The following is a 72,089-nucleotide window of genomic DNA, read 5'->3' as shown; positions in this document are numbered from 1 at the left end:
GGTATGGATGAAGTACCAGCCAGGCTAGGTTAGACTGCCGATGATACAGGTCTCAAGGAGTGGCCCAACACTTGCTGAGTTCTAGGTCGTGAGGCATTTGATGGGCATGAAGAATGAAACAACGGGCTATTACAAATAAAGTACACATTATTGGGCAAATCATTTGTACTGTCCGGGACAGATGATTTGGTTGCAAGACCTCTTCCAGGTACTTGGAGGGCAATTTTAGACATTGTGTGTCTTGAGTAGTAAGGCAACATTTGAAAGGATAGCATTCTTGGTATGCAGTCACATCAATAGCTTTGACCACTTAATCTGGGCTCATAGTAGGCCTTGGCGGTGGTTTTTTTGGGATTACATGAGGTTTTGATAATGACGGTTATTGTTGATGTTTGGATTATGTACCACCAAATACAATGTCAGCAGCAACAGAATGTGAACAGTTACTAGGTTCACCGCCTGAATTTTGCCCCACACCATCACTGATTGGACAAGCTGCTTTCAGATTATCTCTCGTAGGCATGTTAAAAGCTATGGATATTGTGCGATGAGCTGCTAGCTGAGCCTCTGAAAGCTATGAGCCATTTTCGATCATGGTCCCTTGTTTTTTATTAATAATGGCTCAGCTCTGAGAGAGTTGTGAAGTGTTTCTGTCTCTCTTAAAGTCCTCTTTTAATATGTTTGTCCAGTTTCCTTTGCTGCAATTTTGCACCGCATCAATGACTTTTATGTCTTCTACTGCTGTCATCGACGAGTCAAGTGGCAGCACAAGCTGGTCCATGGGTATCTAATCCCTTACCAACCGCCACAATTGAGAGCGTTTTTTTTTTTTTGGCACTACAACTTTGACTGTAATATTTGTCTCATGCATAGAAGTACCATGAAATAAGTTATCTGTGTCAGTTCTCGATGTTTGACCATTCGATATATTTATATTCAATGGAGCCTCAATAATTGAACCATATAACATATTGGCATCATTTGGAACCCCAAAACCAATTACTCTATTTAGTACCTTTATACATGCTGCAGTTTCTACTGAAGCTTCACTGGTTACAAAAGGGATCGCCTTCAATTCACATTCTAAAACACTATCATCATCCAAAGGTTGAGCGACATCATCTAATTTATCAAGAACAGTTATGGTTTGTTTTTTTAAAAAATAGCGCCATATAATTTGATACTCTCTTGCATTGGTAATTCATATTATAGACTTTTTCACTAATGCATTCCATCCAATCATTTATTCATGTGCCAACTTATGTTGCCACCTCAAGTGAACACTCTCAGCACTATAATTGAACAGTTATGGTTTGTTTTTTTTAAAAATAGCGCCATATAATTTGATACTCTCTTGCATTGGTAATTCATATTATAGACTTTTTCACTAATGCATTCCATCCAATCATTTATTCATCTGCCAACTTATGTTGCCACCTCAAGTGAACACTCTCAGCACTATAATTGAACAGTTATGGTTTGTTTTTTTTAAAAATAGCGCCATATAATTTGATACTCTCTTGCATTGGTAATTCATATTATAGACTTTTTCACTAATGCATTCCATCCAATCATTTATTCATCTGCCAACTTATGTTGCCACCTCAAGTGAACACTCTCAGCACTATAATTGAACAGTTATGGTTTGTTTTTTTTAAAAATAGCGCCATATAATTTGATACTCTCTTGCATTGGTAATTCATATTATAGACTTTTTCACTAATGCATTCCATCCAATCATTTATTCATCTGCCAACTTATGTTGCCACCTCAAGTGAACACTCTCAGCACTATAATTGCATTATACCTTTGTAAGAGAGTGAAAATGTCATCTTCAATAATATAGCATTTTTGTTTTTTCGATTTATAGAATGGGGTTTTAGAGTAGTGAGAGAAAAGAGAAAACCTAGCCTAATGGAGATCTATAATCTATAAATATATATAAAGTAGGGGAAACAAAGTGCTGACTTGGCACCTCTCTTAGGCTAGATATTTATCTTTTTTGTCATTTTTTTGCCTTTTCCTCTCATTTCTCTACTAAATTAACCCCAGGTAAAACATTTCTGTAACGTTCCAATTTGTCTTAAAGTTCTATTGAGAGTGGTATTTAATTATCTTAAATCTTAAAGTAAGAAAATGAGACAGCTCCCGTTACACAAAGTTTGTAACGTTTGATGAAATTGCAGCCTATCTCCTTCAAATAGAGCAAGCCTGCTTCCGCTTAAATATAACGTTTGATGAAATATGTAACCAGTACTTGTTCTTTCAGCTGTACGTGGTGGTGGTGGTTTGTAAGCATAAACACATTGCTTTTGTAGTCTCTCTTTCTGTTTGTTTTGTTGGACTAGAATAGGTATTTGCAAGATTGTCGCTCGGTCAGAAATACAAAGGTTGATCATGTGGTTTGTATCAAAATTCCTTCTAGCTTATCCACAGCTTAGTCATTTGCTTGCTAGAGTTCACAATTATCATTTCAATATATCTTTTTCCAGTTCTTCAAGATTGCCATCTAAGGCATGGAACTATCATGGCATCCAAATCTAAAGGGGACAGTGTAAGCTAAACTTGAGTTTCTTCTCACTATTGTATTCTATGTTTCTACTACTATAGAGGTATCTTCTATTTTTTCTTTAAGTTTTTGCACTCCATTACTATTGTTTTCTATGTGATCTCTGGTGCATGCTTTTCTTTGGCATCATACCAGCTACTCTGGTGGTCTACGGTAAGAATTGCTACTTTAATGGAATGCGTTGATGTTAAATGATCATACCCTTTCTCTAAACGAAAAAGCTATAACTAATTGGTGGAAACCAACACATATTTCAACAACAGAAAACTTATTGTTGTCAATCGCATATATCCTTTTTGCCTTATAAAAACTTATTGTTGTCAGTTGGTGATCAAAATTGGAGCAACAACTGGTCAGGGACTAGAGTTTAGAGGTTCATGATGCTTAAGCATTAAGCATATCGAGCAAGGTCAAGACAACCTAACATACCCATTTTCTCCAGTTTTTCCACTTCTTACTCATTTTGTGAGTACGGGAGATGAGGCATGAATTTTTAATTCAAATTGATACTTAATAATGTCTCTTAAGCAATTTTGTTGCATGAGCTATCTCGAGACTACTAAAAAAGCAGGAATTAGTACCGGACAAATTCTGTAGCTAAACATCAAAATACGTCGTTAATCCTACTTAGCGACAGATTATCAAAAAAATTATATTAACTACGAGCGATTTAACGACAGATTAGCGATGAAGTTCGTAGCTAATTCCGGATTTTTTAATAGATACCGTAAGTTTATGGAGTGTAGCTCTCTCTCTCCCTTTTAAGTTTGCTTATCTGATATTATATGGAGCAAGTTATGTCAAAGATAAAAAATTCCTTTCTTCATGTAATAACTTAATTGATAAGTGAAGATTAATATATTTTTCATAAAAATTATGAACTTAATCTTTGACCATATATTAATTTTCTCTCATACAAATTCACTAGTTCTAAGAATAAAGAAGGAAACATCATCATTTTTTGATAATATGGGTATTGACTGTGGAAGAGTATAGAAGCACGCATTGACTCCGTTGGTGTTAGCCAAAGAAACGGGGAAGATAAATTGTGGTGCTTGACTCTTTATGATTTTTGTAGGCTGCGCTGATTTTATTGTTGAGCTCCACACTAATGAAACAAGGGAGGAAAAAGAGAAATACCAAGAAAAAGAATAATAAACAACCAAAAAGATAAAAAATAAAATCGTTTGTGCAGAAGAATCAGCTTCCTCCGATCAGAACTATGCTGCTGCAATACGTGGTGCTGAAGCACATATCAATGATTGATGTTCGGCTAAAAGTATATAATTTTTATATAAAAATTGCCTCATATTTTACTCTACTTTTTTGGGTTTTATGTGTATTACAATGAGTTGAGCTTATTTGGGATATTTTATATGTGTAAAAATTAATCGGGAGTGAACGTGCTCAAGTTGAAGCAGAAAAAGAAGGAAAATGTCAAGTGCAGAATTCCGGCATCTAGGCATGCGTTTGGCGTCACCTATGGCGCTAGAAACAGAACTTTCAAGAGGCCAGCGCCCAGGCTAGCACGGTCATGTCGACTTCCGGGAATTGTTCTATTTCGACTTGGAGAAGGTATTTTTTTGGTCCTACACGCCTGTAAATTATATAAAAGGGTTTCTAAACCTAATTTTAAGGGGAGGGATGATACTTTGGAGGCAGAGAACACAGATCACACGCTTGAAGAAAGCTTTTAACTAGTTTTCTTCTATTCTTTTTTTTTAATTTTATAATTTATTTTTTCTAGGGTTATAGGTGCTACATGAACATTATAGTTTGAAGTTTGAATTTTTTTTATTAATTTATTTATTCAACCATGCGTTTAACTTTTGATTGCTTGATCATCAATTAAATATTATCTACGAATCTATGATTGAACTAGAGAGAGGAAATTCCATATTACTAATAGGATTGAATAGAGCAAGATTCTAACCTAGGCCTCGGGAATGTATTTGCAGTTAGGAAAGGAATACCCTTAATCGTTTTTCTTGATTACTATATAAGAATTATTAGTGCATTCTTGTTATTTCTAATTTCACAGGAATAGAGGCGTTAAATTAGTTTGAATATGCGAGTAGTATTTCAAAAAATACTACGAGTAATATTAACATGTCAATTAATAAACTAAATAAATTAATTAGTCAATTTAAGTGAAAAAAATCAACGGAATTGTTAGGTGACCTATAGTCCCAGAATGTTTTCTCTCATTGAATTCGTCTCTAGGGTTGCCGACTTGTTTTCTTTAATGTCTTAGTTTATTAATCTAGATTACTTTTAGTTAAATAATCACACTTTATAAAATCACTTGAATAGATTAATTATTTTTGTTTAATTTAGTTGACAGTTAATCGCAAGTTTTCGTGGGAATGATATGCTGCTTGTCACTTTATTATTTGACAATTATGTATATTTGTACGTGCGTTTGACCGCAACAATGATACTTCAGGAGTAGATGAGGATCATACAACAACAACAATCCAGTATAATCCCACTAGTGGGGTCTGGGGAGGGTAGTGTGTATGCAGACCTTACCCCTACCCTGGGGTAGAGGTTGTTTCCGATAGACCCTCGGCTCTCTCCCTCCAAAAACTCTTCACTTTGCTCTTGGGGTGACTCGAACTCACAAACTCTTGAGGATCACAGCAGACATGTAATTGATACTGCCAAAGTCGTAAGCTAAACTTCAATAATCATAGCATTCTGGTTATATCGGATAGGCCAAAGTTTGGTCCTTAGTCAGTGCGAAGATTTTTTCTCCTTTTAATATATTGCGGAATTATCTTGATCTGCATTCTAATCTGATAGATAGGATTAAGCAACTACACTGAAAATAACAACCATATGCATAAAGAGGTATTTAGTATTCCCCTGTCCCAAAATTGTCACCCCTTCTCATTTCACAGAGATAGAAAGTGATTTTTGACTAAATATTAAGAGTATCTACTTGTAATTCAACTATGGGAACAAGTACGTAGCAATTTTCTTCTTGTAGATAATAAATTGCGTCGAGAAAATAAAACCAAGACCGAAAAGTATCGCAACAATCATAGTATTTGATTTCAAATAATATGAGTGTACAATCTCTATGAATCATCTGATTCTTCTTTTCAATAGTAAATAAATTTAAGGGCTTACGAGCTTAATCTTGAATATATAGTTGTTGCCACGAACGATGATCTTGTTCTTGAGCTTGAACTTGAACTTGATTTGTTCTTCGTTCTTGAGCTTGAACTTGAAATTTATGGAGGAATTTGCAGTGTTTGATCCACGAGCTCTTTCTTGCTTCTTGTTATAACTTTTGGTGTCTGGGTTATGAAGATCCCTATTTATAGTTGAGGATCTCGTGGCCGGCCATGGCATCGATCATGTGATCGATGATGGGTAGAGAAAAAGAGTCCTTAGGACATGCCTTATTCAAATCCTTAGAGTCTACACGCATTCTTAATTTGTTCCCTTTTTTAGGGACTACCACTACGTTTGCTAACCAATCCGGGTATTTAACTTCCCGAATGGACCCTATTTTAAGGAGTTTAGATACCTCACCCTTGATGAAAGCATGTTTGACCTCGGACTTGGGCTTCCTCTTCTGTTTGACCGGATGGAATTTCGGGTCCAGGCTTAGCTTATGATTACTTATCTCCGGTGGAATCCCCGTCATATCAAGATGGGATCAAGCGAAACAATCTTCATTAGTTATAAGAAATTGAATGAGTTTTTTCCTGAGCTCGGAGCTTAACCCCGTGCCCAGGTATACCTTTCGATCAGGCAAGTGTTCTCTCAATATGACTTATTCCAGCTCCTCGACCGTCGATTTAGTGGCGTCCGAATCATCGGGGGATATAAAAGATCTGGGAACCCCATAATCATTATCCTCTCATTCCCCTCGTTTCTCCGAATCTGCCAATGTTGGTGTCAGTGATTGCTATTTGGCCCCTTTTTTGACCATCTGGTTCGGATCCTTCGATGTTGAAATTGTAGATGCCGGTATCACCTCCTCGACCGCGAACATTTCCTTGGCAGTCGGTTGTTCACCATAGACTGTTTTGACTCCGCTAGGTGTTGGGAATTTCGTATCGAGGGAACTACCCTCATGTTGAAGATCCATGGCCTTCCGAATAAAGCGTTGTACCTCATGTCTTCTTTGATCACATAAAATTTAGTTTCCTGGATGGTCCCGGCGGTGTTTACTGGTAACGTTATCTCACCCTTAGTGGTTTCACACGCCATATTGAACCTGTTTAGAACTCGGACTGCAGGCACAATTTGGTCTTGTAGACCGAGTTGCCCCACGACCCTCGATCGGATGATATTGGCGGAGCTATCTGGGTCAATTAACACACGTTTAACTCAGGATTTATTTATGAGTATAGATATTACCAGTGCATCATTGTGGGGTTGCACGATTCCTTCCGCATCCTCGTCATTGAAAGACAAGGTTCCTTCTGGTATGTAATCTCGAGTCCGTTTCTCCCATGTGATGGATACTTTGGTGTGTTTCAATATCGGCCCCTGAGGAACATCGACCCCACCAATAATCATGTTAATGACGTGTTGAGGTTCTTCTTGCTCGTCCTGCTTGTTGGAATCCCTATTCCTAAAATGAGTTTTTGCTCGGTCGCTTGGGAGTTCTCGAAGATGCCCGTTGTTGAATAATCGGGCTACTTCCTCTCTCAATTGTCGGCAATCCTCCGTTCTGTGGCCGTGAGTGCCGTGATATTTACACATCTGGTTAGGATCCCTCTGGGATGGATCGGATTGTAACGGTCGAGGTCATTTGGTATCCTTGATGTGTCTGATAGCTGATACAATGGCGGCAACATCGATATTAAAGTTGTATTCCGATAACCTCGGTACTTCTTTAGGCCCGATGGGCCTATCGAAGCTGTTTTTACTCATGAGACCCCGGTTGCTATGACCTCTGTCGCTTCTCCTTTCATTTCTCATAGAGTTCCGCCCGGACCCGCTGCTTCTTCGGTCTCCATTATACGGTTGGTACCAATCCCTGTTTGGTCTCGGTTCATGATCGATGTCTCTCTTGACTCTATCGGTGTTTCTGACGGGATAAATAGACCCCGAAGGGGCCTCGAGTTGATCATCTTCCACTTTGATCTTCGATTGATACCGGTTATGCACGTCGGCCCAAGTAACGACCAGATATTCTACCAGGTTTTGTTTCAAATGTTGTGAAGCTACCGAGCTTCGGATATTGAGTCCCTGAGTGAACTCTTTGAGCATCTCCTTTCATTTCTCATAGAGTTTCGCCCGGACCCGCTTCTTCTTCGATCTCCATTATACGGTTGGTACCAATCCCTGTTTGGTCTCGGTTCACGATCGATGTCTCTCTTGACTCTATCGATGTTTCTGACGGGATAAATAGACCCCGAAGGGGCCTCGAGTTGATCATCTTCCACTTTGATCTTCGATTGATACCGGTTATGCACGTCGGCCCAAGTAACAACCAGATATTCTACCAGGTTTTGTTTCAAATATTGTGAAGCTACCGAGCTTTGGATATTGAGTCCCTGAGTGAAAGCTTGAACAACCCAATCATCAGCAACCGGCGGTAGGTCCATCCTTTCTATCTGAAATCGAGATACGAACTCTCTGAGCATCTCGTTATCTTTCTGTTCTACTTTGAAAAGGTCTGACTTCCTGGTCTCGACCTTGATGGCACCAGCGTGTGCTTTCACGAAAGAATCTGCAAGTATAGCAAATGAGTCAACAGAATTAGGAGGTAAGTTGTGATACCATATCATAGCTCCCTTTGACAGAGTCTCTCCAAATATTTTCAGTAGAACGGACTCGATCTCATCGTCCTCCAAGTCATTCCCTTTTATGGCACATGTATAAGAGGTTACATGCTCATTTGGTTCGGTCGTTCTGTTATACTTAGGTATCTCGGGCATACAGAATTTCTTAGGGATCGGCTTCGGAGCCGCGCTCGGAGGAAAAGGTTTTTGCACGAACTTCTTAGAATCCAGGCCTTTCAATATCTAGTCTACCCTGGAATTATAGGTTTCCACCTTTTTGTCATTAGCTTCGATTTTCTTCTCCGCTGATTCTATCTGTTTTGTAAATTCTTTGAGCATCTTTATGATCTCGGGGTTAGCTCCGATTCATGTTCATTCGACCTTTTTGCGACCGGTTCATCCCTGCAGGTGACTTCCCGGGGTAGATCGGGTTCAACTCTGCTCGGTGCACTGCTTCGGTTCTGTAACTGAGCTATCGCCGCCTGTTGAGCCTGCATCATTTCGAAGATCACCTGTAAACGGATCCCGTCCCCTCCAATGTTTTGTGTATTTTGAGTTGCCGATCGGGCTCCACCACAGACACTATTCTCGGGGTCAGTTGGCAAGTTTGCATCAATAGCCATATGTGAATTAGCGTCAATTGGGTCTGCGACCGGAATTTTGATGGGATCAGTGGGCGGTACCTCGTTACCGGGTGCTACGTTGTTATTTTCACGATGGTAACTGGACTCGTTGTCAACATGTAGGGGTGCTAATTGAGAGTTCGACATTTTGTGTTTTAACCTGAAATCAAAGACACTTCAAAGAGCAAACGTAAAGTAGTGTGTGTGTGTGTTATGAAAATTTGTATCAAATAAACACTATTATCCTTAGCCCCAAGGTGGGCGCCAAACTGTTTACCCTCAAAATCGGATAACAATTAGATTTGTACGTGGTTTTAAGGATACGTGATCTAGCTTGATACAAAATGATAAATCAGACTGAAATTGAAATAAACAATAGAAAAGTAAATGCAAACCACACAGGTTGAACAGTCTTAGCCTTAGAAGGTTAGCCGCCCTCGAGCCAAAAGTGCTTTTATCGATATCAGAACAGAATGACAGGAGAATAATAAGAACTAAAAATAATAATATATTGCTTTGGAATGCGAGTTACAGTGTGTTTCACAAGTAACCAGACCCCATTTATAAAGTAGGGGAGTCCTATACAATTCTATAAAAGGTAAAAATCTCCTGATTTACTCATTTGTCGGTTCTTTATTGATACGTGCCGAGATTCTCGCTGTGATATCCGACCGGTTACGGATATTTCGGTCTTCTGTTGGTTATACCGGCCATGTTTCCTCGAGCTTATTCGGAGTCAGGTTCGATTCTGAGATCATGGACTCAATGTTCTCGAGGACGGACATTCTGACCTCGTGTTCTGGTTCGATTAGACTCGGGGTCGATCTTCAACCCCTCGCATTTCGAGCCCGATCTGTCATACAATAGTCGAGCCCGATTTCGACCGTATACACTATTCTTTCTTAAAGGTTTAGAAAAAGCTTAGACAATAACGGAAATGACGGCGACGGCATTGGTGGTGGCAGAACTGGTTTTGTAGATAGTTGATTCACGGAGACACTGTTAAAAATATCTCTCTTGTTCTCTTCATTCTCTTACTCTGATTGAACAATGAGGCAATAGTTGTTGCTAATTCCGTGTTACCATATTTTGAGGAGCTTTCCCACTTAGGTGGTCTTTCCATTGCCAACTTTCTTAAGAAAGAAACGAGTGGTAGGGTGGGGCTATTTAAATCTTTTAAAAAAGGGAAAATATTATTTAGGCTTCCCTCACGTAAAAGTAATACATTTTGCCATGTGGAGAGTTTACGGGATACACCTATGCTAAGTTGAGTTGTCTAGATGATCATTAAGTAAGTTGAAGTGTTCAACTGACAGTTAAAACCAACTTTAAGTGTTTGTTTGAGTATTTTGCCAAATTCTTAATATCTTACCTTCCAAACCATTTGGATAAAACCACTTCTCACTGAAGTAAGTTTGCTTCTAGTACCTATTAGTTCCTGGGAATATGATAACGAATTATATAATTATTTATATATTTATTCGATTACCTTTTTCTAGATTTATACAAAGTATTTGCTTCTAAGATTGTCAGGCAATTAAATTGCTTATACTAATTTTGTTATATTATCATCATAGCACCAATCACCATTTGAAATTACAAAAAAATCTTGTGCAAGGTAAGAGGAGATGGGTTGAAAATTTTGCGAGTTAAGTTTCATGTCGCTACCTGTCCCACTGTCATTCTTAATCGAATGCTACAAAAATCAAATTAAATCAAATAAAATCTAACTTCTTTATTTAACAAGTCGTACCTAATAAACGTAAATATGACGAATCTTATGCACACCCTTAGACATTGCTATATTTATATCTATCTCTATCTATCTATATCTAAATCTATATCTATATTTCTATTATTATTGTTAAATCACGAATAATTTAGGTTAAATATTGAACGACAAAAATATCCTCAAAATATTGATCGACTTTTATAACCTTAAATATTTATATAATTTAAAGATATAACTGTAAATCATCTAAGCTAGAATTCTATTCCGATTTAAACTCTACATACGCGAGCAAAAGAGGAAAACGTGGGAAGGTGGTATACTCGTAGCCAATTTAATTTTGGATTCATCCTCCAATATTTATAAACAACCCGCTGCTACTCCATTTCCAAAATTTTACAACAATAAAATTTACAAACCAAAAGAAAACACAACAATATGATATACAAACCAAAAGAAACATCAAGTCTGCAGAGTTTTTATAAAAAGGGCTCATGTTTTAGATTCAGTGAATAAAGGTAATACATATAACTCCTTCACTGGTAAATTAATTTTAAGTTCTGCTTAATATTTCAAATTGCAGTCATGGACTTTTGTAATATTTTGTCAGTCCTTTTTTAGATTACGCATTCCAGAAGTTTCATGTTGATAAGTCACCGGAGAATCATCACGTTGTTGGGGGTGCTCGAAGATAGCATTATGGTAAACTTTCTATTCTCGATTGTTAGATTATGTTATTTTGATATAGTCTACTTTTGGTTATTGATGTATGCATTATTTTCGTGTAAGTGCACCAAGTTAATATATTTCAGGTTACTAGCTTAATTTAGTTCAGTCACTTACATGTAATTAGTGTTACCTTACATATTGTGTAAGTATTTTTCAAATATTAAAGTTAAACTTACTCTAATTTGTATTTGTGACGAGAAATATCTTACAGGAAATACAGAGGAAGAATTAACCGTTATATGTATGTGGTGGATTTGAGAATAGAATGTAGAAATTGTTGGATTTTAAAAGGTAAATTATTTAAAGATAATTATTTGTTGATAGAATTGTAATATTTAGAACTTTTATTAATATTTAGAACTTTGAATTCAATTAATATTTTGTATTTGAAAACTTTTATGAGTAACTTTTAACCATGAGCAGATTTTCGCATGAATTAAAAAGCAAAAGTGAAACTTTATTAGGTTTAAGAGTTCTTCCCCATAACAAAGCATGCGTCAACAGTAATATATAAACATATCTTATCTGGAAAAGAAACTTTTCGCTAAAGAAGCCTTAAATGAAAGGGAGAGAAAAAGCCTCAATTATAAAAAGAATGGTTTGCATTTTACCATAAATTTACAACAACAGAAAAAAAATCACGTCCTACCGTATTCTTGAGACATTTTAGTTTTATTATTATTGGAAAAGGAATGGTTTGGTCCATTAGTTTTATACGTTGGTATATATTAGTTTCATATAGATCACGTCCATAAAATTTCGGTAGATTATGCACTTATACTTATTTAGTGGCACTATTCAAATACTCACGTTTTAGTCTAGGAGTCTTTAAAGCATAAATTACATGAAGTTAAAACCTTTTTCAGTACAAATTTGTATCGTTTTATAATTTGAATCCATCAGTTATATTTGCTACCTAAATTTTAGCTCTATAAAAATAGCTCAAAACATTAGCGTACAAGTGATTTCAAAAGATTTGATAAAGGATATTAATCATATTTGTTTGATGAAAACATCAACGGATATTAATCATATTTGTTTGATGAAAACATCAATGGATATTAATCATATTTCTTTTCAATCTAATCGCTCTAATTCTATAAGAAACACGAGATCAGGCAGAGTATTAACCTACTATCTCTAATTGTAATGTACAATTATCCTCTTCACATAAATATATAAGAAATAAATAGTCTAAACAACACATTAGTGGTATAAGAAATATCAAAAGTCTAAATTAAGAAAATAAATTGAATGAATTATATCATGATGATTTTCTTATAAACCTTTCGGTTAAGTTATGTTGTAAGAAGATACTAGGACATATATATAGTATTAAAATCCAAATAATTAACAAACATCTTCATACTATCCATACAGATTTAAGTTATGTTGGTTAATTATTTTATCATTCTTTTTTTAATTATAACGTTTTACGTGCGAGGCACGTACATAAAAGCTAGTACTATATTAAAAGCATGAAATCCCTGTCGAAATGTCGTTCGTCTTTTTTACCCTTTGATATTAAATTTCAAGCTAGACAAAATCGTAATTTAATTATTTCCCTAATATTTAGGACTTTAAAATCAACTAAAACTTTGATTTTAAGATCTTTCCTTATTTTAATAAGATTTTACATCCTTTCCTAGAATTTAGGACTTTAGGAATTTAAAGTTTTATTGCATTTGTCGTAAGCTTTCAAAGTTTATTAGGAGTTTAAATAGGAATTCCATAATTATTAGGACTGAAAATATTCTTAATATATAGAGGTACCAATTTACTGCACTTTGGAATATAAAATCCTAATTGGTGTAGATGTCGAGTTCCCAACGTCAAGATTTTAAGTGTTTGTTTTATGTACCAGTTTGGTTAAAAGAGAGGATATTTTGATGGCTTCATATTAGTTGAAAAAAATTAAAAGGACGTGTTAACGATACTTTTTGAAGATTCCATATATACGTTAATACTAATAGGTCCAAGAAACATGAATTGGAATTAGATAAGAAAACCCCGAATATCAAAGAAGTCTTGCTAAAATTTGTCAATTGTTCATCAAAACTGAAGGCTAGCTTCAAAATTCATAAGTTTTAAATTGAACAGACTAATTTCTTGGTACTTGGTAGAGATGATTGTTTATATTTTTGGTTAGATTATTTTATTTCAATTTCATTGTTTATTGAATTAACTTGACATCTTAAAAGCTGATGAAACAATGTAATCACAATATATAACATACAAGAATCAAAAAGAGTGCAAGATCAAGTTCCCAATTTCGTTTGCCAAGCCGGAAAAATCTTGGCGACGAGATTATTACTTCTTCAGTATGTGGCGTTTATATTGATGCGTCAAGTATCAGATATGCATATGTTTGTCAAGGTATAATTCTAAAATATTATTCATCCTAGAATTTGATATATGAATTTACTTATGTATTAATTCTTTTTTCAAGAGTCAATGAATGAAAGGTACAATTATTACTTCACAATACGCTCCTTTAGACATTTTTATATATATGAAATTGTTGAGTTTCTTGAGTTTAAAGGCCTCTTTTTTGATGGAGCAATTAAGGTGATCATTTCGGTGGACAGTTATTGGCAAGAGATTAAAAAATATGTTAAAATATGTTATGAGAAATAGATAATTTTTTCTCATGACTTTACAGGCATGGAGTTATTTTGTTCAAGGCCAGACATGTTATTTTTCTCCTTTAGGGTTCAAGATTTTCAATTGTCTTTTGCATAGACTTTATCTTTTTGGTAATATAGATTATAAAATCAAGAAACTCAAATAAAATATTAATCGATATTTTTATTCTTTAAAAATAGATTTCACATTGGATATTCTTATATAGTTATATCGGTAATATCTTGAAGAGTTAAGAAAAAATAATTTTTAGGGCTCAATGACAAGAAACTCCCGATCCCTACTTTCTTGATTCTTTATTTTTAATTTTCTTCTAATATATATTTTAGAATTAAAATATATTTCAATAATATTTGTTTATGTAATTTTTAAAAAACGTATGGGGTACACGCGCAACGCTCGTACCCTAGTTATATTAATGTGATGACCCAAAATATCATCTTTAAATTTAATAAGTAATTCTGTGTTCTACCACCTCGAAATTATTCCTCGACTTGCGTGCGCAATCCGTAAAATTTTTCGAAAAGTTTTCATGTGAAAAATAGATTAAAATGTAAAATAGAGCTTTAAAACTCGACTGAGTTGGCTTTGGTCAATATTTTTAGCAAACAAACCCGGATCAGTATTTTGACAGTTCTGGTAGCTCCGTATAGTGATTTGGGACTTGGGCGTATGCCCGAAATTTAATTTGGAAGTCCCTAGCTCAAGTTATGACCATTTAACGGAACTAGCAATTTAAAGGCCAAAGGCTTCCAAGTTTGACCACGGGGTTGACTTTTTGATATCGGAGCCGGAATCCGATTCTGGAAATTTGAATAGCTCTGTTATGTCATTTAGGACTTGTGTGCCAAATTTGAAGTCATTCTGAATTCATTTAATATGTTTTGGCACGAGATTTGCATATGGAAAGGTTTAAAACTCAAAGTTCGAATCGGGGTGTGAATTGTAATTTCAGCGTTGTTTGAGGTAATTTTTGATCCCGAGTAAGTCCGTATTATGTTACGAAACTTGTTGGTATATTCGTACGGGGTCTCAAGTACCCCGAGTGTGACTCGAATCGAAATCGGAATAAGAATTGGACTTAAGCAAAATCTGAAATTTTGTCTTCTGTTATAATCGCACCTGCGGATTTTTGACCGCAGGTGCGAGCTCGCAAAAGCGAGCCTTCCATCGCAGAAGCGGCTTGGGCAGGCTGGGCAAAGGTCCGTAGGTGCGGAAACTTGCACGCACCTGCGCGTCCGCAGAAGCGGACTTGGCAATCGCAGAAGCGGAAGGCAGCGCAGGTGCGCATTTTTTCTCCGCAGGTGCGAGGCCTCGCCTGGCAGCCCCATTTCGCAGATGCGAGATTTTTCTCGCAGATGCGAGCCCGCATGTGTTAGTCCAGGTACCGCAGGTGCGAAAATGCCTGGGCAGTGTATATATCGAAGAGTCCGATATTATTTTCACATTTTGGTCGTTTTGAGCTCAGTTAAGGCGGATTTTTGGGCGATTTTCACGGGAAAAATTGGGGTAAATGTTCCTTATCCTATATTGATTATATTTCATGATTCCATACTCGTTTATATCGTGAATCCATGAATTTACGGAAGAAAAATCAGATTATTCTAAAATCTTCCAAAAACAAAATATTTAGATTTGAAGGTCCATTTGATATCGGAATTCGATAATTTTTGTATGGTTCAACTCGTAGCGGAACGGGTGTTCGGATCTTGCAAGTTTTTCTGAAATTTGAGATGTAGGTCCCACTGTCAAATATTTTAATAAATTTCAGATTTTTATCCGAAAAATTAGTAAATTCAGATGGAATTAATTCCTATGATTCGTATTGAGTATATTGAATTGTTTATGAATAAATTTGAAGCTTTTGGAGATAAATTTAAAAGAAAAAGTTGTGGTTGACTAATTGATTGGAATTCACAAAGCGAGGTAAGTGTCGTGTTTAACCTTGACTTGAGGGAATAGAACCGTCAAATTATTTGTTATGTGAATTGCATGTGAACGACGTATAGGCGAGGTGACGAGTGTCTATACGTCGTCGAATTAATTGTTTGCCTGCATACTTGAAAAATCATAAATTGTTTTAAATCATGAATTAATTATTATAATAATTGTTTCTCTCATATTCTTTGTCAAATATTAATTTTTGAATTCCTGTATTCATTGTTACATGCTATTTGTATTATGTGCCTTAATTGTTATTTGACATTTAGCATATTAAATATTAAACTGCATATTTTCTCCCTGATTTTCATAATAATTTGCTAATTGTCATTGTTTGTTTCATAATTAAATCATAATTATTATATGCTTATTGTCTTAAAATTTTATATTAATTATTGCATTTATTGGGGAAATTTCTTCTATAAGAATTGGTAAATGAATATGTTGGAAGAGCGGGTTGCACGCCGCAATAAAATTAATTATAATAAATATATTGGAGGATCGGGTTGCACGCCGCAACAGACTTATTAAAAATCTATATTGGAGGTTCGAGTTGTACGCCGCAACAGACTTATTAAAAGTCCATATTGGAGGATCGGGTTGCACGCCGCAACAGACTTATTAAAAATCTATATTAGAGGTTCGAGTTGCACGCCGCAACAGACTTATTAAAAGTCCATATTGGAGGATCGGGTTGCACGCCGCAACAGAATTGAATGTGAATATATTGGAGAATCGGGTTGCATGCCGTAACAGACTTATTAAAAGTCCATATTGGAGGATCGGGTTGTACGCCGCAACAGAACTGAATATGAATATATTATTAGAGCGGGTTGTACGCTGCAACAGAACTGAATGTGAATATATTGTGAGAGCGGGTTGCACGCTGCAACAGAACGGAATGTGAATATATTGTGAGAGCGGGTTGCACGCTGCAACAGAATTGATGGAAATGATAACTGATTATGACTGCTGAGTTGGCTTCAATTATTATAAATGAGTTACTTGATTTATTTTCATTATTGTTGTTGTTACTAATATTGTGTACAGGTAATGTAAGTGACCCGCCTTAGCCTCGTCACTACTTCGTCGAGGTTAGGCTCAGCACTTACCAGTACATGGGGTCGGTTGTACTGATACTACACTCTGCACTTCTTGTGCAGATTTCGGAGTTGGTCCCAGCGGCGTGCCATAGACTTGCTCGGATTTCAGCTACTCGAAAGAGACTTGAGGTATAACTGCATGACGTCCGCAGTTTTGAAGTCCCCGTCTATTTTACTTTAGTTGTGTGTTTATTTCCAGATAGCTTTATTTTATTCAGACCTTTATTTGTATTATTCTAGAAGCTCGTGCACTTGTGACACCAATTCTGGGATGGTATTTAGACACCGTTATTTTTATGGATTATTCACTACATTTCAGACTTTACTTCCGCATTTGTTCTTTGATTATTAATAAATTTAAAAATTATTTTAAAAATAGATAATATTATTCTAACGTTGGCTTGCCTAGCAAGTGAAATGTTAGGCGCCATCACGGTCCGAAGGTGAGAATTTCGGGTTGTGATAATTAAAAGCACGAAGGCCCTTAGCGAAATGCCGTTCGCCTTTTTTGGCCTTTAAAAATAAAGTTCACACCGGATATAATAGCCATTTAATTATTTTTATAATATTTAGAAATAGACTTGATTATTTTCCTACTATTTAGCAATAGTCATTTAATTACTTTCCTAATATACATGACGCTAAAATTAACTAAAATTTTGGTTATTAAATATTTTCATATTTGAAAATTCTAGGAAATCCTAATATTTAGGACTAAAACCAATTAAATATATTTAGAAATTTATTTGACGTCAACTAGAAGAAGAACAACTAAATCCCAATTCAATTTAGATCCAAATTACAATTTTGATACTTCTTCCTATCAAATTCGAAAGACAAATTTCACGTGATAATTGGATTCTTAATTACGCAATAGATATATAGCAAACATAGGTTAACACTATAAGTACGTTACCCAAAAAAGAACTACGTATAAGAGTATATTATAATAATTTAAAAATATAATTTAAAGAATTTGAAGTCAAGTATGAACTTTTTTATTTTTATTTTTCTAGAATATTTTACCTTGCCGATAGAGATTTTATATGGGACAAACTTATAATTTAATTATTTTTCTAATATTTAGAACTTTTAAATCAACTAAATTTTTATTATTAAATATTTACTTTTTTGAACTATGTAGAAAGTTCAAATATATAGAACTTTAGAATCCATTAAGATGTGACGTTATACAAATTATTTGCATATTTTAATTATGTAACATAACTATAATCCTTTTCATATTATTTGATGTAATATTTAGTACTTTAAAATAAACTTTTATAGAAGAGAAGATATATTCATTATGAAATATAGAGATAATTATTAAATTGTATAAGGAGTTAAAGAAGAAACATTTTTATAATCCTAGGTAAATAAAAATAGGTTAAAACATATTCCCAAAGTTTCAGACGTACGTAAATAAAAAAGTAAGAGGACTAATAATATAATTCTAATGTAAATAACTCTAGGATTCTATGAGTTCTTTTTAGGAATGTATTATTTACTTTTTTCAGTCATTGCTTCTTAAAAAATTTCATATATACTTAACAATTGACATGTTTTGTTAGGGAATGTGTTTTGGTGTTGTCTTCAAAAATATTTTTTCCATCCCTAGGATTTTGGTTCTTTTATACTCCATCCGGTTCACTTTAAGTGATTTTTTGGCATTTTTTTGTGATCCATAATATTTGATTTTTTCAAATATCAAGAAAGGACTTAATTTCTTTTTTCCAAAGTTGGCCTTAGAGTAAAGAGCCTAGGAGTATTTGTTGTATTTTCAATGAACAAATTAAGGTTAATATAGTTAATTACATTGTTAATTAATGCTAAAAGGTCAATTCCTTAATATGTATGAAAACAACCAAAAAATCACTTAAAGTGGACCGGAGGGATTACTAGTAATTACTCCGGAAATCTTACTTGGGTGAACCTCCAAACCAATGTGTATTGGTTTAAGACACTAATTTCTACCCAACTTAGGATTATTGATAAAAATTTCTTTCACATGGTCATTCTCCCCCTCTCCCCCTAGATTGTGGAAACAAAATACAAAAAATTTATTGAGAAATTAATGTATCTTTTTATTATCAACAGTCATATAAAATATTTTTTATTTTTTTTGCTCTTAATTGCATGATCTTATCCACAGTCTTGAGTTGTTTTCTTGATCAATATAATAGTCACATAAAAAGTTTCCTTTCCAATTGTTTGAACAATTAATGTTCGGATGAGTTGTTTAGCGTCGCTTTTTAACGTTATTTACACACATTAATTTAAATTTAATATATAGATATGTGTGTGCAATATTGTTTCAAATTTATAACATTTGATGATTTCATATTTTTAACAGAAAAATTGGTAATAGCTTTAAATAAATGTGATCTTCACTAGAGTCTAGTATATTACGATACCTTGGAGAGGAACTCAAAAAGATTTTGGTGATTTTTTTTTTTTCATTTTGCTGTAAATTGGTGAAGTAATATTTCTAACATTTGTTGATACAATGTTTTAACAGTTGGCAATTTCAAATAAATTAATAAAAAGGTGGCATTCATGCCATTTTAGTAAAATTCAGTATATCTGAATAATATAGTAAAGAATTTGGGAACTTTTTGAGGTAAAATTTTTTCTTTGTTGAGTTAGTTAAATAATATTATCATGTTCAGGGACTTGATTTTTTTCTATTAATTTTTTTATTACTCAAAACATTCTTTAGTAATCATTATGTGATTTTAAAAAAGTTTATATATATTAAATAAAAGTACACGCGCAACGCGCTTACTCTAAGACTAGTATATTAAAAGCACAGCAGCGTCACGACCCGAAATTCTCACCTTCGGACCGTGATGACGCCTAACATTTCACTTTCTAGGCAAGCCAACGTTAGAATAATATTATCAATTTTTAAAATAATATTTTTCAATTTATTTATAACAAAGAACAATTGCGGAAGTAAATTCTGAAATATAGTGAATAATCCATAAAAATAACGGTGTCTAAATACCATCCCAGAATTGGTGTCACAAGTGCACGAGCTTCTAGAATAAATACAAATAAAGGTCTGAATAAAATAAAGCTGTCTGGAAATAAACACATAGCTAAAGTAAAATAGACGGGGACTTCAGAACTGCGGACGTTGTGCAGTTATACCTCAAGTCTCCTCCGAGTAGCTGAAATTCGAGCAAATCTATGGTATGCCGCTGGGACCAACTCCTAAATCTGCACAAGAAGTGCAGAGTGTAGTATCAGTACAACCGACCCCTGTACTGGTAAGTGCTAAGTCTAACCTCGACGAAGTAGTGATGAGGTTAGGCGGGTCACTTACATTAACCTGTACGCAATATTAGTAACAATAACAAATAATAGAAATAAATCAGGTAACTTATTTATAATAATTGAAGCCAACTCAGTAGTCATAACCAATTATCATTTTCCATCAATTTTCGTTGCAGCGTGCAACCCGCTCTCACAATATATTCACATTCAATTCTGTTACAACGTGCAACCCGCTCTCACAATATATTCATTTTCAATCCTCTCATATAATTATTTAATCAAGTATATATATTGACTTTTAAATAAGTCTATTGCGGCATGCAATCCGATCCCCCAAATATTGACTTTTAATAAGTCTATTGCGGCGTGCAATCAGATCCCCCAAGTATTGACTTTTAATAAGTCTATTACGGCGTGCAACTCGATCCTCCAATATGAACTTTTTAATAAGTCTGTTGCGGCATACAACCCGATCCTCCAATATATCCATTTCAATCAATTCTGTTGCGGCGTGCAACCCGATCCTCCAATATATCCATTTACCAATTCTTATAAAAGAAATTTTCCCAATAAATGCAATAATTAATATAAAATTATAAGACAACAAGTATACAATAATTATGATTTAATTATGAAACAAACAATGACAAATAACAAATTATTATGGAAATCGGGGAGAAAATAGGGAGTTTAATATTTAATATGATAAATGTCAAATAACAATTAAGACACATAATTCAAATAGCTGGTAACAATTAATGCAGGAATTCAAGAATTAATATTTGACAAAGAATAGGAGAGAAATAATTATTATAATAATTAATTCATGATTTAAAACGATTTATGATTTTTCAAGTAATTATGCAAACAATTAATTTGACGACGTATAGACACTCGTCACCTCGCCTATACGTCGTTCACAAGCATTTCACATAACAAATAGTTTAAGGGTTCTATTTTCTCAAGTCAAGTTTAACCACGACACTTACCTCGCTTTGCAAATTCTAATAAATTACTCGACCATAGCTTTTTCTTTTAAATTTGTCTCCAAAAGCTTCAAATCTATTCATAAAACAATTCAATATACTCAATACGAATCATATGAATTAATTCCATATGAATTTACTAATTTTTCGGATAAAATCCAAAATTCATTAAAATATTCGACAGTGGGACCCACGTCTCAAATCTCGGAAAAACTTATGAAATTCGAACACCCGTTCCGAGACGAGTCCAACCATACAAAAATTATCCAATTCCAATGTCAAATGGACTTTCAAATCTAAATTTCTCGTTTTTGAAAAGTTTTACAAAAATTTCAATTTCTTCCATCTAAATCCGAAATAAATGATGAATATAGACACAGATTCATGAAATATAATCACTTTTGGTTATAGAATACTTATCCAATTCAAAGTCGTGAAAAATCGCTTTGAAATCGCCAAAATCCGAGACTCAAAACTCAAAAATGAGTAAAAATGGCTAAAACCCAATTTTATGTATTCTGCCCAGCATTTTTGCATCTGCGGGCTATATTTTCGCACCTGCGGTCACGCATTTGTGAGAAAAATATCGCATTTGCGAAGTGGGGCTGCCAGGCAAGGTTCTGCATCTGCAAACATTTCTATCGCACCTGCGACATCGCAGAAGCGACCAAACGACCGCAGAAGCGCTTCAGCCTTAAAAGAAGCGGTCGCGCATTTGCGCCCCATTTCTCCGCAGAAGTGGCGCAACTGGCCAGTGCCCAGGTCACAGAAGTGACCAGCTTCTCGCAGATGCGGTTGCGCACCTGCGATCACCATTGCGCATGTGCGATTACACCAGGTTCTGCCAAGAACCTGCTGCTTTCAACATGCTCTAAACAATCCGAATTTCGTCCGAAACCCACCCAAGCCCCTCGGAACTTTATCCAAATATCCCAACAAGTCCCGTAATATAATACGGACTTACTCGGGGTCTCAAATCACATCAAATAATATCGAAATTGCAATTCACACCTCGATTCGGACTTTGAGTTTTAAACTTTTCAATTTGCAAATCTCGTGCCAAAACATATTAAATGAATTCGGAATGACTTCAAATTTGGCACACAAATCATAAGTAACATAACGGAGCTATTCAAATTTTAATAATCGGATTCCGGCTCCGATATCAAAAAGTCAACCCCGTGGTCAAACTTGGGAATCTTTAGCCTTTATATTACTAGTTTCCGTTAAATGGTCATAACTTGAGCTAGGGGCCTCCAAATTAAATTTTGAGTATACGCCCAAGTCCCAAATCATGATACGGAGCTACCAGAACTGTCAAAACACTGATTCGTGTCCGTTTGCTCAAAATATTGACCAAAGTCAACTAAGTTGAGTTTTAAGGCTCTATTTCACATTTTAATCCATTTTTCACATAAAAACTTTCCGAAAAATTTTACGGACTGCGCACATGAGTCGAGAAATAATAAATAGTGCTTTTTAAGGTCTTAGAATACAGAATTAATAAATAAATTTAAAGATGACATTTTGGGTCATCACAGGAAGTCCTTAGCGAAATGTCGTTCGCCTTTTTTACCCTCTAAAAATAAAGTTCACACTAGACAAAACAATCATTTAATTATTTCTCTAATAATTAAAAATATTTATATAATACATTTTTTAATATTTAGGGATACTCATTTAATTATTCTCCTACTATTTAGGACTTTAATTTTCTATTCCTTTTAATTCTACAAGTCGTGCCTTATCAAATCCATGTAGATTTAGTAGTATTAAATTTCATGAACTTTCAATTATCACTAGGAAAATTTCTGAAACTTTGTACTCCTTATATTTATAAGATGATCTTTTAATAAAGTTGTCGTAACTTTGAAACTTCATTTAGTTTTAGATTTAGGATGGTTTTTCACTTTCTACCTCCACTTAAATTTAGAAGTATTAAATTTCAAACATAATTTATCTTAGGAAAGTTTTCGACTACTTTGTAAATCCTTTTAGTTTTAGGCGGCTTTTTAAATAAAATTTTGACTCAACTAAATTTCAAGCACTTTCGATTTATACTAGGAAAGTTTCAACCACTTTTTACTCATTTAAGGTTTAGATTAATTTTTTATAAGTTATTAGATAAAAAAAATAAGCACTTTGAACTCCTTTTTGTTTTAGGAATCTTTATTTTTACCTTACATAAATCTTTTCCTGTTTCAATAATATATATAATGCTTCTATAAAAGAAACTTTACTAATCTGTTGTTTTTATCATCAAAACTTGCATAGTTTTACTTTAGGAAGTGTCAAAAAATTTGCAATGAACAAAACAGTCATTTAATTATTTTTTAAATAGTTAGGACCTTAATTATTTCTTAAATATTTAGGACGTCAAAATTAATTAAATTTTATGTATTAAATTTTTTCCTATTCTAATTATGTACTATACCTTATTTGTAAGAGAAAATCACGTTTTCAGATTTAAAAGCTTAAAAATCATATATTACAAATTCATATTAGGCTAAGGCACGTAGGCCAAATGCCTTGAAATCATATTTTTAGTTTCGAACATCATTTTTAGGTTTAAGGGTCTTAATTATTATAGTTCTAAAACTTTTAAATTGGGCAGGCACAAAATATATTTTTACCTTTCAATCAAATGTTATTCCTATGCTATTTTTGTATAATGAAGCAAGTATTGGAACAAATTAAAGGAAGAACTACTAGAATAGATCAAATTCTTAAACATGGTTAACACAATTATCATTTAAAACTTATAATTTTTGTTAATTCTTATATTATAACGTAAACACATCTTTTGAATAATACTTATGGCATTTTAAAAAAAATATTCTCATTAATACGAGGTAACGCCCCACGAACGTACAATAAGATGCAACACACGTACTTTGCATCTATCGATACTATATTAAAAGCATGAAGCTCCTTAGCAAAATTTTATTCACATTTTTTATTCTTTAAAACAACTTTAATATTAGAATAAAGTTATAATTTAATTAATCTTCTATTATTTAAAATTTTAAAATCAAATAAAATTTTAATTATTAAATTTTATTATTTTATTATTTTAACTATATAGAAACTCCTAATATTTAGAACTATACATCATCAACAAAATTTCTTTTGCATATTTGACATAAAACTTTACTCTCCAGAATATTGTTATTACATATTTTTTTATCTAACATTAAATGTACGTACAATATTTTACTCCTATGATTAATATTTTAGTAATTTATATGTATTTTTTCACACAATAATATACATGTATACTTACTTTTAATATTCTTTATTTGCATCTACTTTAATGTCCATTATAATTTTACATAACTTGATCTTTTACATAAATTTACATAAATCACCGGACCTCTGGCGGACCAGGTAAGATCCCCGGCCCCCACCCCACCCCTTGTCTTCTTTTCCTCTCTTTCTCTCTCATGCTTTCTCTTTCTTCCCGTTACTTCCCTTTCCCCCCTCCCTTTCTTTCTTGTTTTCTTGTCCCCCTTTTTGCTCCTCAGATCTGTCCCCCCCCCCCCCCTCCTATATTTCTCTTTCCCTTTTCTTCGTCTCCCTTCTTTCTCTCCCCTATACCTCGTCTCTTCCACCTCGTCCTCCTATTTTCTGGCGCACTGACCTAGCCTAGCGCCGGCGCCGGCGGAGACTATTTTCCAGTGAGCCTCGGGCGAAGCGGGCGGAAACTTCCAAAATATAGTTGTTGTGGACAACACCTTTCTCAGCACTCGTTGTGACTTCAGGTTCTATTGTTCTTGCTTAAAATTTGCTATTTGTTAATATTGGACTTGTGTGAGTTGGTACCTCCCGTTTTCCAATTTTTCTTTGTTGTGTTAGTTAAATTGTTGTCAACTTAGTTCGTATTAGTTTATTCACTATATTAGTGTCCCTGTAGTTGTAACTTGTCTTCTTCTGGTTTGGTCTGTTATATTGTGCGTGATAGTGATTCCTCTTACTCTGCCGTAGGTATAGTGGTTGTGGTCTGGGATGGTCGAGTAAGGTCATGTCCTCGGGGGGAACGGGGGGTGGGGCCGTGAGGTAGGGCAGGGGTTAGGGGGTGGGGCGGGAGGCAAGGGAGGTAAAGGGAACAAGGGTATCTGTAGGTTGAGAATTAGGTCATGGAACGTAGGTACATTGACGGGTAAGTCTATAGAGTTGGCGAATATCCTTCAGAAGAGGAGGGTCAATATAGCGTGTGAAGAGACTAGGTGGGTAGGGTCAAGGGCGAAGGACGCAGACGGGTATAAACTTTGGTACTCAGGAGTCCAGAAAGGTAAGAATGTAGTGGGCATCTTGGTGGATAGACTCTCATAGATTGATGATTATTAAGTTGGTGGTTGGAGAGTGCACCCTAAATGTCGTTAGCGTCTATGCGCCGCATGTGGGCCTAGATGAGGAGGTTAAACGACGCTTCTAGGAGGGGTTAGATGAGATTGTGCATCAGGTTCCGCCTACTGAAAAACTATTCATAGGAGGGGATTTCAATGAGCATATTGGGTCGACTACAGGTGGTTATGGTGAGGTGCATGGAGGCTTCGGTTTTGGGGAGAGGAACGGAGGAGGTACATCGTTGTTGGACTTCGCTAAGGCTTTTGGGTTGGTGATTGTAAAGTCTAGCTTTCCAAAGAGGGAGAGGCATTTGGTTACTTTTCAAAATGCGGTGGCGAAGACTCAGACTGACTATATTCTCCTCAGGAGAGGTGACAGAGGAATGTGCAAGAATTGCAAGGTGATTCCGGGTGAGATACTCGCGACGCAACATAGGCTCTTGGTGATGGACGTTGGTATTATGTTAAAGAAGAGGAAAAGGTCTACTCGAGGAAGTTCGAGAATCAGGTGGGGAGCCTTAACTAAGGATAAAGCCCAAGAGTTGGAAGGGCGATTATCGGCTATAGGAGCTTGGAGGAGCAGCGGTGACGCGAGTACTATGTGGTCAGTGACAGCAGACTGTAATAGGGAGGTTGCGAGAGAGGTGTTAGGAGTCTCGACGGGCGTCTCTGGTGGGCATAAAGGAGACTGGTGATGGAATGAAGTGGTTCAAGGTAAAGTGAAAGCTAAGAAGGTGGCGTACCTGAAGTTAGTGGGGAGCATAGATGAGGAGGAGAGGCGAGCATGCATTGAGAGGTATAAGACAGCTAGGAAGGAGGCTAAACTGGCGGTCACAGAGGCTAAGACTGCTGCATATGGTCGTATGTACGAGGAACTGGGGAAAAAAGGTGGGGAGAAGAAGTTATTCCGGCTGGCCAAGTTGAGAGAGGGGAAGGCTCGGGATTTGGACCAAGTGAGATGCATCAAGGACGAAGATGGTAGAGTATTGATGGAAGATGCCCAGATTAAGAGGAGATGGCAGACTTACTTTCATAAACTTCTGAATGAAGAAGGGGATCAGGATATTGTGCTAGGCGAATTGGAGCATTCCGAGAGTCACCGTGACTTTAGGTACTGCAGGCGTATCGAGGTTGATGAGGTCGTGGGAGCTATGCATAAGATGAGTAGGGGCAGAGCGACCGGACCAGACGAGATTCAGTTAGAATTTTGGAAGTGTGTGGGGAGAGCAGGTTTGGAGTGGTTAACTAGGTTGTTTAATGTTATTTTTAAAGCGAAGAGGATGCCGAATGAGTGGAGGTGGAGTACGGTGGTCCCATTGTATAAGAACAAATGTGATATCTAGAGTTGTAACAATTATATGGGTATCAAATTACTGAGTCATACCATGAAAGTGTGGGATAGGGTGGTTGAAGTGAGGGTAATGATAACAGTGTCTGTATCCGACAACCAGTTCGGGTTCATGTCGGGTCGTTCGACTACAGAAGCTATACACCTTGTTAGGAGGTTGGTGGAACTGTACAGAGAGAGGAAGAAGGATCTGCACATGGTCTTTATTGACCTAGAGAAAGCATATGATAAGATTCCTAGAGAAGTTTTCTGGAGATGCCTGGAGGCAAAAAGTGTATCGGTTCCCTACATTATGGCGATTAAGGACATGTATGATGGGGCTAAGACTCGGGTTAGGACAGTAGGAGGCGACTCTGAGCAGTTTCCGGTTGTATTGGGGTTACACCAAGGTTCTGCGCTCAGTCCGTTCTTATTCGCCCTCGTGATCGACGCGTTAACACACCATATTCAAGGGGAGGTGCCATGGTGCATGCTATTTGCCAATGACATAGTTCTGATTGATGAGTCGCGAGCCAGTGTTAACGAGAGGCTAGAGGTTTGGAGACAGGCTCTTGAGTCTAAGGGTTTCAAGTTGAGCAGGACGAAGACGGAATACCTGGAGTGTAAATTCAGCGTTGAGCCAGGGGAAGTGGGCGTGGATGTGAGGCTTGAATCACAGGTCATCCCGAGTAGAGGCAGCTTCAAGTACCTTGGTTCGGTTATCCAGGAGGGAGGGGAGATTGACGAGGATGTCACACACCGTATTGGGGTAGGATGGATGAAGTGGAGGTTAGCATCTGGAATCCTGTGTGACAAGAGAGTGCTACCAATACTCAAAGGTAAGTTCTATAAAGCGGTGGTTAGACCAGCCATGCTGTATGGGGCTGAGTGTTGGCCCGTTAAGAACTCACATATCCAGAAGATGAAAGTAGCAGAAATGAGGATGTTGAGGCGGATGTGCGGGCACACTAGGATAGATAAGATTATGAATGATGTTATTCGGGAGAAGGTGCACGTGGCTCCCATTGATGACAAGATGCGGGAAGCGAGACTTAAATGATTCGGACATGTTCAAAGGAGAAGCCCAGATGTTTCGGTACGGAGGTGTGAGCGACTGGTTGTGGAGGGCACGAGAAGAGGTAAGGGGCGGCCTAAGAAGTATTGAGGAGAGGTGATCAGACAGGATATGGCGAGGCTCCAGATTTCCGAGGATATGACACTTGATAGGAAGATATGGAGGTCGAGTATTAGACTTGTAGGTTAGGATGTAGTTGAGTCTTGACTTACTTCGTACAATTGTGGGACTGACCACGTAAGGTTATTGTCTAGGGTAGCTAGTGACAATGTTGTGTTTTACTACTTCGCTTTTCAGTGCATGTCCTATTTACTAGCTATCGTTTTTGTTTTGCATCTTTCTTCTGCATTTCATGATGTTCCTATTTTTTCTATGATTGTTGTGGTGATACTAATGTTGTCTCCTCTTGTCGTTTTGTATTTTTGTTTTCTTGAGCCGAGGGTCTTTCGGAAATAGCCTCTCTACTCCTTTGGGGTAGGGGTAAGGTCTGCGTACACACTACCCTCCTCAGACCCCATTAGTGAAATTCTACTGGGTTATTATTATTGTTGTTAATTGATTGACGCGATAAAAACATGCGTTGCACATAGCCTAAAGCTAGTTTTTAAAATGTTTCAAGGGTTAATGCTATATTTAAGTCTGCAATGTTGTTCAAGCCTTTGACTTCATTTCACGTGAGAACCTGACTTAATACAGTTGCAACGTGTAACAAGACTATTGGAAGGACAACGCAATGCAAAAATACGAATTACAATTAGACCGAACTTAATAAAAACATTTACCAAAATCACAACCCACCTGGCCGTTACACTCGTTAATTTACCTCTCCCCCCACCCCCAAATCCCAATTCAGTTGCATCTCCAGCCCCCCCCCCCCCCCCCCCCCCCCCCCAAACAAAAAATAGAAGCAAAGAAAGAAACTTCAACTTTTTGGTCGCACGATTTCTCAAAGGCTTCTGGATCTGTTCGTTCGGTAAGTAGACATTTAAATTAATCCTATTTTATTGTAGCATTAAACATTTTTAGCTATGTTAATCCGACTTTTTTTTTTTTTATGTATTCTATGTGTTCATACAGAGGAAAATTGATGTTTTTTATACGTTAGAAGAGAAATTAATGTTTGTGTTGTCGTACATTGAAGTTTCATATTTTTTTGCTGGTCGATTTTGAAGTTGATCTGAAATTGAGGTTCCGGAAAATGCCTTAGTTCTAATTTGTTCTTTACTAATTGATTCTGGAATGTGCAAGTTTCTTTTTTTAACATTTTAAGCCGTAAAGATGCAATGTTCTCCATTTTTTTTTGGTGAATTTTATGGTTCATATGGAGGAAACTACGTTTCTGATCTAATTTTTGTGGTTCGTCTTCTGGTGCATTTGAAGTTTTATATCTAGAAAATGCCTTAGCTTTAAAGATATAGTCTATTAATTTTTTCTGAAGCTCCAGGTTGATTCTGGACAGTGCTTCACAAGTGTTACAAGGGATAGACTTTATATGCATCTTTTCATTTTACCATGTCGAATTCAAGTTTATTCTTATTCTAAATGTTGCAATTAATTTTTTTAGCTGTCTTCACGCAAAGTTCTTTTTTATTTGTTTATCGAGGAAATTACATGTTATATTATGGTCGATTTGAAACATGACTTGATTTGAATTTGAGGTTCCAAAAATGCCTTAGCAGCTCTAGTTGTATACTTTATTGATTGATTCTGGGCAATGCTTCACAAGTTCTAACAAGGAAGAGACTTTAAATGCATGTTTATTTTGTATGTCTAATCGGAACTGTGGTACATGATTAGATCTTTTTGTGTCTAATTGGAATTGTGGTACATGATTAAATCTCTTTATGGTTTATGTAGGTTGTCGGTTCCGTTTGTATTTGAGTTTTGATTGTTGAACCCCCGCACAAATGGATGAAGAGAAGAAGAAGAGGAAGAACAAGAAAAAGAAGAATAAACAGACCAAAGGGATTGAAAATAATGCCGTCGGTGCAGAAGAATCAGCTTCCTCCAATCAGAATCATGCTGCTGAAATACGTTGCGCTGACGCACATACTGATGATACTTCGGGAGCAGATGAGACTCCTAGTAGACATGTTACTAATGGTGCCAAAGTCGTAAGTTTGACTTCTGCAACAAATCATTCTGGTTTATAGGTTTATTTGTTTTCCAAATCTGAGCAGTCACGTTTCTAGAACCATATATATGTAGTTTCCATGCCACTTTCTGTTGTATTTTTTTTTTTGGTGAAAAAAATGGAATTCTTTTGTGTTTCATGCGTTCATATTTTAACATCATTGGGTGCTCCCAAAATACAGCCAAAAAAAAGGTTGTCCAATTGATAGCTGTCCTTGTGTTAAAAGCTCCAAACTTGTCTCCATGAATTAATCATCAAACGTTGCTTTTTAGCTTCTTGCTTCCAGCTAAACTCAATTTAGAGATTGAACTGCTGCACAACAAAGGCTGCGTTGGTTGCGAAGAAAAAGTGGGAAATAAAACTGAGAAGAGAGAGAGAGAGAGAGAGAGAGAGAGAGAGAGAGAGAGAGAGAGAGAGAGAGAGAGATTTTTGAAAACTGGAGATTGTCCAATTCGTAAAGAATATCTTTTTTGCATCATCATCACCTTATATGGTTGAGATTAAATAAGGGCAGAAAATTGTTGATCTAAAGCCCAAAATGCTGCCTTTCACTACGTCAGAATCCAACTTAGCTTATAGCCTTATACTCTTCTCTAAACCCCATACTAGGTTTCCTTATATTCAAAGTTTATGCTAAAATTGCTGCATCATTATTGAGAAAGAATAATAAGAACTTACGTAGTTTTCCTTATGCTTGATCGCTGAAAGAATCTGTATAAAAACTTGAAAGCCCCGTTATTTTATTTTTATTTTTTGATAACCGTGGTGACCGGGCCAGCTTTGCGAAAGCCCCGTTAGAGAGCAACATTTTCCTTCTTTCTTTCTTTCTTTCTTTCTTTCTTTCTTTCTTTAGTTTCCTTTATGGAAAAAAATGGAGGTGCAACATTAAATGCCTTTTGTAGAGTGCTTTCTTTTAAACTGTGTAAGCGGGTTTTAATGAAATTTTAACCATAGGTAAAACATTCGTTACATGTCAAAGTTCTATGGAAAGCTGGAAGATTTGGAAATGGAGAGGAGTCCTTGCCCCAGTGAAGGTGAAGTTAATAGGAGAAATTCATGAAAGAAAGGGTGCAAGGAAGAAGAAAATAAGGAGAGAGAAAATGAAAAGAGAGATATTGGAACGTCTTGTGGGAATCAGGAAACGGAAATAAATAAGAGAAGAAAAGAAGAAAAATAAAAGCATAAGGTTTAGAACTAATGCTGCTTGGTGGAGTTTGGTAGGAAGTAGAAGTAAATAAAAAATATGTTGAATGCCTTTTTACCTTTATATTTTAAAGCCATCACGAATGGAAACTAAACAGGTTCCCTGCTAACTTTTAAGGAGTCAGATGGATTATATGTGCAGAAAAATAATTCACGGGGTTAGTAGCAAAAGTGGCTATGATCGGGGCTATAAAACAACAATAACAAACCCAGTTTAATCCCATAAGTGGTGTCTGGGGAGGGTAGTGTATATGCAGACCTTATCCCTACCCTATAAAGGTAGAGAGGTTGTTTCCGATTGACCCTTGGCTCAAGGAACTGGGGGGGGGCTACAAAGCACTACACAATTTCCATTTGCTGGCTGCTCTGATTGGAGTCCACTTCTGGATTTTGCTTGCTTGCTTACTTGTTTGTTGTTCCTTTGTATTGTTCATTTTTTGTTACTTCCTATACGTATTGGGTCCTTGATACTTTCTGATATGTTCTCTTTTTGTTACTCTTGCTTTTACAGTCATCTTTAGCAGAAAATGAGAAACACAGTAGGATGGATACAGAGGTGAGTTAAGGCCTCCTTTTTGGGCAGTGTTTTGAACTGTTTTTAGTTATGGGCTCATTATTTGATGATAACTGTATTCTCTATCTCTCTCTGCTCCTTCTCTATATCTTTATATTTATTTAACTCATGACAAGTAATTATTTTCTCTATTTTATGGACAGCCCACTTCTCAAGAGAAAATTAAACAATTACAGAGAGACAAGGATGCACATATGCAAAAAGAGGTGCAAGCTGTAAAATCTTTTACTTGGGTAGTCTTTACCTGAGTTTACATTCATATAAAATCGCCATATATATTTCCTATCTACATTATAATTGAAGCATCTAATACTTACTGCTGTTTTACAGGCTATTTCTGAGGAGAAACTGAAACAATTAGGAAAGGAAAAAGATGCCAATTTACTGAAGGAGGTAACAAAAACTCTACGTACAAATTTTGCTTCATAGAACCTGTAACTTGCTAATTCATTTTTAGGCCAAAGTTTGGTGCTTAATCAGTTTTAAGATATTCTTTCCTTCTTCTAACATTATGGATTTGCCTTGATCTGCAGTCTAACCTTGAAGAGAGGATTAAACAACTACAGACTGAAAATAACAATCATAGACATAAAGAGGTATTTTTGAACTGCCCCTGTCCCAAAATGGGCACCCCTTTCCATTCCAGAGGAAAACAATTGATTTTTGACTAAAATTTAAGTGTATCTTTTCGTGACTCAAATATTGGAACAACTGCGTAGTACTTTTTATGTGTTGTTCGAATTATGCATTTACATTTTCAAAATTGAATTATTCTAGTCCACTTAAATTTTGAATACTGGTCAATTGACCCTTGATGAGCGAAAAAGGACTAGGGGAAGAGGAAGTATCATGCAACAAATTGTACAGAGGTTGCAAATCATTGCTGTGTTGCTAATCCCTTTTCCTGTTTATTCTATCTACTTTGAGTTTTACGCTCTTCTGCAATCTTCAGGCTAGCTTTGAGGAGAAAATCATGCAATCTCAAAAAGAAATTAGCAGTCTCAAGAGGCAAGAGGTAATGGGGAAACATGCATAGATGCATATTGCACTGAAAATAGTTATGCTTTTTGGAATGTATTATCCACCTAAAAGGTCTTTCTTTGTTTGGTCATTGGTCTTCTAGAGTAATCAGTGACTTTTTGGACTTTTGCAGGCCGGCCAAGAAGAAAAGATAAGACAACTGCAAATGGAGAAAGATGTCTACCTGCAGAAAGAGGTTCTGAAACTTTTAACAATTTCATCTTCTACTTCTGTGGAGGTGTTCAAAGATATATGCACTTAGGGTTAGGGTGACGCTAAAATATTATCTTTTATTATCATTAGGGCTCCTTGATTGTCGCCCTTTTACTGCAATAAAGAGTCTTTAAAGTTTCGGTCTACTTGACAAGAAGTATGCTCTCTGTAATTTTCAGGCTGAGTTCGAGATGAAGAATTCTCAATTACAAAGTGAAAAGAATTCCTGGCTTCAAAAGGAGGTGATAGCCCCATATGACAACGAACATTTCCTTGTATATTAGAATCAAGTTGTTGCTTTTCCTCTCTCTAAGAATATCTATTCATTTTAATTTTCAGGCTGAGTTCGAGATGAAGAATTCTCAATTACAAAGTGAAAAGAATTCCTGGCTTCAAAAGGAGGTGATAGCCCCATATGACAACGAACATTTCCTTGTATATTAGAATCAAGTTGTTGCTTTTCCTCTCTCTAAGAATATCTATTCATTTTACCTTTATTGGATATAAGCATTGGATTATCATATCCTTTTCTCCACTTCTGCCCCCAATTTTGAGTTTTCTTTTGAGGCATGCAGTAAGTTTCAGTCTATACCTTGTTCGTTGCAGTCTGGCTTTGAGGAAAGAATTAGTCAGTTGGTGAATGAAGTGGAGAAGTTGAATTCAAAGAGGGTAATGAATCCTGAACTTAGTATTATTAGATCTTTATGTGCTTCTGTTGTTTCACTTGATTGTGGGGGTCTTTTCATCCTATTGACTTTTGTGCAAACCTTTTTAACTTTATGTATTGTGGAAATTTGGTTATATTTTCTCCTTGATAATTTGATTGGTTCCAAAAATTTCACGAGAATAACTTTAGCACAAATATCAGGTGAGCTTGGAGGAAAAAGTAGAAGAGATGGAGAAGGAAATAGAAAACAGAGTCCAGAAGGAGGTAATCTCTCTTCTATCTAGTAATTTTGACAGGGATTTGTTCCTAATATCCACTGTGCTGATACTTTCAGTTTTTGTTTTTCTGTTGGTTTTCTCTTCTCTTGGTTTTTGGTTCCATTTGGGGCAAAAAAATAACTAAAAGTTGCAAGTTTGGTAATTTGGATTGGTTATTGCAATAAAGGAGATAGAGGGTGAAGTTAGGTATTGATTAAAACAGAATCCTTGAGATGGGATAGATTTTAGCCTAATACCATCTTTCTTGCAGGTTCACTTGGAGGAAAGAATCAGTCAGTTGGTGGATGAAGTGGAAAATTTGAATTCGATGAGGGTAAAGAATTTAAAAGTCACTGTTAGTAAATTCTTATGCACTTCTATTGTTTCACTTGATTGTGGATGTTTTTCTTGCTTTTGACTTCTGTCTCATACCTGTTTACTTTCATGTTGTTTAGCAATATATTTTATTTTCTCCTTGATAATTTCCTGGGTTACATAAACTTTTCGAGAATGACTTATAGCATGAATATCAGGTGAGCTTGGAGGGAAAAGTAAAAGAGATAGAGAAGAAAAGAGAGAACTGGTTCCAAAAGGAGGTAATCTCTTATATATTAATGCTAGTTGTTTTGAGTGGGCTTTGTTGCTAGTATCCACTATTCAGATACCTATATTTATCATTTCAGTTGGGGCCAAGTAATAACTAGCATTTAACAAGTTAGGTATTTCGGGTGGCATTTAATGGAATTATGTTATGCATCTCCATTAAGTTGCTATGAAAATTCTGTGAGTAGCGATATGATATGCTTATTTGATGAGGAGAAAAATGAATATGATTCAAGACGCTTGGCAATTGAGAAGAAACATATTCATAAAAATATTTGGCTTTAATTAAATGCTCATAGATATAATTATTTAGCAAAAACAAAGTGCACACTGAAGAAATTGTTAAAGAAAAGTGAATAACAATTTGAGTCAGATGGTTTTGGAAATACTTAGTGACAGATAAATGTGGTTTCTATTAAGAAGAATAATAAGTTTTCTTGCTCACGAAGCTGTCTGCTCTGTTGAGGGAATAAAAGACAAAAAATAACATGGAAAGAAGGAATCATGGTAAATCATACTTAGCAAGTGCAATGCACGATGTTCATTCATTTGGGTCTTCCTGTATGATGCCAAAAACTTCTGTATTTCCGTCCTAACAGATTTCAAGAAGTCATTTTTGCTACCCAACATGTACTTTTCTTGTTTTCTTCCATCAAGTGACATTTTCTACTTAATCGTAACAATTCATGTTCTGTACATTTGAACCGAAATGTCAGTGGGAAGTGCTACTAAGATGAAACGGTGAGATGTAAAAGCTTTATGGCAGATAATGGCAGTACAATTTTCTGTGTGGAAAACCTACTGTCAGGGGCGGATCTATGTACAAGGTTCGGGGTGGTACGCCACCCGCAAGCTTCGGCGAAAACTCTCTCTATATGTATATATATATATAAGAAATAGTATATATATTTAAAGTGCCACCCACAGAACAAAAGTGGCCAAGGTGCCAGTGGCAAAGGTCCATCTTTTCCTTCTGCTGGTTGTGAGTTCGAATCCAGCTGTAAGCAATTAAATTTTTGGCTTCATTCAGTTACAATTAGTACACTGACACAACACACTTTCTATTTTAAATGTTTGGCTTTTAACTAATAAGATAAAATAATAATAAAAAGCTTTACAATTAAAATAATATTCCTAGAAATCTAAAAGCCTTCCGCCACTTTCCCCTTTCCCAAAATTAGTCTCCAGCAAAAGGAATCCCAATTCCCAAGTCCCCAACCCCGTCTCCAGCAAAAGGAATCCCAATTCCTAAGTCCCCAACCCCCACTTTGCCCGTCCAGTCCGTTGGCTTCTGGTTCTCACGCTCACATCTTCAGTTCGTTCTCTTTTGCTGCTTCAAAGCACGCTTATGTACAAGGTTCGGGGTGGTACGCCACCCGCAAGTTTCGGCGAAAACTCTCTCTCTCTCTCTCTCTCTCTCTCTCTCTCTCTATATATATATATATATATATATATATATATATATATATATATATAAGAAATAATATATATATTTAAAGTGCCACCCACAGAACAAAAGTGGCCAAGGTGCCAGTGGCAAAGGTCCATCTTTTTCTTCTGCTGGTTGTGAGTTCGAATCCAGCTGTAAGCAATTAAATTTTTGGCTTCATTCAGTTACAATTAGTATACTCACACAACACACTTTCTATTTTAAATGTTTGGCTTTTAACTAATAAGATAAAACAATAATAAAAAACTTACAATTAAAATAATATTCCTAGAAAGCTAAAAGCCTTCCGTCACTTTCCTCTTTCCCAAAACCCGTCTCCAGCAAAAGGAATCCCAATTCCCAAGTCCCCAACCCCGTCTCCAACAAAAGGAATCCCAATTCCTAAGTCCCCAACCCCCACTTTGCTCGTCCAGTCCGTTGGCTTCCGGTTCTCACGCTCACATCTTCAGTTCTTTTCTTTTGCTGCTTCAAAACACGCTTATGTACAAGGTTCGGGGTGGTACGCCACCCGCAAGTTTCGGCGAAAACTCTCTCTCTCTCTCTCTCTCTATATATCGGCGAAAACTCTCTCTATATGTATATATATATATAAGAAATAGTATATATATTTAAAGTGCCACCCACAGAACAAAAGTGGCCAAGGTGCCAGTGGCAAAGGTCCATCTTTTCCTTCTGTTGGTTGTGAGTTCGAATCCAGCTGTAAGCAATTAAATTTTTGGCTTCATTCAGTTACAATTAGTATACTCACACAACACACTTTCTATTTTAAATGTTTGGCTTTTAACTAATAAGATAAAACAATAATAAAAAGCTTTACAATTAAAATAATATTCCTAGAAAGCTAAAAGCCTTCCGCCACTTTCCCCTTTCCCAAAACCCGTCTCCAGCAAAAGGAATCCCAATTCCCAAGTCCCCAACCCCGTCTCCAGCAAATGGAATCCCAATTCCTAAGTCCCCAACCCCGTCTCCAGCAAAAGGAATCCCAATTCCTAAGTCCCCAACCCCCACTTTGCTCGTCCAGTCCGTTGGCTTCCGGTTCTCATGCTCACATCTTCAGTTCTTCTCTTTTGCTGCTTCAAAGCACGCTTATGTACAAGGTTCGGGGTGGTACGCCACCCGCAAGTTTCGGCGAAAACTCTCTCTAGTGGTAAAGGTCCATCTTTTCCTTCTGCTGGTTGTGAGTTCGAATCCAGCTGTAAGCAATTAAATTTTTGGCTTCATTCAGTTACAATTAGTACACTGACACAACACACTTTCTATTTTAAATGTTTGGCTTTAACTAATAAGATAAAATAATAATAAAAAGCTTTACAATTAAAATAATATTCCTAGAAAGCTAAAAGCCTTCCGCCACTTTCCCCTTTCCCAAAATTAGTCTCCAGCAAAAGGAATCCCAATTCCCAAGTCCCCAACCCCGTCTCCAGCAAAAGGAATCCCAATTCCTAAGTCCCCAACCCCCACTTTGCTCGTCCAGTCCGTTGGTTTCCGGTTCTCATGCTCACATCTTCAGTTCTTCTCTTTTGCTGCTTCAAAGAATGCTTATGTACAAGGTTCGGGGTAGTACGCCACCCGCAAGTTTCGGTGAAAACTCTCTCTCTCTCTCTCTCTCTCTCTCTCTATATATATATATATATATATATATATATAAGAAATAGTGTATATATTTAAAGTGCCACCCACAAAATAAAAGTGGCCAAGGTGCCAGTGGCAAAGGTCCATCTTTTCCTTCTGCTGGTTGTGAGTTCGAATCCAGCTGTAAGCAATTAAATTTTTGGCTTCATTCAGTTACAATTAGTACACTGGCACAACACACTTTCTATTTTAAATGTTTGGCTTATAACTAATAAGATAAAATAATAATAAAAAGCTTTACAATTAAAATAATATTCCTAGAAAGCTAAAAGCCTTCCGCCACTTTCCCCTTTCCCAAAATTAGTCTCCAGCAAAAGGAATCCTAATTCCCAAGTCCCCACACCCGTCTCCAGCAAAAGGAATCCCAATTCCTAAGTCCCCAACCCCCACTTTGCCCGTCCAGTCCGTTGGCTTCTGGTTCTCACGCTCAAATCTTCAATTCTTCTCTTTTGCTGCTTCAAAGCACGCTTGTTCACTGGTCACTTGTCTACAACCACCATTGTAAAGCTTCCTCACTTCCTCTTGTTTATTTCTTAACCCTATATGGGCTGTGACTATTTTTTTCTCCATTAAATATATGTTTTTGCTCTGTTTTTTTTTGTATTTAGTTGGATTTTAATGTTCTTGCAAAACTTTATTGTCACTTTAGATTTATTTGTTATGTATTTCTTTGGTTTTGTTGAAAATCCCATGCCACTTAAATGGTTTCATTGTAGAAATTAATTTCGTGGCTAAAAGAGAAAGAACATCCCCAATATTTTTGACCAAAAAAAATTCAAAATTAACAATAAAAAGTATTAGGGATAGTTGGATAATTTTCATTGGCTAAGCTTATTGATGGTATGAAGTAGAAATTATTCTATATTCCATAGTGAGCTACATAGAAAGCTTTCTCACTAGAATGAGCTTTTATTTTATAGGAATTGAATTCAGATGGATAAATTTGTCACGAGGTTGGACCATTCTCAACCAAGTCTTAATTGTCAATCCATGAGCCAAGCAAATGCCAATGTTTCCCATCTTATAAATGAACTCGATTTGGGGTCACTTAAAGGCGATCCAGGAGAAAGAATACCTATCACAGACTATCACCCTCGAATACGAGATGTAGTAAGGAAACATTACATTCAACAAGGTCCTTGCCAACCTTACAAGCATCAATTTCCCAAAACTCAAATAGGAGGAAGAATGCGTCAATTTGTTCCAAGTTGGTTCAAGGGCCAATTTTCTAAATGGTTGGAGAAGAAAGATGTGGCATATTGCTTATGTTATTTGTTCAAAAATGAATTTATTCATGAAAGTGCGGGCGGATTTTATACAAAGAATGGTTTTAGGGCTTGGAATAAGGGTCTTGAAAGATTTCATTTACATGTTGGTGATGTAATAGTGTCCATGATAAATGTTTTAAGAATATGCTAGACTTATCAAATCATCATCAATCAATTCAAGTTGTTTTTGATAAGCACTCCGATAAGTTGAAAAGTGAGTATCGGATGCGTTTAGAAGCATCAATTAATGTGCCAAGACTTCTATTGTTGTATGGATTGCCTTTTAGGGGTCATGATGAAAGTGAAACTTCAAGTAATCAAGGCCTTTTTCTAGGATTCTTACGATGGTATGGGGACAAGCATCCGGATGTGGGAAAAGTCATATTAGAAAATGCTCCACAAAATGATACTTTGACTTGCCGTATGATCCAAAAGGATATTATCAATGTTTGTGCAAAAGAAACAATAAAGGCTATAATTGGAGACTTGAATGGAGATTACTTTGGTATATTAGTTGATGAGTCCAAAGACATCTCACACAAAGAACAGATGACTCTTTGTTTACCCGAAAAACGGATAGAGTTGAATTTGTACGTAGTTCTAAGGGTATGTGGTATAACTTGACACAAATCGTAAGAGTAAGTAGAAATGTTGAATATTGACCGTAAACAATGAAATACAAACGAAGTTAAAAAGGGAAAGATTTATAAATAAGCAAGATGAATCAATGTGTATAAGGCTCAAATGGATAATCTCTTAATATGGGAGTGTATCAACAGTATTTGAGTTACAATGCACTAATGACCTGATGCTTTACAAAATAATAGCCATCCCTCTTATAGTGGAGGGATCCTACTTTAGATATAGTAAAACATACATAGTGGGGAACCCATGATAAATCAGCTTTTCCCTAATTTCCGCCGAGATTCTCTCTCTTAGTGCTACTTTAGCGGCTCTTGTCTCTTGGCTCGATCTTGATTGGACTCGGTATTGGTCGGTTTCCAGGTTTAGAGCTCGATGCGGGCTTGAGCTCGATGCTGACTCGGGGCCCGGTATTGATTCGGGCTCGGTGTCGGTTGGTCTTTGGTTCTGAAGCTTGATACCATCGCTTCTTATCATAGCTCGATTTGGACTCGAATTCGATAATGACGTCGAGCTCGGTATTTAATCTGACCCCGAAACTCGAAGCTCGTTCGTGCCTTCTTCAAATCTCACCTCGATATTATGAAGACGCTCTTCGGTCCATCTTTACCAATCGTACGAAGGTCGAAAACAGTTTTGACTGTATACAGATAGTCCCCTCGTTTCTCGGGAAGGATGTGGCGAGAAACGATATGATTTCCCAACGGCTCGATTGGATATACACGTTTGCATCGAGCCCGACCATGATGTACGTGATAGCTGTCCCGTCGGTTCAGTTTACCAAGGCATTAAATGCGTGTCAGACGGTGGTCGGCCACTGCTGATATTGAACCGTCGTTGCTCAATCTATAAGTAGCCCCCTTTTTTTTTTTTTACCATTTATCACTTTTACGCCTCCAACCTTCATATTTTTCTAAGCTCTTTTTCGTATCTTTTGAGTTCATCTGTAGGTTGATGATTTTTATTGCAAAAATCTTTCTTTTGTGATTTTCACTGCAAAGTCTTTCTTTAAAACACCACATCTTTGTCATCTCCTTCTATTTTCGATTTCTAAATCCAAAATGGCGAAAACATCTAAAACCGTTCCTCAAAAAGAAAAAAAGCTTCTTCTTCACAGCCTGCTGCCGACAAAACACCGGTGGAGCCATGTCCTGAGGAGTGTGTTTCGGGGGCGTGTGTTCTTACCTCCTATTTTAAGATCGACAAAGGCTCGTCAGTTCCCGGTCGATGCGAGCCAGTATCGAGGTATATGTGCTCGATAACCGAGGGGCATCTCGAACAGATAAGGAAAGATTGCAACTGGGAGAACAAAGAAGTGGTAATCCCGGCTCCCGAGGAAGATATTACTACTCATGTGAAAGGGCTTTTAAATGTGTATACCTACCCTTTTATGTTAGGCCCCCTCGACTCTGTTGTCATTGATTTTTGCCGTCAATACCAAATAACCCTAGGCCAAATCCATCCTTCTTTTTTGCGGATCGTTATTCTGATCCGCTTCTTTGTGAACAAAATCGAGGGGATGCCTTTCACCCTCGACCATCTTATTAGATTGTACAGCTAATAAAACTCAGCGCTGGGCTACCAATGTGCTGTTCTCGAGCATAGACGAGGACAAGGATCGAGGCTGGATGGGAAGGTTTGTTGAGTGAAGACTTCGGACCTAATTCCGGCCGAGAAGATGCCATTTCCCGAGGAATGGAACATGAAGCGTAAGTGTAATAGCTGTTATCTCCTATTGTTTTGCCCATTCGTTTCTTTCTCACCGATATCCCCTTTTGTGATGCAGCGGTTCCTTGGATGCCCGGTGCAGTTCCTAACCTTAAGAGTTGGGTACGGGACCTGGCTTCGACCTCTACATACGCCGAGCGCTCGTGACGTGATTTGTCAATGGGTCGATGGGAGGCCAAAAATCATGGTAAGCTTTTTTCTCATGTCTTTGATAGTTCGACCGAAATGTTTTCCATATACTTAACCAATTTTCTTGTGTGTAGGCTTGGCAAAGATGCGATTTTGAGGCCCCCGTCTGGTGAGGAAGAGACGCCGGCCCTGGTCCCGAAACCGACGAAGGACCATAAGAGAAAAAGGGCCTCTACTTCCGAAGATCCACAACCTAAGATAAGGGCGGCTCGTAAGCCGAGGAAAAATACCATCCCTTTGACCGAAGAATCAGTTCGGTGTCTAAGGGATGAAGACGAGGAAGAAGAAGAAAACGACGTGTCCGTACTGGTGGCCCGAGTGAAGAAAACCATCGATGCCCCAAAGGCAGCTGGATCGATGGTTGTTTATGAGCCTTTTCCTCGAACTGAGGGGATATCGGAGAAGGGTTCCGGCAAAGCCCCCGAGTTGCTGGAGATCGAGGATACCTCCCATCGAAGTCAACAAACGGTGGATATATTTGAAGGGACCGACCCTGAACATCTCCGAACCGAACAGAATGCCCCAAGCGACTTGCCTACTCTCCCCGCTTTTTCCGAAGGGGCGATTCGGGAAGCCCAAGCTTTGGGGACCCTCGAGATAGGCCGGTTCCACGAAGGAGAGATCCCTTTCGTGATTTGTTTACTGGTGTCGGGGATGTTGCTGGCCCTAGTGATGTATCGGGCCTTTTCTTCGAAGTGCAACAAGCTCTGAATCGGGTAAGCTCTAACTCCCTTCGTTGGTGCCAACTTTATGTTTGCTTTTCTTTTCTAACTTCTTTTCTTCTTCCTTCGTAGGCCTCAGTGGTCCATCGAGAGGCATGTTCTCGATCTCGAGCTGAGTTGAGTCAGTACGAGGCCGACCTCCGAAGGGTCACTGAAGAGAGAAACGCCCTTAAACTTCTCTGTGGGCAAAGGGAAGAGGAAATCAGGGAGCTCCGAGCCGAGTTAGCCAAGGCTCATCAAGACCAGGCCGACCTGACTGAGCAGGTAATGACAATCTTAAAAACCCACAGGCTCGGTTCTGGAACGATGGCTAATATTTCGATCTCACAGTTGCAGCAGAAGCTTGAGGTGATCGGGCTGCTTCGTGAGGAGGTTGATACGATAAGGGCGGAGACCTTGGGGTGGAAAGATGGCATGGACCGCCTTGCTGCAGAAAAAGAAACTGCTCGAGCCTAATTATTATCGGCCGAAAGTCAACTACAAGGCATAAAGGAGAAGAGCTCGGTTCAAGCAAGGAAAATAGAGGAGCTCGAGGCTCGGTTGGCATCCGAACTTGCTAAGGCCAAAACTGAAGCAGAAAAAGCAAAGGCCGAGGCAGATGCATTCGTGGCTGTCTATCGGACCGATGCCGAAGCCGCTCAGGTACAGGCGAGAAAGGCAACCGAGACCGCTCAAACTCGAGCATACTGGGTTGCTGAAATCGCCAAATGCCAATCTCGGAGGGAGACCCTCGAGGAAATTCATGCTCGAGGTTTCGATCTCACCGAAGAGATAAAAAAGGCTAAAGAACTTGAAGCCGAAGCTGGAACCCTGGCTTCCGATGAAGATGATAATGATGATGAGAGTGAGAGCGAGTCTGAGAGTGGGGAGGAGCTCGATGGTGAGGCTGCTCCCGGAGATAATCATGAACCTTACGATTTTTTGTTTTTGATCTTTTTTGTGTATGGTCCTGATCGGACCTTGTAAATACTCATATAATATGATGATCTTTTCCTTTCCCGATTTGTCTTTGTTTCATATTCTGCCTTGTGAAAACTTTGCTTCAGTCAAGCCTTATGAAAACTCTAGCCTTATGAAAACTCTGTTTCATTCATGTCTTATGAAAGTTTTCATAAGTTCGAGGCTTTAGGCAATTTGATCGAAGCCGGATCTTGTAGTCTTTATAACCGAGCGAGTGATTGCTCGAACTCGAAGTAATGTAGTTCGTAGGCTCTTAGGCTTAGTAGTTGAGTGAGTGATTGTTCAAGCTTGAAGTAATCGTAGCCCGTAGGCCTTTAATAGTCGAGTGAGTGATTGCTCGAACTCGAAATGACGTAGCCCTTAGGCTTAGTGGTCGAGTGAGTGATTGCTCGAACTCGAAATAAGAGTAGCCCGTAGGCTTAGTAGTCGAGTGAGTGATTGCTCGAACTCGAAATAAGAGTAGCCCGTAGGCTTAGTAATCGAGTGAGTGCTTGCTCGAACTCGAAGTGAAGTTGCCCGTAAGCTTAGTGGTCGAGTGAGTGCTTGCTCGAACTCGAAGTGAAGTAGCCCGTAGGCTTAGTGGTCGAGTGAGTGATTGCTTGAACTCGAAATAAGAGTAGCCCGTAGGCTTAGTAGTCCGATTTACGGGGTAATGGTCGGCGGGCCTTAAGCCTGTTTGCATAATAGATCACGAAATAGAGGATGGATTCTGAGATATGAGATCGGTAAAAAATTCTCTTTATGTCATTATACATGTGTTTATGTTCTGTACCAGGGATCGAGCAAACTACATGAGCATGATTCGTTTTGACCATTTGGCTCTTACAATTTTTCCTATCGAAACCCTGTTGTCATGAAGTAACTTTCTTGCTTCGAACTTGATAATCGAACTTGATAATCGAACTTGATATATTCGAGGGTAATGCCCCACAGTATTCGAGGTTTATTGTAAAGAGGCCCCGGATACTGTAAATTTGTTCTAAGTTAGCACGATCAATGGTTGCCTCATTAAAAACCTTGCCGAAAAATCCATTTGGGATAAAACCGGTCTAAGGAAAAAAGAGTGCAACGTGTGCTCTCAGGCCTAAGGCTTTGTGTTGAATAATCCGTCCCTGTTCTCGGTCGAACTCCTGCAAGGGTTAGTTTCGAAATATAAACGAACATGGGAGGATTGTACCTTAGTAGTAGTATCGTTTTAGGTGCGACAAGTTTCAATTGCTTGGTAGTTGTTTGCCGTTTATAATACCGAGCTTGTAGGATCCTTTACCGACGATTTCGAGTACCTGATACGGTCCTTCCCAGTTTGGACCCAGTTTTCCTTCATTTGGGTTTCGGGTGTTGAGGGTGACCTTCCTTAGCACTAAGTCCCCGATTTTAAAATGGCAAAGATTGGTTCTTCGATTATAGTATCTTTCGATCCGCTGCTTTTGGGCGGCCAATCGGATGTGAGCGGCTTCTCGTTTTTCATCCAATAATTCGAGGCTAGTATTCATAGCCTCGTGATTTGACTCTTCTGTTGTATATCGAAACCTGGCACTGGATTCCCCGACTGGAATCAAGACTTCGGAGCCATATACTAAGGAGAACGGGGTTGCCCCCGTACTAGATTTTGATGTTGTTCGATATGCCCAAAAAACTTCGGGTAGAATTTTCCTCCATTTCCCCTTAGCGTCGTTCAACCTTTTCTTTATGTTTTGAATGAGTCTTGTTCGTCGATTCGGCCTATCCGTTCCCACTAGGGTGATACGGCGTTGTTAATATTCTCTTTATTTTATGGTCTTCGGAAAATTTCGTCACTTTGCTGCCGATAAATTATTTTCCATTGTCACATACTATTTCGGCGGGTATCCCAAATCGACATACGATGTGATCCCAGATGAAGTCTATAACTTCTTTCTCTCACTTTCTCGAACGCCTGTGCTTCAACCCATTTAGAGAAATAGTCAGTCATAAATAAAATGAACTTAGCTTTACCTGGGGCCGATGGCAGAGGGCCGACGATATCCATCCCCCATTTCATGAATGGCCATGGGGATAGGACTGAGCGAAGTTGCTCTCCGGGCTGATGGATCATCGGTGCAAACCTTTGACATTTATCACATTTTCGAACAAACTCCTTTGCATCTTTGTCCATATCGATCCAATAATATCCTGCTCTGATTATTTTTTGGACTAATGAATAGGTACCGGAATGATTTCCGCAAGTGCCCTCGTGAATCTCACGTAGGATGTAGTCGGTATCTCCTGGTCCCAAACATATTGCCAGTGGACCATCGAACATCCTTCTAAACAGCGTTCCATCATTGGATAAGGTGAACCGTGCAACTTTTGTGCGTAGAGCTCTTGACTCCTTTGGGTCTGATGGAAGTTTCCCGTTCTTGAAGTATTCTATATATTTGTTTCTCCAATCCCAGGTTAGACTTGTGGAGTTTATCTCAGCGTGACCTTCCTCGATTACAGATCTCGAGAGTTGAACGACAGTCCCCGAGTTGATCTCATCTTCCTCGACCGATGACCCCAAATTTGCAAGTGCATCGACCTCACTATTTTGTTCTCGAAGTACATGCTGTAAAGTCCATTCCTTGAAACGGTGCAAAGTTACCTGTAGTTTGTCCAAATACCTTTTGCATTCTATCCTCTCGAACTTCGAAGGTTTTTGTTTACTTGGTTTACCACCAGTAAAGAGTCACACTTGGCTACAATGACTTCTGCTCCCAAGCTTTTAGCTAGCTCGAGACCTGCAATCATAGCCTCGTACTCGGCCTCGTTGTTAGTTAGCCTAGTAGTTTTGATAGATTGCCTAATAGTGCTACCCGTGGGCGGCTTCAAAACGATGCCTAGCCCGGACCCCTTCACATTCGAAGCACCGTCTGTGTAGAGGGTCCACACCCCTGATGATGTACCCGATTTTAACAAGAGTTTTCTCTCAACTTCGGGTACCATGGTTGGCGTGAAATCGGCCACGAAGTCCGCTAAAAATTGAGACTTGATGGCCGTTCGGGGTTGACATTCGATATCGTACCCACTGAGTTCGACGGCCCATTTGGCCAATCGGTCCGATAGTTCGGGTTTGTGCAAAATATTACGAAGTGGGTAAGTAGTTAATACGCACATGGGGTGACATTGAAAGTATGGTCTTAACTTTCTAGAGGCGCTTATCAGTGCAAGTGTCAATTTCTCTAAGTGTGGATATCTAGTTTCTGCTTCCCCTAAGGTTCGACTTACATAATAAACGGAAAATTGCGTACCTTGCTCTTCTCGAACTAGGACACCACTTACCGCCATTTTCGATACCGCCGAGTACAAGTAAAGTTTCTCATCTGTCTTCGGAGTGTGAAGCAGCGGTGGGCTCGATAGGTATCGCTTCAATTCCTCTAATGCCTGTTGGCATTCCGGGGTCCGGGCGAAATCGTTCTTCTTTTTGAGTAGAGAGAAAAATCGGTGGCTTCGATCTGACGACTTCGAAATGAATCGGCCTAAGGCAGCTATCCTTCCGGTTAGCCTCTGCACGACTTTTACACTGTCTACGACGGTGATGTCTTCGATGGCCTTGATTTTATCGGGGTTGATCTCGATCCCCCGCTTCGATACCATGAAGCCAAGGAACTTCCCCGAACCGACCCCGAAAGCACATTTCTCGAGGTTGAGCTTCATGTTGTATTTCCTTAAAATCTCGAACGTTTCCTGCAAATGAGCCAAATGGTCCTCTGCGCGCAGGGACTTAACTAACATGTCATCAATATAAACTTCCATCAATTTACCTATTTGTTCCTCGAACATTTTATTTACTAGGCGTTGGTAAGTAGCTCCTGCATTTTTTAGCCCGAAGGGCATTACATTATAACAATATGTTCCATACTTGGTGATAAATGAAGTTTTTCCTTGGTCCTCCGGGTTCATTTAGATTTGATTGTACTCGGAATAGGCATCGAGAAAAGTAAGGATCTCGTGGCTGGCCGTGGCATCGATCATGCGATCGATGTTAGGCAGCGGAAAAGAATCTTTGGGGCACGCCTTGTTTAAATCCTTATAATCTACACACATTCTAAGTTTTTTCCTTTATTTAGGGAATACAACTACATTGGCTAACCATTCGGGATATTTCACTTCCCGAATGAACCCTATTTTGAGAAGTTTAGTTACCTCGTCCTTTATGAATGCGTGCTTTACCTCGGACTGGGGTCTTCTCTTTTGCTTCACCGGTTTGAACCTAGGGTCCAGGCTTAGCCGATGCGTCGTTATATCCGGTGGGATCCCTGTTATGTCTAAATGGGACCAAGCAAAACAATCTATGTTATCAATAAGAAATTGAATAAGTTTTTTCCTGAGTTCGGGGGTTAATCCCGTTCCCAGGTATACCTTTCGTTCGGGCAGGTACTCGATCAATATAACCTGTTCCAACTCTTCGACCGTTGATTCGGTGGCGTCAGAATCTTCGGAAACAATAAAAGTTCGAGGGGTCAGAAAATCCTCCTCTTCTTCTTCTACCTCCTGCTTCCTTGATTCGGTCGAAGCTGGTGGTTGTGATTGCTATTTGACTTCCTGTTTACCTTCGATGTTCGACCTTTCCGAGGTTGACAGTGTTGATATCGGTGTTACCTCATCAACTACAAACATTTCCTTTGCAACATGCTGCTCCCCGTTTACTGTTTTTATACCGTCCGACGTTGGGAATTTCATCATCTGGTGGAGAGTCGAAGGGACTGCCCTCATATTGTGGATCCAAGGCCTTCCGAGCAGGGCATTGTACCTCATGTCACCCTTGATTACGTGGAACTTGGTAGCTTGAATGGTTCCAGCCACGTTCACCGGTAGAGTAATCTCCCCTTTAGTTGTTTCACTGGCCATATTGAAGCCGTTTAAGACCCAAGCAGCGGGCACGATTTGATTTTGTAGGCCGAGCTGCTCCACGACCCTTGATCGGATGATATTCGCCGAGCTACCTGGATCCACTTAAACACACTTAACTTGAACTTTATTTAATAAGATAGAAATTACCAGAGCGTCGTTGTGGGGCTGAGAAATGCCTTGTGCTTCTTCGTTGTTGAACGATAAAGTGCCTTCGGGCACATAATCTCGGGCTCGTTTTTCCATAGTGATTGATACCTTAGTGCGTTTGAATATGGGTCCCTGTGGAGTGTCGACCCCACCGACGATCATATGAATGACATGTTGGGGTTCCTCCTGTTCATTTTTCCTGTTGGCGTCTCTTTCTCTGAAATGATTCTTGGCTCGATCGCTGAGGAACTCTCGAAGGTGGCCCTCATTGAATAGACGAGCTACCTCCTCCCTTAATTGCCTACAATCTTTGGTCTTGTGACCATGCGTGCCATGATACTTGCACATCAAATTTGGTTTTTTTTGGGAAGGATCAGGTTGTATGGGTCTGGGCCACCTAGTATCTTTGATCCTTCCGATTGCCGACACAATGTCCGATGCATCGATGCTAAAGTTATATTCCGATAACCGAGGTGCTTCTGTGGGATCGGCATACTTGTCAAAACCACTTTTGCTCATAAGTCCCCGAGAATTCTGTCCTCGATCACTTCTTCGATTGTTCCGGGTGGAATTGTGTCCTGAACCATTGTTCCTTCGATCCACGGTATATGGTTGATATCGGTCTCTGTTCGACCTTGACTCCCTGTCGACGTCCCTCTGGTTTTTAACTACCGACCTGTTTGGATGTACTGAACCGGAAGATCGATCAAATTTTGTTTCAGCCGACGTGACGCTACCGAACTCCGCTCGTTCAACCCTTGGGTGAAAGCTTGAACGGCCCAATCATCTGTGACCGGTGGCAATTCCATGCGTTCCATTTGAAATCGGGAGACGAATTCTCTCAGCATTTCATTATCCCTTTGTCTTACCTTGAAAAAAGGTCCGATTTTCTCGTTGCGACCTTTATCGCTCCTGCGTGTGCCTTTACGAAAGAGTCCGCTAACATGGCGAATGAGTCGATGGAGTTTGGTGGTAGGTTGTGATACCAAATCATTGCTCCCTTCGAAAGGGTCTCTCCGATTTTTTTCAACATCACAGATTCGATTTCATCGTCTTCTAAATCGTTACCCTTGATGGCACATGTGTAAGAGGTGACGTGTTCGTTGGGGTCGGTCGTTCCATTATATTTAGGAATCTCGGGCATGCGGAATATTTTGGGGATCGGTTTTGGAGTTGCACTTGGTGGAAAAGGCTTTTACACGAATTTTTTGGAATCCAACCCTTTCAACACTGGTGGTGCCCCGGGATCTGATCGACCCTGGAGTTATATGTTTTCACTTTTTTATCGTTTGCTTCAATCCGTTTTGTGAGTTCCTAGAGTATCTTAGCAATTTCGGAATTAGTCCCCGATTCTTGCTCATTTGATCTTATTATTGTTGGCTCTGTTCTGCGGGTGATTTCTCGGGGTAGACTGGGCTCCGGCCTGCTCGGTACCTGGGTTTGACTCTGCAACTGAGCTATCGCTACCTGTTGAGCTTGCAACATTTCGAAAATCATATGCAAGCTGATTCCGTTTTCCTCAACGTTATAGGTTTCTCGAGCTGCAGATCGAGTACCACCATGAATGCTATTTTCAGGTTCAGAACGTAGGTTTGCCTCAATGGCCACATGCGAATTAACGTCTAATGGCACTTCGACTCGAGCTCCAACGGCGTCGACAAGTGGCCTTTCGGCCCTGGGCGTCAAGTTGTTGTTCTCACCTTGAAGGCCAGCTTCGTTGTCGATAGGTAAGGCCATTTAATTGAGAGCTCGTTGTTGCTAATCCGAAATCAAAGACACTTCCGAAAACAAGCGTAAAATGGTGTGTTTTGCAGATTCGTATCAAATAATCACTATTATCCTTAGCCCCACGATGGGCTCCAAACTGTTTACCCGAAAAACGGATAGAGTTGAATTTGTACGTAGTTCTAAGGGTTTGTGGTATAACTTAATACGGGGTCAGATTAAATACCGAGCTCGACGTCATTATCGAGCTCGAGTCCAAATCGAGCTATGATAAGAAGCGATGGTATCAAGCTTCAGAACCAAAGACCAACCGACACCGAGCCCGAATCAATCTTTGGTTCGAGGGGGCCTAACATGAAAGGGTAGGTATACACATTTAAAAACCCTTTCACATGAGTAGTAATATCTTCCTCGGGAGTCGGGATTACCACTTTTGTTCTCCCAGTTGCAATCTTTCCTTATCTGTTCGAGATGCCCCTCGGTTATCGAGCACATATACCTCGATACTGGCTCGCATCGACCGGGAACCGACGAGCCTTTGTTGATCTTAAAATCGGAGGTAAGAACACACGCCCCGGTAACACACTCCTCAGGCTGTGGCTCCACCGGTGTTTTGTCGGCAGCAGGCTGTGAAGTAGAAGCTTTTTCTTTTTGAGGAACGGTTTTAGATGTTTTCGCCATTTTGGATTTAGAAATCGAAAATAGAAGGAGATGACAAAGATATGGTGTTTTAAAGAAAGATTTTGCAGTGAAAATCACAGAAGAAAGATTTTTGCAATAAAAATCACAGACCTACAGATGAACTCAAAAGATACGAAAAAGAGCTTAGAAAAATATGGAGGTTGGAGGCGTAAAAGTGATAAATGGTAAAAAAAAGGGGCTACTTATAGATTGAGCAACGACGGTTCAATATCAGCGGTGGCCGACCACCGTCTGACACGCATTTAATGCCTTGGTACTGAACAAACGAGATAGCTATCACGTACGTCATGGCCGGGCTCGATGCAAACGTCAGTGTATATCCAATCGAGCCGTTGGGAAATCATATCGTTTAATGCCACATCCTTCCCGAGAAACGAGGGGACTATCTGTATACGGTCAAAACCGTTTTCGACCTTCGTACGATTGGTGAAGATGGACCGAAGAGCATCTTCATAATATCGAGGTGAGATTTGAAGAAGACACGAACGAGCTTCGAGTTTCGGGGTCAGATTAAATACCGAGCTCGACGTCATTATCGAATTCGAGTCCAAATCGAGCTATGATAAGAAGCGATGGTATCAAGCTTCAGAACCAAAGACCAACCGACACCGAGCCCGAATCAATACCGGGCCCCGAGTCAGCATCGAGCTCAAGCCCGCATCGAGCTCTAAACCTGGAAACCGACCAATACCGAGTCCAATCAAGATCGAGCCAAGAGACAAGAGCCGTTAAAGTAGCACTAAGAGAGAGAATCTCGGCGGAAATTAGGGAAAAATTGATTTATCATGGGTTCCCCACTATGTATTTTTTACTATATCTATATAAGAGGGATGACTATTATTTTTGTAAAGCATCAGGTCATTAGTGCATTGTAACTCAAATACTGTTGATACACTCCCATATTAAGAGATTATCCTTTTGAGCCTTATACATTGATTCATCTTGTTTATTCATAAATCTTTCCCTTTTTAACTTCGTTTGTATTTCAACATTTCTACTTACTCTTACGATTTGTGTCAAGTTATACCACATACCCTTAAAACTACGTACAAATTCAACTCTATCCGTTTTTCGGGTAAACATCCGGTGAAGTTCATAATGGGCGAGGACTAAATCAAGAACGCGAGCTTCAAAGACCAGGTGACACTCGTTGGGGATCACATTTCAAAACATTAGATAATTTTATTGTTATTTTCTCATCTATTGTTCGTGTGCTTGAAGTGATTAAATATGAAGGTTCTAGCTCAAATGAGAGAAATCAAGCAAAATATCTTTTGAGTGAGATGACAACATTCAAATTTATTTTTATGCTTCACTTGATGTTGAAGTTTTGGCAATGTCAATTGAGTTGAACAAGATCCTACAAAAGAGGGATCAAGATATTGTTAATACCGTGGAGTTTCTTAACATCACAAAGAAAAGATTGCAAGAAATGAGAGAAAGTGGATGGGAATATTTACTAGATGATGTTTCCTCATTTTGTGTTATGTGATATTTTGATTCCCAAGATGGATGAATCTTATTTTCCTGGAAAGTCGAAGCGCAAGTCTTCCGGTGTTTGTTATTCACACTACTTGCGTGTTGATATCTTTTATGTTGTAATTGATGTGCTACTTCAAGAGCTTAATGACCGTTTTGATGCAGTGAGTAGCGATTTGCTTCTCGGGATGGCTAGCTTGAATCCAGCCAATTCTTTTGCTAATTTTGATAAAGGTAGAATAATGATTTTAGCAAAATGTTACCCAAATGAGTTTGATGAGGTTCAGATTCGAGACTTGAGTTATCAACTTGATACTTTTATAGTTCATATGCGAGCTGGTAATCCCAAGTTCTCCAACTTACAAGGAATTAGTGATTTGGCAAAAGCATTGGTTGAGGCAAATCTTGTGGAGACTTATTCGTATGTTTATTTACTTGTGAAGTTGACTCTGATTTTACCTGTTGCTACCGCAACTGTGGAGAGAGCATTCTTATCCATGAAGCAGATAAAGAATAAAGAACGGAATAGCATGGGTGACCAATATTTAAATGATTATTTAGTTTGTTACATAGAGCATGATGTATTCACAAATGTAAGTAATGATGTCATTATGGATTGTTTTTAAAATCTGAAAACTCGTTGAGGACAATTGTAAATAGATGATGTATATTTATAATATTAATATTATTGTTGGAAGTTTTATGGTTGCGTCAATTAGTTATAGTTATTATACTTTTTTCGTTTGATCGTTTGTCTATATAAATAAAAAAGATGAATAACCCGAACTGACGCCCGAGTTGATCAAATCGATTAGCTTGGCACCCGAAACCTCCAAATCCTGGATCCGTCCCTGCCTACTGTACTAATCTTTCTGGATACAGGGTTTTCTTTAATAAGACTGTAATAAGGTGGTGCATGTGAGTCAATGTGCACTTAGCAAATTGCACATCAATGAGTTAAAGAACAACTACTAATGTCATTTAGTTTACTGGAACGCAACAGCAGCTGCTCAGTTTTTTCTGGGCACGCATATAGAGCTTAGTAGGCTTTAGCACTTCCAGTGGAGTAGAAAATGAGAAAGGAAAATAGTTGACTGGTCTGAGCTACATGGATAAATCTGTTTGATTTTCCTTCGCTAAGCTACTTGTGAATCAATTGTTGGATTCTCCTCTCAATGCACTAGCCTTTTTTCAAGAATTACTTGTGAACATAAAGAAGAACAATAACAGGGGACATAACCTAATTGTTAGTTTTATCTGTTAAGTGCTAGTTATTGTGAAATGCTTCAGTAAGTTCAAAGATACTCTCTTGTTTTTTCTTGCAGAAGTCATTCCGAGAAATAATTTCCAGCCTGAGTGGTGATAATGCACTTTTAGAGGCGCAGGTATGCAGTTCCAGCGACCAGAATATGTGATGATTTTGCTTGACTGGATTACTTTTCCCATCAAACTGTTATAAACCTGCAGATTTGGTTTTAGCATCAATCATACAATGGATTCTTTGTAAAAAAAGGGAGCCCAGTGCACAAAGCATCCCGTATTCATGCAGGGTCCGGGGAACCGTCGCACCGCAAGGGGTGTGTTGTAGACAACCTACCCTAATGGAAGCATTAGTGGCTGCTTCCACAGTTCGAACCCGTGATCTATAGGTCACACGGAGACAACTTAACCGTTGCTCCAAGGCTCCCCTTCACAATGGATACTTTGTCCATATTGCAATTTTGATTTGAATAGTTTGGCGTTCCAAATTCCAATGATGGGATGTAACTCTATTGATTGATATGAATTGTGATGTTACTTTTCCTGAATTATTAACCTGTGTGTTTTCTTAGACCATATGTATTCTCCTTATACATAAAAGGAATTGGGAGTTGTAGTTGAGCATCTAAAATTTTGATTTAAGCTTTGCTTTTCCAGACGGTGTATCCTGAATTTTGTAATGTTGTCCTTATTATGGTTGTTGATGTGTGACATGGTGGAGCGAAATTGATAATCATTGCCTATTATTTCCTAACATGGAAATTAAAATCAAAGCTTGGCAGGTGAAGGAGTTCGAAGGGTTGAGGACCACTATTGTACAAGAAAATCAGGTACTCAAAGAAAATGTACAAATTCTGCAGACACAAGTCTATAACCTTGAGAAGAGTGCTGCAATACCTTATTCACCAACTGGGAGCAAAATGGTTAGTTGTTAATAATCTCTTTCATATAAACCTGGTCCTATTATTTGTTTCCTTTCATTTGTGGTGTACTGCTGGCAGGTGCTAGACCCCATAGCACCACTCCTTATTCTTCTTCTGCTCCTCCTCTCTAAAAGCACATTTCATGTTCAACATTCCATGTGCTCTTTTTGGTGCTTCATGGATCTCCTGTTATATGTCCTCCATGTATCACTAGAATTGCACACTATATTGCTGCATAAGCTAAGATACTTCTAATTTTGTGGACATGTTCGTTACTAACCTTGGATTTGGCCTTTTTTGTAAAAACGAAGAATTTAATTCGATTTTCTCTCCTATTTACTACGGCGATGAAGAATCAAATTATCACTATATATATATATTCCTTTTTCTACTTCTTCCAAGTGCAGGATAACCCCAAGGGGTAGGTTGTGGTTTTTTTTCTACCAATTGGGTCTCTCCCTTCACCACCCACATGGGGATGGTCTACAGGGTTTATAACTACTCCTCTTACTACAGGACGCTTACCTGCATATATAACTTGACGTTTCATGGTTGGGTCGATAGTTCACTAAGATAAAATACGTAGCTAGAGGAATTTTCCTAGATGTCACTTCTATAATTTAAGATTTAAGAGAGTGCATAAATCAGGGAACTCTTCCCTTCAGATTTGCAGAAATCTTAGCCCATGCAGGGCTAGAAACTTCTTATCAGATTTTTAGAATCTTGATCCTACATGAGTATTATGGAAGTCAAACCTGACCGATTTTTACACACTGTCCACTTGGATGCCAATTGGTATGTGGGGAAGACATTAGCCAATGGGAAAAATCCCTCTTGAGGCTATTCAATGAGTGATAGGAAGTAACACAGTGTTGATTTGGCTGGCCAACCTCATACGGCATGACTCGTAAGGAAGATTGAGATTAAAATGTTGAATTTTTAAATATTTATTAGTAAAGATCATGATTGATTAAACAATAAACATGAGATTGTAGTTTACTTGACAAGTATTAAGTGACCTACTTGACCATTTTCTATTTGATGATAACTCTTAGCATATCCATCATAAACCATTTTTAATGGCACTTAATGTATTTAAGTGATCTTCTCTTTCATGAAACACATTCAGTGTGTACATGCATTCTAATCACATAACATCTCAGTTTGAAATTTAGGGATGTAACCAAAACAAATTTAAATTATGGGTAATGGACAATATATATTAACTATTGATATTAACTAAATTATGGGTAGTGGACAACTATGTACTTACAACACATTGTTGCACATTGACATGTTACCATAACCTATTTTACTTTGTCTTGATGTAGAATACTCTTGAAAATGGGGATCTGAATTCTGAATTAGTAGCTACCCGAGCATTGGTGGACAAATTAGTCAGTGAAAATGCAGAGCTTGTGGAGAAGGTATTAGTAATGAAATTCCGCTTATTATTCTCTTACCTGAAGAGGCTTAGATTATGATATAGTCGTCTGGATTGGTAATTATTATTTTCTTATATTAGGTGAACAAGTTAAATGTGGAGCTCGATCAAAGAGGTCCAGCAATGGAGGTATCTTCACCTTTAGGCTCCGATGTAGTTAGCAGGAGCTCTGGGGCAGCTCATGTTGCCAATGAATCAGCCATTGCGTTAGATATGAGGCCTGGAGCCGTTCAGGAGCATGAAGTGGATCATGATGCAGAGCCAAAATCTAAACCCAATGAAGCAGTGCTGCAGTCAGGTGAAAGGCTGCAATCTGTGGAAGTCGCCATCGACAAAGCTGAGAGGAGAAATCACGAGCATGTGGCTAAGATAGATGGCATTGTTGTTGTAAATTCATCAGAAATCGAGTCTGATGAAATAGTACAAATCCCATTAGACGAGAATGAAGTTCAGTCAGTAGATTTAGAGGCTGCAAAAGTGAATCAGGATGATGAAGAGGTTCCGCTCACCAATGCACCGTTAATTGGTGCTCCATTCCGTTTGATATCCTTTGTTGCCAGATACGTGAGTGGTGCTGATTTGGTTAATAAGAACTCAGCAACCTCAAACCGATAACCTGTAGCTGTAAGTTTTTACACAGTGAAAAGGAGAAGATGACACCAAGAGTATCCTGTAGCTGGATACTGCCTCTTTTTTCTACCAAGTTTATCCATAGGGCTTATAGTTATAAAAGATTGAAATCTTGAGTTTGACCGTTTTAAAAACACAGCTGAAAGTTTGATGGAAATGTGGATGCTAGAGAGATGAGAGTTGCAGTTGGCTAATTTAGCCAGATGGATTGTGTATTCATTTATACTTCATTTGGATGTGTTGCACTATCCCTTTAAGCTTCTACTGCATGGGTGGCTTAAAATTTGGGTAAAACTGGGGGAATTCCATAAAAGCAAGCATGCCTTTGTGAAATTGGATTTGTATTGCCAATGAAGTAAACAAACAGTAAAATAAGTTGAATTGTGAAAAGTATTACAGAGCATAGATTATGATCTTTCAAGATTGCCTTAATAGCCCATTGGCTCCTTTCCACTGTTCAAATAATCAAATCAAATGGTAAAATAAGTTTTGGTGGGTAAACTAAACCTAGACATAAAAGTGGGATTGAATTATTCGTTGATTTTACAGAATCAGCCAGATATGGAGAAATGATGTCTAAAAAGTCGGAATTATACTTAAAAGAAAAAGATAAAATTTGCAATTTTGGTAATAGAATAGAGTATGACAAATGCATGAGGAATCATGGTGTTGGACTAGTTGGGCTCCTAGACTTGTTATCTTCAGATGATGGCCTGTTTCCAGAATCTGATTGCTGAATATCCTCAATCATCTGGACAACTTGGTTCATGTCAGGTCTTGTTTCTGGCACTTTTGCCACACAGGCCATTGCAATCTGCAGCATCTGCACCATCTCGTCTTGAATATTTTGAAACTTGATGAGCTCAGCATCAAATACCTCAGCTGTCCATTCCTCCCTGACAACAGACTGCACCCATCTCGGTAAATCTACCACCTCATCATGACCAGGTGGCTGCACTGGTGCTTTGCCAGTAAGGAGTTCAAGAAGCAGAACGCCAAAGCTGTAAACATCGGATTTCTGAGTACATTTCCTTGTCTCGATCACCTCGGGTGCTCTATATCCTGCACTCCTAGATGGGATTGTAGGAGAGCCCATTAGAGGAGTAAGACCAACATCTGAGATGCATCCACTATTGTCATGGGTGAGAAGTACATTGGATGACCTGATATTGCCATGAATTAATTTCCCACCAGCAACAGAATGGATATGGGCAATGCCACTTGCAGCTCCATGCGCAATCCTTAACCTGGATTCCCAGTCCAGTGTCCTTCCCAACTCCCTGTTGCCTATAATCATAAACAAGAAAACACTCTCTTGTATAAACAGTTAGATTGATAATTTCGACAACTTTTAAGTTTCTGATTTGCAAGAACATATCTCACACTCTGAATATATGATTTCATGAAAGTTTTAGCTCAGTTGACTTTCTGGTCCAAGGTTAGTACCTGAATGGGTATGACAGCTTAAAGAGTGGGAGGATAAAAGGGAAAGAGAAGGAACTTTACCATGCATTCGAGTGGATAAACTGCCCCCTGGTACATGATCATAGATAAGAAGTTTTTCATCCTTTGAAAAGTAATAAGCACGAAGAGCAACAACATTTCCATGCTGAGCAACGGTGCCAATTATCTCCATCTGTTGTTCAAATTCTCTTTTCCCAACAACAACTTCCTTCAGCCGTTTAACAACGACAGTCGTTCCCTCCTCCAATATGGCCTTGTAGGTTGTTCCATAACTCCCTTTACCCAAAACCTCAGCTGAGGCTCTCAACAAATCTTCAAGATCGAAATTGAAGGAACAGCCCCCAAAGAAAACCAATTTGTTCTTTTCAGCAGCTTGTACTCCACTACTGAAGTCCTCTGTTTGCTTCGGACTTCCTCCTCCATTAAAGTCTTTTCTTTCCTGAACACCTCTCGTAGTATAATATTGCTTCATACAACACAAGAAAATCAACACAGCTAGACCGAGAATCCCTCCAATACCCCCTGCAACAATGCCAATGATAACCCCTGTGCTTAAGCTCTTCTTGCCTTTTAGCTTTTCAGGAATTGTTGGAGAGGATGGCAGGACACGAGATGGTGGAATTGGACTCAAAGGTGGAAGTGAAGGGAATGGAGAAGGTGAAGGTGCAAAAGAAGGGCATCGAGTCAAGGGTGGTCCACATAATAGAGAATTTCCTTGAAATGAAGAAGCAGGAAACTTTGCAAGGGATCGTGGAATTGAACCATTGAGTTGGTTGTTGCTCATATTCAATTGCCTAAGCCTTGGCAGGTTTACATTAGGAATGGATCCTGTGAGCAAGTTGTTTTGTAGGTTTAAACCAGTAAGACTTGTCAAATTTTGAACTGTTGTTGGAATTTCTCCTGAGAAGGAGTTGAAAGACAGATCAATGAAGTTGAGCTGTGAAGATAGAGAGGAAGGGATCTCACCAGAAAGTTGGTTTTCTTGGAGAAATATGAAACGGAGGGAAGGAAGAGAGGTGATGTCTGAAGGAAGATTTCCCTTGAGCCCATTGGAATGAAGGCTGAGGGTTGTTAGTGCATCCAGTCTTCCTATGGTATTTTCCGGAATAGGACCATAGAGTCCAATAGCAGGAAGCCGAAGTGCAACAACACGAGTTTCATCTGAGTTGCAACTGACACCATGCCACGTGCAAATGGAAGAGTTAGTGTTCCACGTGAACTTTCTAAGATGAGGTACTGCAGAAGCAAAGTCAAGTAGTGCTTGTCTATCTGAGCTTAGGTCCGCAATAACTTTCGGGGAGAGGAGCAAAAATGGAAACAGGGAAAGAGCAAGCAGAGCTAGTAGCTTCATCATTTTAATAATTTGGAATGAATATGATTTCCAATTTGCTCCCAAGTCAACTCAAGTCTCCATATTGAGTATCATCCATTTGCATCACCTAGCAACGACAGTACCACTGTGAAACAAAGTAAGAAGGAAATTAAATACACGCACACAATACTGTTGCAGTATGAAATGAGCAGCCAATTCTCATGGTCAATCAAACAAATCAGTAGAGTAAAGGATCTATTTTGTATTATTTTCTCTTCCTAGGTATTTGAATTGATTTTGCTTCATTCTCCGTGAGACTCAGGAAGAAAAAATAGTTTATGCCTCCTAAAGACAACTTAAACCAGACGAAAACTGAAGCTCTCTTTTCCTTTCTTATTTTATAACTTTCTCATGTCTCTAGAGAGTTAAGAGTTTCTAACACTTACATAGTCCTCTACCAGTTAAAATCTGCTTAATTCACTTGCTTTTCTGTTTCACCTGAATCTGTCTACTCTTCCAAACTAGCAGTATGTCCAAGAGAGTAGCATCCTCAACGGACAGAGACAGAGAGGATCAACCACACTGCTAAAGTGCAGCTGCAATGCCAATTGAGGAGCTATGCTATTGAGTCGACAGGTTTTCACACTTTTGGCCTTCTCATATAATAAACTAAACATAAGAACTGAAGGAAATAACTTAGCACTAGCACCATCACTAGTTTCAAAACCTAAATTTCCAGCATATCAAACAAGTCCTAGAAAGCCTACAACTACAACAACTACTACGCTTCAGCATCAAACAAGTTGGGGTCAGCTATATGAATCCTCACTTCTCCATTATAAGCTCAACTCATATCATAACAAAGTACGCGCCCACAAAAACTGTTGATGAATATTCACTTAAACGGTTAAGGCCTCCTTTAGAAACAAACATATTAGAATTTTGAAAGTCAATGGCCCCATGAACCACTTAGATGCATCAACCTCCCTAATGCACTAAATTGAGTTGCCTGGAGAAAAGGAGATAAGGCCATTTTGCTGAGATCATTAGCCTTTTAGAGGAAAGCCCATGTCCAGATTCTTGAAAAAATTTGTTCTTTCTGTGAATTTACCACCCTCTACTTCCTAATTTCAACTCTCAATTATGGCATTAGAAAAAGAAACTAGTCCATGATTGGTTTAAATATCTTATGTTCAGAATTGGTTGCCATAGTTTATACAAGTGTACTATAACATAATTGATACAAATGTAAAGCTTTGACAAATGTAGAAAGAGTCCAATTGCATTAATACACCAAATGCAAATGGAAGGAGAAAGATAAAGCAAGAGTATACCTCAATTCTTGAAAAATGGTAACTTTCACAGTGGAAGCTTCAAAATCCCATATGAAATCTGAAGCTGGGAACTGCAGTGAATAAAATGGGGGAGTTTACTAACGGTTGAGAATTTAAAAAAGCAAGAAAAGGCAGAATCTTGTGCCTTACAATTCTCCTCTAAACTTCCTACTCCAACGGCATTTTGTTTACTTTTCACCCTTTGAAAGAAAAAGAAGACTATTATTCTCTTAGGCAAGAAAGAGCCAAATTCTGTTTCTTGAAACACCTTTTCTTTTTTCCCCTATGCAGCAGCTGGTAGGAAAATTGTAGTAAGAAAAGAAAAGCCTTTTCAGCTTGTTCGTGAAGCAAACGGAATCTCTTTCACAGATCTCGATATTTTCCAACTACTTCTTGCTTTCTTCACAAAACAATATTGAAATGTAGTAGTAAACATTTTCTTTCTGCCATTTTGTAAGATTATTATTATTATTATTATTATTATTATTATAAGAATAAGATCCAGTTGGAAACATTTTCACTCATATTTTGGCAACCCTGGAACTTGGTTTTGGTTTTCTATGTTGGTGCACTATATATTTGATAATAGTGTAATTTAAAGAAACAAAAAGGAAGTGCTCTTTTTGACCTTAATTTAAAATTTGGTCGTTCAAATATATTCACCTAAAAATTTCGGCAATAAGAGTTCATGTACGTACTAGTTTAAGACATCACTAAGATTGAGAGGGTCACTAAACATGGTCTAAGTTTTCATTCATTGAAGTCGTTTTTTGTGGTCCTTACGTGACTCAAACTTCTAATTTATATGATAAAATAGACTTTTATCACTAGAACAAGCAGTCTTTGGGATGTGTAGTTTCTTGTTTCGACCAAAATAAAACATGTTTAGAGAAAGGGAGGATTATGCAAATAAAATGAAGACCCCAAAATCGTACTAATTACTAATGTAGTAGTTAGTCCTCCAATTGTTTTGTCTTTTTTGAAGAGAAAATTAAATACACATTGCAAGTGAAGCAGGCCAAATTAATGGCCATGACTAATGTGGTAGTTGAATCATTTATTATTTCTGAAAACTGGTGGGCCCTAGAGCAGGGCCCCACTACTCATAAGGACAAAAGCTTAAGCCGTTGACCATGCAAAGAGTAGTTCAGATTTTGCCATAAAACAACAATGTTAATGTAGTCTGCTTTTGTCCTTTTTTTCTCAAAATTCCTCGGCTAAAACCGAAACAAACTAACTAAAATAGCAGGTTCCGCAGAAAATAGGTAGAAAACGTAGAAATGGCACCAAGTAACCATTCTAAAAGGCTGTTATATAAGAATTAGTCCGTACGTTATTAATTTTAGTTTTTCAGGACAAAAATATTCTGAATTGCTCTGAAATTAAGATTTTTATTTTAAAATTTCATGACAAAACTAATACTGTCCAAATAGCATACTTGAAAATGACTATATGTGCACTTGCCCCTAGAAAAACACCCAAACCCAACTTTAACTTAACAAACAAACAGATTAAGGTTTTCTAGAGAACTTAATTCAAGGTTTCAAATTATGGTGGAACACTATAATTGACCTCAAATAATATACCTAATACATCACCCTTGAATAATAATGCCGACCTCTCTTAATTTATGTAATTAGTTTTTGGACACGTGCGTATCTCAAACCAATCAATACATAGCTTATTCCCAAAAAATAATATAGTAACTTATTAACTGCATACAAATTCTAAAATATTTTAAGTTTAAAATAGAACTTATGTATAGGATACAAAATGCTAATTGTAGTTATATTTTTATTGTTATTTTATTAAGCACAGAAATATCATTGGTTATATCTTATTTACTAATTTTATTATAAACCATGCTCTTTATGACTAACTTTATTGAGAACTAAGTTGTTTTATTTAACCAGCCAACTATTGCTAGGAAAATTGTTTAACTACCAAAATATTTTAATGGCAGATCACTTCTAGAATCGAAACCCTATTCTTTTTCGAGAAATTTGCATAAACGTACAATTCAACATACTATATTGCACCCTACATAGGCATGATTTTAAGTTTATAGCCACACGATCTATTTGTAACGACCCGGCCGGTTATTTTGTATAGTGTAGCCCCGTTCCCCTATGTATTGCTTCTTCTATGCTTGTTTGTAGTTATGTGACTTGTCGGGGTGGTTGGTTTGGTTTCGGGGATGATTCGGAGTGAATTAGGACACTTAGTTCCAAGGTTGAAGGCTTAAGTTGAAAGAGTTGATCGGAGTTTGACTTTTATGTAAACGACCCCGGAATGGAGTTTTGATGGTTCCAATAACTTCGTATAGTAATTTTGGACTTGAGCGTATGTACGGATATTGATTTGGAGGTCCGTAGGTCGTTTTGGCTTAAATTGGCGAAAGTTAAAAAGTTGAAGGTTTGGAAGGTTGAGAGCTTTGACAGAGAATTGACTTTTTTTATACCGGGTTCAAATTTTAGTTTCAGGAGTTGGAATAGGTCCGTTGTGTCATTTGGGACTAGTATGCAAAATATGAGGTCATTGAGAGTTGATTTGGTATGGTTCGACATTTGGTTTTAGAAGTTGGAAGATCATTAGTTTCATTAGGCTTGAATTGATGTGTGATTCGTGATTTTGTCATTGTTTGATGTGAAGGTTCGAGTAAGTACGTATCGTGTTTTAGGAGTGATAGGTGTGTTTGGATGGGGTCCCGGGGACCCCGGGGGTGTTTTGGATGGTCGTCGGACCATGTTTTGGACTTGAGGAACTACTGATATCTGGTGTCTAGTTTTCTCCTTCGCGATCGCGAGGAGAAGGACGCGATCGTGTAGAGTGTTCTGGGTGGCAGGAGAATTGTGCTTCGCATTCGCGAAGTGGTGATGCATTCGCGAAACTTTGGATGGTTGTGGTCTTCGCGATCGCAAATGCGAGGTCGTGTTCGCGTAGTAGAGTGGTTTAGTTGAGGTGTCAGGCATAAGCCTACACGATCGCAATGTTTGTTCTGCATTTGCGTAGTTCTGGAGCGTGTGTTCCTCGCGTTCGCGACTCTGAGATCGCGTTTGCATAAGGCATTTTTGTGGAGCTGGAAGTTGTTCTTCGCGATCGTGAGCGTTTGTTCGCGATCGCAAAAGGCAAATCACTGGGCAGACTTTTAAAATTCCATTTCGAGGGTTAGAGTTATTATATCACATTTTGAGGTAGAGAGCTCAGTTTTGGGCGATTTTGGAGGGAATTTTCAAGATTTAGATCGGGGTAAGTATTTTTTACTCAGATTTGTTATTATTTCACGATTCCATCTTTGTTTTTAGCATTTAACTAGTGAAATTAAAGTGAAAAAATGGGAGATTTTTGGTAAAACTTCCTAAAGTGAAAATTTAGGATTTGAAGGTCGAATCGAGGTCGGAATCGGATAAAATTGGCATGGTTGAACTCGTTATTGAATGAATGTTCGAAATTTATGAGTATGATCGGGTTTCGGGGTGCAGGCCCATGGTTGACCTTTTGGGTTGACTTTTTGATTTTGATAAAGATCGAAACTTTATTGTTTGAAGTTGTTTCCTACTGCATTATTTGTTGATGTTGATTTTTTTGTGACTAGATTCGAGTCGTTCGGAGGCCGATACGCATGGGAAGGGTTTGTTGGAGTATTTATTTACGTGTTTTGATGTAAGTAACACATCTAAACTTGGATTTGTGGGTATCCAACTCTGAGAACTATGTTACATTAAAGATATTGGGGTGGCGTACACGCTAGGTGACAGGCGTGTTGGTGTGCACCGCTATGTTCATGGTTTGGGGAGGCCCTTAGGCTATTACCGGGTTTTTTTGTTATTATATCTTGTTATTCCCGCATTTTTCCTACTTGCTTAATCATTTGAATTGTGATTCATGTTAGACGTAATGTCTAGGCGAAGTGCTATTTGTTTGAAACTTGATAGGGTTATTCGTGCTGTCTAAGAGCTATATGCTTTATTTGTACACATGTTCTCAGTCATGATGCCATATCCGTGTATGATATCTCTGTCTCAGTATTTCTTATTTGATTCATCATATGTTATTGATCCATCTTATGTGTAACACTGTTAAACTGAGCATTTTGAGATGTGTTTATCTGAGACATGAACGGTAAATGACTGAGTTTGGGCCATAGAGCCGGTTTGGTATTGACTTTGAGGTGACACGTATGCCAGATCCGTATTCGGCTAAGTGTTACTATTTTGGGGAGACGCGTGCAACAGACTTCACTATTTGGGCTAAATGATTATGATTAGCACTTGGGCAGGATCTGCCCCTCCGGAGTCTGACATGCCAGCAGTGGGCCCATGCACAGTATTTTATATACGTGCTTTGATGATGGGCAGTTGTGCCAGGCACCCGTACAGTGCTAAGTGTGGATATTGATGGATCCACTATGACATTGTTGATTGACATGTATACTTGACATGTAGGCATAGAAGTGTACCTTCCACATGCTAACTGTTAAATGAAATGCTTTATCCGTGTTATGCTTTAACTGTTATACTTGAAAACATGTCTAAAATTCTAAATTGTGAACATGATATCATTGAGCTACTTGTTTTCTACAGTTTTCCTTTGTATTCTGAACTGTTATCGGTTATTGATATTGGCTTTTGACTATTGTTCCGAGCTCGTCACTGATTTCAGCCCAAGGTTAGTGTTGTTACTTATTGAGTACATGGGGTCAGTTGTACTCATACTACACCCGGCACTTCGTGTGCAGATCCAGGTACATCCGATCGAGGTGATTTCAGACTTGAGTTGTTGTCAGCTTTTGGGAGACTATGAGGTAGCTGCTATGGCATCCGCAGTCCTTGAAGTTCTCTTTTGGTTATCTCTATCTTTACTGTTCTATTATTTATACAGTTGTATTAGAGGATTTTGTTTGTATCTTGTTATTCAGTAGTGCTCGTGTACTCGTTGACACCAGCTTTTGGGATAGTTGTAGTAGTTTTATAGTTATATTCTCAGATTTTCATGTTATTTTCCGTTGTTGAGTTATTAGACCATGTTTATTCGATTTCATTGTTATTATATGGCTGTTGGTGTACCTAACGGGTTGGGGTTAGGTTCCATCACGACTAGTGATTTTGGTCTGTGACAAGTTGGTATCTGAGCACTAGATTGCTTAGGTCTCACGAGTCACGAGCAAGTTTAGTAGGAAACTTAACTTTCTTGCATTCTTATCGTGCGAATTTGTTATTTCTGAAGTTTGAACCTTGACTCTTCTGTTCTCTCACAGATGGTGAGGACACGTGCGACCGAATTAGGTGTACGGCCACCAGTACTACCAGTTAGGGCTGCGAGAGGCTGGGGCCGCGGTAGAGGCCGGGGTGTGACTCGTACTACAGCTACGGCAGCTCCTGTGGAGCTACCAGTCACTCCAACTAAGGAGTAGGTGCCAGATATTGTTGAGCAGGCGGGTCCAGCTCAGGCACCAGCAGTGTCTATCGTTATTCCAAGCCTTCAAGAGGCCTTAGCCTAAATTTTGACTGTGTGCACGAGCCTAGGTCAGGCAGTTTTGATTCTAGCTACACCAACCACTTCACAGGCCGGGGGAGGTGCCTAGACTCCCGTAACCCGTACTCTAGAGCAGCTAGCCCAGGAACTCCAAATGCTGGGGGTACTACCAGCCTAGCTGGTTGCTACCGTTCGGGCTGAGACTAGCCCACCTATGAGTGACGAGGAGCAGAAGAGACTGTAGTGGTTTGGGAGGCTTAAGCCTCCAAAGTTCAGCGGGGAGGAGTCAGAAGATGCTGAGGATTTTCTAGACCGGTATTAGTGGATTCTTTGCACAACGAGTATTTTGGAGACCAGTGGAGTTGCATTTACCACTTTTTAGCTAACAAGGACAGCCTACCGATGGTACCATGCATATGAGTTGAGCAGGCCAGTTGGCGCACTACCACTCACATGGCATGAGTTCTCCAATCTCTTCTTAGAGAAGTTTGTCCCACAGACTCGGAGAGAGAAGCTGCGTAGAGATTTTGAGCAGCTACGCAAGGGGGACATGACTGTGACTCAGTATGAGATGAGATTCACGGATTTGGCCTGTCATGCTATATGGTTGGTTCCCACTAAGAGGGAGAGAATCAGGAGGTTCATTGATGGCCTCAACTATGGTTTACGTTACAGTCTGGCTTGAGAGGCCGAGACAGATGCTAGGTTTGACCAGGTAGTCGAGATTGCCAGGCGCTTGGAGTTGGTTCACAGGCTTGAGCGCGAGGAGCGGGAGGGCAAGGGGCCCCGTGGTTCAGGTGGTTTCAGTGATACATCATATGGAGTTCAGTCACATCACATCAAAGGTCGTCCTTATAGGCCCGCTCAGATGGCTCGTCCGATTAATCGTGGTGCATCCGTTAGCCACAATCCATACAGTACTCATCTGGGTCAGTCATCTTTCAGTGCACTTCCAGCTCAAATCTCATACCGTGCTCAATTAGTTCAGGGTTCATCAGGACCGGTATCTTCCAGTGGTTATTGTAGTTCTCGGGGTCCGATTCAGGCCCCACTGTCATTTCCAGCTCTAGGTTGTTACGACTGTGGAGAGTTGGGGCATATGAGGAAGTATTGTCCCTGTCACTACAAAGGTCCAATGCAGTAGGGAGGATAGTCTATGACCCTTGCACTAGTTGCTACACCACCCGCTCAGCCATCTCGGGGTAGAGGTCGTGCGGGTCGAGTTCTCCCAGAGAGGGAGGTCAGACAAGTGGTGGTAAGGCTTGATGCTATGCTTTTCCCGCTAGACCAGAGGCAGTTATTTCTGACACTGTGATCACATGTATTATTTCAGTATGCCACAGGGATCCTTCGGTATTATTTTATCTTGGTTCCACTTATTTATATGTGTCATCGTACTTTGCATATGCCTCGTGATTCTTTAGTTATGCCTATTCATGTATCTACGCCGGTGGGTGATTCTATTATTATGGACGATATTTATCGGTCGTGTGTGGTGGTTGTTGGGGGATTAGAAACGAGAGATGATCTTTTGCTGCTTAGCATGGTTGATTTTGATATGATTTTAGGCATGGATTGGTTGTCACCATGTCACGCTATTTTTTATTCCCACGCCAAGATCGTGACCTTGGCGATGCCGGGGTTTCCTAGGGTTGAGTGGAGAGGTTCCCTGGATTATATTCCTAGTAGAGTGATTTCATATTTGAAGGCTCAACAGATGGTTGGGAAGGGATGTATGGCATATTTGGCCTTTATGAGGGATGTTAGTGCTGATACTCTTACTATTAAGTCTGTTCCGGTAGTGAGAGACTATCTAGATGTGTTTTCTACTGACCTACCGGGCATGCCACTCGATAGGGATATTGATTTTAGTATTGATCTGGTGCCAGACACTCAGTCTATCTCTATTCCAGTGTATCATATGGCACCAACGAAGTTGAAAGAGCTAAAGGAGCAACTTCAAGAATTGCTTGATAAGGGTTTCATCCGGCCCAGTGTGTCACCTTGGGGTGCGCCGGTTCTATTTGTGAAGGAGAAGAATGGTACTATGCGGATGTGTATTAATTAGAGACAGTTGAACAAAGTCACAATTAAGATCAAATACCCACTACCGCTCATTGATGACTTATTTGACCAGCTTCAGGGTGCTAGAGTATTTTCGAAGATTGATTTGAGGTCAGGGTATCATCAATTGAAGATTCGGGATTCTGATATTTTGAAGACGACATTCAGAACCCGCTATGGGCGCTATGAGTTTCTTGTGATGTCTTTTGGGCTGGCCAATTCCCAAGAAACCTTTATGCACTTGATGAGCAGTGTATTCAGCCATATCTTAATTTATTCATCATTGTATTCATTGACGACATATTGGTGTACTCACGCATCCAGGAAGAGCACGAGCAACATTTGAGGATTGTACTCTAGACCTTGAGGGAGAAGAAACTTTATGCTAAATTATCCAAGTGTGAGTTTTGGCTTGATTCGGTGCTGTTCTTGGGCCATGTGGTATCTAGTTAGGGGATCAAGGTAGATCCGAAGAAGATTGAGGCAGTTCAGAGTTGGCCTAGACCTTTAGCTACCGAGATTCAGAATTTTCTTGGTTTGGTAGGTTACTATCACCGTTTTGTGGAAGTTTTCTCGTCCATTGCTGTACCTTTCATTAGATTGACCCAGAAGGGTGCCCCATTCAGGTGGTCTTATGTGTGTGAGAAGAGCTTTCAGAAGCTCAAGACTAGCTTGACCCCAGCTCCAGTTTTAGTTTTGCCATTAGCACCGGGTTCATATACAGTTTATTGTGATGATTCGCATATTGGCATCGGGTGTGTCTTGATGCAGGAGGGTAGGTTGATTGCTTATGCTTCACGTCACCTAAATCCCCATGAGAAGAACTAGCCCATTCATGATTTAGAGTTGGCATACATTGTTCACGCACTGAAGATTTGGAGGCACTATCTCTACGGCGTGTCTTGTGAGGTTTTCACAGATCATCGGAGTCTACAATACATGTTTAAGTAAAAGGATCTAAACTTGAGGCAACGGAGTAGTTAGAGCTGTTAAAAGACAATGATATTACCATTTTGTATCATCCCGGGAAGGCCAATGTGGTGGATGATGCCTTGAGTAGAAAGGCTATGAGCATGGGTAGACTTGAATATGTTCCAGTTGGTGAGAGACCGCTAGCATTGGATATTTAGGATTTGGTCAGTTCGTGAGTTTAGATGTTTCGGAGTCTAGCCGGGTTCTTGCTTGCGGGATTTTTCAATCTTCCTTGTATGAGCGCATCATAGAGCATCAGTATGACAACTCCCATTTGCTTGTCCTTAAGGACGCATTGTAGCACGGTGATGCCAAAGAGGTTTCTATTGGAAGTGATGGGGTGTTGCAGATACATAGTCGGATTTGTGTGCCCAATGTGGATGGGTTGCGTGAGTTGATTCTTGAGGAGGCCCACAGTTCGCGGTACTCCATTCATCCGGGTGCAACCAAGATGTATCAGGATTTGAGGCAACACTATTGGTGGAGAAGAATGAAGAAAGATATAGTAGACTTTTTGGCTCGATGTTTGAACTGCCAGCATGTGAAATACGAGCATCATAGGCCGGGCAGTTTGCTTCAGAGACTTGAGATTCCCGAGTGGAAGTGGGAGCATGTTACATTGGATTTCGTTGTACGGTATCCACAGACTTTGAAGAAATTCGATGTAGTGTGGGTTATTGTGAATAGAATGACCAAGTCTGCCCTCTTCATTCTGGTTATGACTACCTACTCTTCAGAGCAGCTAGCTCAGATCTATATCCGTGAGATTGTTCGTCTTCATGGCATGCCGATGTCCATTATCTCCGATCGAGGCATGTAGTTCACATCGCATTTTTGGAGAGTTATGCAGTGTGAGTTAGGTACATGGGTTGAGTTGAGTACAACATTTCACCCCAGACGGACGGGCAGTCCAAGTGCACCGTTCAGATCTTGGAGGATATGCTATGCGTCTGTGTTATGGATTTCGGGGTTTTATGGGATCAATTCTTACCGCTTGCAGAGTTTGCTTACAACAACAATTACCAATCGAGTATTCAGATGACTCCTTATGAGGACTTATATGGGAGGCGGTGTAGTTCTCCAGTTAGTTGGTTTGAGCTGGGAAAGGCTAGGTTGTTGGGTACTGATTTGGTTTGGGATGCCTTGGAGAAAGTCAAGTTGATTCAGGATCGACTCCGTATAGCACAATCTAGGCAGAAGAGTTACGCTGATCGGAAGGTTCGTGATGTTGCATACATGGTAGGTGAGAAGGTATTGCTCTGAGTTTCACCCATGAAGGGTGTGATGAGGTTCGGGAAGAAGGGCAAGTTTAGCCCTCGATATATTGGACCTTTTGAGGTACTTGAGAGAGTTAGAGGGGTGGCCTACAAGCTTGCATTGCCACCTAGTCTATCGGGTGTTCACCCAGTGTTTCATGTTTCTATGATCCGGAAGTATTATGGTGATCCGTCACATGTTTTGGACTTCAATACGGTTCAATTAGATGGGGATTTATGATGTGGAGCCGGTGGCCATTTTGGACCGGCAAGTTGAGGTCAATGAATATTACATCGGTTCAGATCTAATGGAGAGGTCAGCCAATCTAGGAAGCTATTTGGGAGACCGAGCAGGAGATGCAGAGAAGATATCCACACCTATTTGAGACTCCAGGTATGATTCTAGACCCATTCGAGGGCGAACGTTTATTTATGAGGGTGAGAATGTAACGACTCAGCCAATCATTTTGTATATTGTAGTCTCGTTCCCTTATTTATTTCTTCTTCTATGGTCGTTTGTGGTTGTGTGACTTTCCGCGGTGGTTGATTTGGTTTCCAGGATGTTTCGGAGTGAATTGGGACACTTAGTTTCAACGTTGAAGGCTTAAGTTGAAAGAGTTGACCGGAGTTTGACTTTTATGTAGATGACCGCGAAATGGATTTCTGATGGTTCCAATAGCTTTGTATGGTGATTTTGGACTTGGGCATATATCCGGATATTGATTTGGAGGTCCGTAGGTTATTTGGATTAAATTGGCAAAAGTTGGAAAGTTGAAGGTTTGGAAGGTTGAGAGCTTTGACCGAGAGTTGACTTTATTAATACCGGGTTTAGATTTCGGTTCCAGGAGTTGAAATAGGTCCGTTGTGTCATTTGGGACTAGCGTGCAAAATTTGAGGTAATTCGGAGTTGATTTGGTATAGTTCGACATTTGATTTTTGAAGATGGAAGTTCATTAGTTTCATTAGGCTTGAATTGATGTGCGATTCATAGTTTTGGCATTGTTTTTGAAGGTTCGAGTAAGTTCGTATCATATTTTAGGATTGGTTGGTGTGTTTGGATAACACCTTGAATTTTATAAATAAATTATGTGTATTTAGTGATCTTGTTTTTATTGTTAATGTTTTATCACTTTTCTTAAATTTAATTTTTCTACTTTATTTGATTAAAAAGGGGGTATAAAAAAAAGACTTATTATATCCTATTGGATCCCTGAAATATATTTTTGGCCCATTTGATAAAAATAATATCTATCTTCTACCCATTTGGGAGATAAACTCTTTATTAGCAAAATCTCTTTCTCTCTCTCATAATACATTTTCTTCTTCTTCTTTCTTCTAGCCCTTTTGTTGGCGAACTCTCAATCCACACAGGTACTATTCTCCCACTACCATCAAGATCACATTTGGTTACATAAAAGTTTTAGTCTTTATCTTTTGAATATATGTTGGAATGTTATCTTCAAGAATCAAGATAGGTTAAGCTTATTTGAAACCTTAGGTTTGGATTTGTGGAGAATCTCTCTCAAACCTGTGGTAAGTTTCTTGTTCAACATATATTGGTGAAAATTTTAAGTTTGTTGTTAGAGAATTTGAGATTTTGAAAGCAAGAGATTTAATCCCATTTTTTTAACTGGGCAGCAGTTAGTATTTGGAGCGTAACTTTTTCTCTAAAACTCAGATTGTAGTGTT

General features: G+C 38.6%; 2 protein-coding genes, 1 long non-coding RNA gene and 1 pseudogene across 10 annotated transcripts; 2 read left to right on the top strand and 2 right to left on the bottom strand.

Annotated features, from left to right (window-relative positions):
• Positions 1-574: 574 nt before the first annotated feature.
• Positions 575-1,243, bottom strand: LOC138896021 (uncharacterized; annotated as a pseudogene).
• A 9,809-nt stretch (positions 1,244-11,052) lies between these two features.
• Positions 11,053-11,776, top strand: LOC117275167 (uncharacterized). Its single transcript, XR_004505317.2, has 2 exons — positions 11,053-11,189; positions 11,293-11,776. It is a non-coding gene; the product is annotated as an uncharacterized lncRNA (long non-coding RNA).
• A 17,142-nt stretch (positions 11,777-28,918) lies between these two features.
• Positions 28,919-56,771, top strand: LOC104109051 (intracellular protein transport protein USO1). 6 transcript variants are annotated; one of them, XM_070181735.1, is made up of 19 exons: positions 29,344-29,460; positions 29,519-29,864; positions 29,958-30,214; positions 31,949-31,993; positions 32,155-32,217; positions 32,342-32,404; positions 32,545-32,607; positions 32,964-33,026; positions 33,165-33,227; positions 33,424-33,486; positions 33,584-33,646; positions 33,851-33,913; positions 34,113-34,175; positions 34,440-34,523; positions 34,702-34,764; positions 53,592-53,651; positions 54,309-54,449; positions 55,781-55,876; positions 55,975-56,771. In XM_070181735.1, the coding sequence occupies exons 3-19, from the start codon at positions 30,008-30,010 to the stop codon at positions 56,506-56,508; spliced, it is 1,797 nt and encodes a 598-aa protein (XP_070037836.1). In that variant the 5' UTR covers positions 29,344-29,460; positions 29,519-29,864; positions 29,958-30,007; the 3' UTR covers positions 56,509-56,771. The 6 variants fall into 6 exon arrangements, with proteins under 6 accessions (XP_070037838.1, XP_070037835.1, XP_070037840.1 ...); XM_070181737.1 differs by lacking the exons at positions 29,344-29,460; positions 29,519-29,864 and adding an exon at positions 28,919-29,073 and having other exon boundaries at positions 34,440-34,502; XM_070181734.1 differs by lacking the exons at positions 29,344-29,460; positions 29,519-29,864 and adding an exon at positions 28,919-29,073.
• A 260-nt stretch (positions 56,772-57,031) lies between these two features.
• LOC104087437 (probable inactive receptor kinase At5g58300) lies at positions 57,032-61,196 on the bottom strand. Of its 3 annotated transcripts, none has more exons than XM_009591895.4 (4): positions 60,784-61,196; positions 60,634-60,704; positions 58,030-59,444; positions 57,032-57,810 (listed from the first exon to the last, which is right to left on the bottom strand). In XM_009591895.4, exons 3-4 carry the CDS (start codon positions 59,339-59,341, stop codon positions 57,185-57,187), a joined length of 1,938 nt encoding a protein of 645 aa, XP_009590190.1. In that variant the 5' UTR covers positions 59,342-59,444; positions 60,634-60,704; positions 60,784-61,196; the 3' UTR covers positions 57,032-57,184. The 3 variants fall into 3 exon arrangements, with proteins under 3 accessions (XP_009590190.1, XP_009590191.1, XP_018623333.1); XM_009591896.4 differs by having other exon boundaries at positions 58,030-59,426; positions 60,784-61,143; XM_018767817.3 differs by having other exon boundaries at positions 58,030-59,426; positions 60,634-61,143.
• Between the last annotated feature and the right edge of the window lie 10,893 nt (positions 61,197-72,089).

This window comes from Nicotiana tomentosiformis, chromosome 7 (assembly GCF_000390325.3).
Source record: "Nicotiana tomentosiformis chromosome 7, ASM39032v3, whole genome shotgun sequence".
NCBI lineage: Eukaryota > Viridiplantae > Streptophyta > Magnoliopsida > Solanales > Solanaceae > Nicotiana > Nicotiana tomentosiformis.
The sequence above is the reverse complement of the archived record's forward strand: the minus strand, read 5'-3'. Positions and strand labels throughout refer to the sequence as shown.

Coding starts and splice junctions, on each gene's coding strand:
- LOC104109051 (XM_070181734.1), top strand. CDS start 30,008: ATGGATGAAGAGAAGAAGAAGAGGAAGAACAAGAAAAAGAAGAATAAA. Junction 31,994..32,154: donor ACAGTAGGATGGATACAGAG/GTGAGTTAAGGC, acceptor TTTTATGGACAG/CCCACTTCTCAAGAGAAAAT. Junction 33,914..34,112: donor AGAAGTTGAATTCAAAGAGG/GTAATGAATCCT, acceptor CACAAATATCAG/GTGAGCTTGGAGGAAAAAGT.
- LOC104087437 (XM_009591895.4), bottom strand. CDS start 59,341: ATGATGAAGCTACTAGCTCTGCTTGCTCTTTCCCTGTTTCCATTTTTG. Junction 57,811..58,029: donor TTTATCCACTCGAATGCATG/GTAAAGTTCCTT, acceptor TTATGATTATAG/GCAACAGGGAGTTGGGAAGG.